This window comes from Lagopus leucura, unplaced genomic scaffold (genome assembly GCF_019238085.1).
Source record: "Lagopus leucura isolate 7727_CA_CO unplaced genomic scaffold, USGS_WTPT01 Super-Scaffold_100002, whole genome shotgun sequence".
Taxonomy (NCBI): domain Eukaryota; kingdom Metazoa; phylum Chordata; class Aves; order Galliformes; family Phasianidae; genus Lagopus; species Lagopus leucura.
The window spans coordinates 65,172,510-65,244,598 of record NW_024962263.1 but is presented as its reverse complement, the minus strand read 5'-3'; the positions used below and the strand labels follow the sequence as shown (position 1 = coordinate 65,244,598).

General features: G+C 40.4%; 2 protein-coding genes across 6 annotated transcripts in view; both read right to left on the bottom strand.

The window, feature by feature from the left end:
• The window catches only part of LOC122178519 (carbonic anhydrase 2), a 16,170-nt gene extending 2,981 nt beyond the window's left edge, over window positions 1-13,189 (bottom strand). The window contains exons 1-4 of one of the 2 annotated variants that reach the window (XM_042868656.1): window positions 13,045-13,189; window positions 12,497-12,694; window positions 2,205-2,323; window positions 706-798 (exon numbers count right to left, since the gene is read on the bottom strand). In XM_042868656.1, coding sequence (XP_042724590.1) covers window positions 706-798; window positions 2,205-2,323; window positions 12,497-12,694; window positions 13,045-13,078 — 444 coding nt within the window. In that variant the 5' untranslated portion in view covers window positions 13,079-13,189. Of the gene's footprint in view, window positions 1-705; window positions 799-2,204; window positions 2,324-4,471; window positions 4,678-12,496; window positions 12,695-13,044 lie in introns of those variants that run through there. The other variant, XM_042868657.1, reaches the window with a different exon arrangement.
• A 29,888-nt stretch (window positions 13,190-43,077) lies between these two features.
• On the bottom strand, window positions 43,078-69,006 carry LOC122179275 (carbonic anhydrase 3-like). Of its 4 annotated transcripts, none has more exons than XM_042870039.1 (8): window positions 68,852-69,006; window positions 68,199-68,396; window positions 61,259-61,377; window positions 60,335-60,427; window positions 59,351-59,416; window positions 58,194-58,349; window positions 54,032-54,163; window positions 43,078-44,448 (listed from the first exon to the last, which is right to left on the bottom strand). In XM_042870039.1, exons 1-7 carry the CDS (start codon window positions 68,895-68,897, stop codon window positions 54,044-54,046), a joined length of 798 nt encoding a protein of 265 aa, XP_042725973.1. In that variant the 5' UTR covers window positions 68,898-69,006; the 3' UTR covers window positions 43,078-44,448; window positions 54,032-54,043. The 4 variants fall into 4 exon arrangements, with proteins under 4 accessions (XP_042725973.1, XP_042725975.1, XP_042725972.1 ...); XM_042870041.1 differs by lacking the exon at window positions 43,078-44,448 and adding an exon at window positions 44,464-45,568; XM_042870038.1 differs by lacking the exon at window positions 43,078-44,448 and adding an exon at window positions 45,576-52,945.
• Window positions 69,007-72,089: the final 3,083 nt, after the last annotated feature.

Sequence of the window (72,089 nt, the reverse complement as noted above, 5' to 3'; positions counted from 1 at the left end):
GTGACACCTTAGTTTTCTGTTAGAATTCTCAAGGACACATTTTGTAGCACATTTTCATAGCACCAGTTCATTACATAACAGGAATATTAAACAGAACTGACTGCAACTGTCTCTCTAAAAATCAAACCAGTTGACAGCACAAATAGGTCAGCTGAGGACACTGGTCAGAACAAAATTGTTATTTCAATTTACAGCATATGGATTTATTTTTGGATTTGAGCTGCTATTTCTTCATAGAAGCCACCCTCCTAATAGGAGACCAGGACAGAGTACACACAGTTGGAATACAATAATCTTTTTCAAGAGCTGTGAAGACAATTTGGCTGATATGAAATGCTCTGGACATTTAACAATAGCAAGGGAATTAAAATAGTTGTTAATTAGGCTGGTCTTACTATAGATTCATATATATATGACTTAGTAATGCAGATCGTTTCACTGTCCAAGTCACAGCAGTGCCACTATGACAGAGGCAAGCGTGCTGCTGTAGGGTCATCACAGTGACAGATGACAGCCATACTCTACTATAAGTGTACAGTTTTTGTATGTACAGAAAATCAAGAACCTGGAGCATCATCTGATTTGTTCTGGGTTTATGGGGTAAAAAATAACACTGCTTCATCCTGTGTTTTGGGCTCCTTGCACATAGTGGAACACAGTGAACATACTATACTAACACAAATAATATAAAGAAGTTCAACTAACCTTCATCAAGATGCCTACCACAGCCAAACCATCAGGATGCTTCACAGCTTCAGCAAATTTGCCATATTTTACATTCCAGTGAACAATATGAAGCTAGGAACAAGAAAACATGGAGGACTGTGAAAATTATATTCCATCCATAATATTTTACAAATGAGGATGCAGGGAAGTAATTTATTAAACATTAAGAGCAGATGGTGTTTTACTGCTGAGATTTAAAACTTTTGCATACAGTTAAGAATTTGTTACATTATTCATTAACTCTGAAGTTTCATTTATGCAAAGAGATTTCTGTCATGCATTTTATTTTGCTTCTGACTCTTGGTCCCAGATGAATTTTAGATGCAAACTGGGCTGCATCTTCCTGCTTTCAGTCTGGTAAAACTCCTCTTATCTTTACAATGAGTTTTGCCTACACAAAGCCCGCAGGATTTTGACACAGTACTTCTAATATAGCCAGGTATTCACAAGTTTTTAATCAACACAAATACATGGTCCTACAGTGTAACAACAGAGAAGACATTAAATACAGTTCTGACCTCCACTCTAAACAAAAACAGAAAACAACAACAAGAATCCCGAAAAAAAAAAAAAACCACCAATGAAGCCCTTTCAGGGAAAGCCTTTGAAAAAGATATCACAAGAGTATCAAGGCCACTTCAGCAAGGATGCTCCTTTATTTTTTATTTCAATGTTATTTAGTTCATATGGCTGTTTCCCAATATCTGCAACTCACACTGAACAAGTAATTATGGTATTGTCAACAGATGTGAGGCAATGGCAGGATTTTTTCTGGATGTGCCTAAAGTAAATCCTATCTCATGGAAAAGCAAAGCTGATAAATTTGTGGGCCCATTCAAACTGCAACTACATTCAGTCAATGCCTGCATTAATGGAAGGGTTAAAAAGGTATTTCACAGCAGTCATTTGTTTCTAATCTCTGTATTACCTTTGGAGACCTTACTGCTCTCTTCAAATACCCGAAAGGTGATTGCAGTGAGAGCGGGATTGGGTTAATCTTTTCTCACTGGTGACAGGTGAGTGACAGGATTAGGGGAAATGGCCTCAAGTTGTGCCAGGGTAAGTTTAGGTTGGATATCAGGAAAAACTTCTTTAAAGAAATGGTGGTTAAGCACTGGAATAGGCTCCCCAGGGAGGTGGTTGAGTCACCATCCCTGGACGTGTTGAAAAATCGTTTGGATGTGGTTCTCGGGGACATGATTCAGGAGAGGGTTGTTAGTTAGGGTAGTATGGTAAGGTTGTGGTTGGACTAGATGATCTTTAAGGTCTTTTCCAACCTGAGCAAGTCTATGATTCTATGATTTGCAAAGGGCTGATCCTAATGTGGCACTGCACCAAAATCTTCTATGGTAATCCCCACAGTCTCTTGCCCCATGAAGGTTTGTAGAGCTATTGCTATCACAGTGGAAGGTGGAAAAAAAAAAAATATCAAAGTACTCATTAGACACACAAGACTGGAAAGGCAAAGCACATCCTACCTCAGCATCATACTTCACGCCATCCACAGTGTGCTCAGAGCCCTGGCCCTCACAGGATCCCCAGTGAATGTGAAACTGCACCAACCTGTAGATTCCATCCAGTGCTCCTCCTTGCAGCACTGCAAAGCAAAGAGCTTCCATTAGCACCTGCTGGAACATTTGCTATCAAGTCTCACTTCAGACTGGAATATCCACTCAAGTCTCCCAAGTGAATTAATTTATTGCTCTGCATGCTGTCATGCTACTCCAGATTGTCTTCAATGGTACACTGCTGCAAAAAGCCCAAGTCAGTACTGAACATATAAAACCATAAGTGAATTTACAGTGAATGTCATCAGCAATTAAGCATGCTATTATTGCAGGTGACGAGGGAAGAGTTAAGGATGTAACTTTTCTGTCACCAAGTAAATAAAAAAGTTCAAGAAAAAGACTAGGCCTGCATAAGGTTACTCTGAGAAAGTACACCTATAGACCAAATCATATTTTACTTAGTATCGTACTCTATCTCCTCATTTTGGACAGTTTCTCCATTAAGGCAAATCCTGTAGTGAATTTGATCAACTAAAACACTTTTGACTCCAAACACAAACATTTGGCTGTGGACAGATGCTAGCTGGGCACAGCACAAAGCATTGCAAAGATCCAGCTCTGCTTATCCCAGTTTTTTCTCTCCAGTAATGAGTATAAGAAAATGGTGGTGAGAACAGCAATGCTGCAGAAGCCTTTTTTTTTTTTTTTTTTTTAAAAAAAAAAGTTTGGTTTGGACATGAGGCATTAACTTACGCTTCCCACTACCTGACATTATCCCTGTGATGTGACTGGCTTAAGAGGAGAGCCCAGTCACACATTCAATTACACAGGAGTAAGCTCCCCTACTCTGCTTGTTAGCTTTAACTTTGTACTTATTCTGTGACCAATCACCATTACAACATGCAGGATCAAGCCCAATTACTGAGAGATGCTGAAGGCACAGACTCTCCTCCAGCACAGCATAAAGCATGGAACAATAACAAACAGTTCTGTTCAGTGGAACTATATATCTAAGTTACTAAGGCAAGGTTTTACACAGATTTGTATTTTTTCTAAGTGTCTCAAATTCACTATTAAATCCTTGAGGAGCTAATATTTAAAAATCAGAAATATTTTTAAAATATCATTTGAAATGCTATAATCTTACAGATCTATTTCTGTGTATAGGTGCATAATATATATATATAAAGTGACAGAAGAGTGTTGACATGAGGTGTTAGACATACATCGGCTCTGTGCACGTGCCACAAACAAAATGATTCTGTGGAGTGAAGAAGATGCTTGCCTCTTGGTCCGCAGTAAGTCTCAACATGGAACTATCACATGTGCAGGTTTGAAAATATAAACCAAACACAAAGTGGAAAAGGTAACTGTTCAGATTTCTTCTGGTTATACCAAAAGCATGGACAAACATAGCTGTGGATACTTGGAAATGGAAGAACTCAAAGAGGTGAGCATTTGACTAAACAACTGGAATACATGAAGTTTAGATGAAAGATGTATGAAACACATTAGTTTCCACTTGTGTGCATTACACATGCAGAATTTGGTTCAATAGACAAACAGCGTTTGCCCAGAGCTCCTTCTCTGGCAAATAATTTTAGAAGTCTGCCAACACATACTTCTGTTTGAAAAATGTGAATACATGTTCCACTATAGTCTTACCAATTTCACTGTACGTTGCCATCAGAGCAAGGCTTACCCTGCCTATTGCCAAACTGTGTGATACGAAGAGGAATGGCTGTTTGAAATAATTGAATAGGCACTTATTTTACTCTACTCCTCTATTTCTACATGTTCTAACTGCCAAGGAGCACAACTGTTTCAAGCACAGTACTACAAATTGGAACAAGTTTTTTTCAGAATGGTTATTGCAAATGTGTGCTAGCTCCATTTTAAAATGTAATTATGTGCTACATCTTTACCGATGCAAAATCATTTAATCCATACAATAACATGTTTCATTTAAAAACGATGCCATGGAGTTTCAGTTCCTTTGGCTAATGGACTTGCTGCTTGTTGCAGATACAAATGGACCATGGTCTCACCATTCCTGAACTTCAGAAGCACTAGCATAGCACAGGTTAATCTGCCGTTATTAATCAATGGAAAGCATGCTGAAGAGCAGAACCATGCAATATTCTCAAATCCATTTGCAGTGTTATTTCTACACAAAGTTTACTACAGCTTCATAAAACTCAAAAGATGCACAAAATCTCTTTGCAGTTTTTGCTTACTTTTCTCACTCTGTGGTTCTCAAATCCAGCACTAGCTTATTTTGTCTCACAGCAGAGCATTCAAAGAAAGTAATAATTAGATTAGTGTGAATGAATACAAACTCAACAGTCTTAGTTACACATCAGGCCTTCTTGTTCTAGCCTCCATTAAGCAGTTATTTTTCCTTAATATTTTCCAGACTTTCCAAAGAAGTAAAATTTAAAACATAAACGTGAAGATACTGGAACTTCTTTTCTTCAGTATAAAAGTTTTTTTGTTTGTTTGTTTTAAACCATGAGTACGGCTTTTGTAAAGCAAAAACTCCTGGAGCATCAGAGCAACATTTCCACTAGGAACTTCCCCACCCCGTCCATGTGACACAAACATCAGTTCAGGCCCCACTGAAAACAGAAGCCCAGCTCTTTTCTTTTTTTGAGGGATGGGAAAATTCTGATCCATATTTGATCACCTCAGAATTAGCTCTCTTACTTTTGAGTTCAGTATTACTCTAACCCAGGAAATACAGATGTAGCTCCGTCCCTTTTCGTTATATAGCATAGCTTCAGATGAGAGTGAAGATAGTACCGGGCAGCTTGGAAAACACATGATTTTCTCATAGATTCTTCACTCTCAATCTACATCAATAAACACACTGTGGCCTACACAGACATGTAGAAATCCAAGAGGTAACAACTTGGAAATGCAGATTTTCTTCTATTTGACAGCTATTTGAAATACTGCAGTGAGACAGATTTGGAGCCATTTTGCTTAGATTAAGAAACAGTGACTGTTCTCAACCTTCTACCACTTACTGAACAAGTTACACTACTAATATCCAGCAATTATACTGCACTGCTGTTACATGACCTCAGAACATTTTCTAAATTAGGTGAAAGTAAGTACTAGCAGAGCTAATTCAGAAAGCTAAATAACCACACAAACGGTTCTATTAATGTCTATGGGATTTCTGGGATAAAGAAGGTGAACTATCTTTGTCTCCATTACGTGCTCATGGGATATTTGGAAATGCACAGAAACCCAGGACAGCTGCTCATTAAGGCCATGCAACCTCACTGCTGTTTCCAGAGGCAATCACTGGGCAGTTACTTTTCCCATGCAGAACAGGACAGCTTTACAGGAAGTTCTGTGGACTACTTCATATTTTTCTTCAGGAAGTGGCAGCAGCCACTAAGTTAGCTAAATTAGGCAGGAATACCATAGTTCCCTGCATAAGGATGTAACAGGGCAGGAGACTAATAAATCTCACTGCAGCAATAAACTTGTCAAAGAAGTAATCAAAATGGCTGAACTATAAGGTTGCTTCCTGAGACAGAATGAATTTCTTCCTGTTATACAGATCAGTGTGATAAGAAAACACTACTCTTAAAGCTCATGATTCTGAGACAAAGCTGAATGAAAAAATGCCCTTTCAATGGAAATCACTGACAGCAAAACTCCTTCCAGGAGATGAAACAATGGGCCCACTGCAGCACAATGGATGTCAAGAGCTCAAAGTACAAAAAGTAGTTCTAACTAAGATACCGCCAAGCTAAAATGTAACAGGACAGTTCAGCATACAGCTTTGAGCACAGCTCAAAGCACAGATTGCTTTGGCATGAAAAAAAAAGCCATGATTTTCTGTCTGCCTCCAGTAGACATGTGCATGCATTTAGCATTATAGATATGTGCACGTAATGTACATATTGTGCAACTATTTGTAATGTTAATGTTGTATAGGCATTTGTGTATGCACAGATATCTATACGCTAGAAAACAGGCCCTGCAGAGATAAAGCAGAAAAACATCTCGAGCACCATGTACTATTAATGGCATGAAAAGGCTCTTATGAGTATGCTCAGGGATTAGCCTTGTGTTCTTATGCAAGAATGGACTTCCCCATCTGACAGTCTGAAGGGTTCAGTTGAGGTGAGCTGTCACTTCTGTGAAACATGGAGTATAGAATATTACATTTTGCGAGATGTTTCCTTCTTTATGTTATCTCTTTCAAACATTCCTCCTAGGACACTATATCATGACAAGCAGGAGAGTAAGACAGGATGCAAGCATATGATATAGAGATCACACTTGCAGAAAACATCTGTAATGAGCTTCACCAGAAGAACCTACGTAATTGGTATCTCATAAGAAAAAAAAGCCCTGCTGTGACCTTGCTAGGGGGCTAGCCTGATAAGGTAGCAAGGATGTTCCAGAGAGATAGGCCAGAATTAAACAAGTGCCAAACTGCACCACATCTGCATACGTGTGTATCAGCAGCTGCTCAGTGATTTCAATTCAGCCCTGCTGAACTACTTGGCACAGACTGGGCAGCAGCCAGACAAGGCTCTGACCTGCTTAACCATCCTAAGTCATTCAGGTTCACGTCTTTCCTTGTCAGCCCTTCAGGTCATTTGTTTGTTGGAATCATGCAGACATCTAAGTGGGAATGCTGTATGCATGTAAATGTCAGCATACCTGTACAGACAAAAACATCCACAAGCCACTAAGAGTAAATTAAGGGGAAGTGGCAAGAGAAGTGGCTATTTAAAAGAACAAAATACACTATAAACTATTTATAGATGCAGCTGGGGAGTATTAAACACTTGAAAATTTGGCATTACGTTATGAACACTTTGTCCATGTGATATACTGTCCCTAGTACAAGAAAGGCACTATTCATTTCACATGGTGAAACCCATTGCTCTGAGGATTAGAAGAATTTTTTTTATGAATCATAAGGCACTATAGGGAATCCCTGATCAGCATTCAGTCTTCACCTTTCAACCCACATAATTTGACAATGATTTCCAAAGCACTGAGTTGGAACCATTAAGATTCTCTTAAGAGTAACAATTGGCTTCATTTCTGACAGGTGTAACTATAACACTAACCTCAGAGGTTGCTTACAGTACTGGAAATTATGCATTGGACATGGTGCTCATACCACTGAGATATAAGGAAGGTGTGCAAAGTGAAGGAAGGTGCGAATGTGGCCTCTAGGCACTCAACACTCAGCACCCTTTCACTTATGAAGGTAAGTGATCAAATTGGTTGGGAAGAATAGTCAAGGTGCCATCTAGCACTATGAAAAATTTATTTTTAAGATGTAATGCAGCCAAGTGGTTCTTAACTCAGCTGGTAACAGTTAACTAGAGTTTCTCTTGGTTTTGTACTAAAATATGCCTCTAGAGAGAGAATCTGGAAGAGCAGAAGGAAGTCAGCAGGATTCTTACATGCACAAGCCATGACAAGTTTCTGCCTAGAAGTCGCGCATATAAATAAATAAACAGAAAGAGATAAATGAAGTAAGCTGGTTAAAGTCAGGAAGGGCACTTTTGAGCTCTGTAAAGAAATGAAGGCCTGAATTAAGCAGAACCGATCTCAAGCCCTATCATTTTCCTTCCTACTGCCTTGAAGCACTACACTCAAACCACCATCTTGCTTAGACTTTGCAGCTTCTACTGATGCCAGCTGAACAACAAAGTTACTGAGTGATCACACACACTCTGGGACCTCTGACTTTCAGGTCAGGCAGAGCACAGAAATACTTGTGACATATAAGCAGGTGTCTGAACACAGTCCCCTTGAGCCATAAGTAATCAGTTCCATACAGACGGGTTATGACACTGCATAGCCCATACTGTACTGCAGAGCTTCAAGCTGTGACTGTATACCAATAACCTCCAACATTATTCTGGTGTAGCTAATGTTACATGCACAGAGCTGGGAAGCCTAAAAATAGATGCCTGGCAGCGACTTTGTGTAAAAGCTTTGCCTTAAAGGCAGCAGATCTGCACATTTCTTCCTCAGTTTACCTGCTGGATAAAAGAGAACAACGGCACAATTTCCAGTGTAACCCACTGCCAACCACACACTGCTAATGCAACAACTACTGCATTGCTGTTGGCAACAAATACAATAAAATAGATCAGTCTGTTTACAGAGTCAGAATTCAAGACAGTTGAAGGATCTTCGTTAATATTTCCCATTGCAGAATTGAGTGATCAGTTATGACTGCTGAAAGTCTCCCAAGGAATGCTAGTCCCACAGTCAACAAAATACTTTCATCTCACAGGTCTCCTCATAATTGTAAAGTTCCATCATGACTGAACTTCTATAAAAATGTCAAATTTACTTGAGAGCCTGTGTTGGACTTCAGTATTTCCAGCACAGCAGCAAGGAAAGAAGAGGAAACGAGACTCATTCACATGCAGAAGTGACTAGTGCATTTAGTGAGGTCTTTAGAGGTTCACACCAGAGTTACTATTCACTTCTGGCAGGTTTTACAGCTAAAATATCTTTATTTGTTATGAAATAATTAATAGATGACTTTGACAAACGTGATCAGAGAACACAGAATACAGTGCTCACTGGTACGAGCACTTCCCATTTGAATGTCAAGTTGTAGGTCAACTCCAAAAAGTTTTCCACAGAACTTAAAATGAAAATAAAGTGTATATTACAAAATTGTCTTTCATGCTTTTGAGGCTTACTTGAGCACAGTCACTTCCTGTGGTTTTAGAGCTTTGAGAAGTTGGCAGTTGTTTCCAACTTTTGAAGTGTATGACAATACACGTTTCCTTATGGCAGACTACAGTATGATTATGAAGGTATCCTGAATGAGCTACACAGCTCTCAGTTGCTACAAAACTCCTAGAATAAGGTGCACTATAATAGGTCAGGGTTATTAGCACCAATGGCTTGACACATGCCCCAATAGACAACGGAGGATAAACCTAAAGCCGTATTTCTATTCCTGGTGACACTTATACCATATAGAGGTTTTGCTTTTATTTCGGGTTATAACAATTTAAACACAAATGTGTATAAATACCTGCACTTTCACACTTGCTACAAGACAGCGGACATAAGAATTCAAAAAACTAGAACAGAAGAAGAGAAACTAAGGAACAATTCATTATTTGTTTTCTATATGTTTGAGAAAACATTCCAAAAAAGGGAAAGAAAACAAGATAGAATACAATAATTTATCTAAGAGAAAGTAATGGAATTTCAGCAAATAAAAGCATTTAGAAAGAGGCAATTCCAAGCTGCCAACTTACTTCCATGCATCCGTTCTACCAGCTAGCAACTGTGAAACAGAAAGGGAACAGACTTCAGGAACCAACTGCAGCTTTAGAAGGGGAATACCACAGCTGTCACATAACCCAAGAAATTCTAAGGCTGTGCTAGGAGAACTGAAATAGAAGGTTTGCATGTAATTGCTTAGGAATAGGTTTTTTTTTTTTTTTTAAGCATGCTTAGTAACATCTATATTAACAAAAAAGTAGAGCAAAGTCAAGTACTAAAGTGATCACAATAATTTTAACAGCATTGTAAGGGAAAATTGCATAGGTCATTGGGATGGTTAATTAGAAACTAAGCCAAGTGCTACATCTATAGAGCTTCACCTATTAGCAAAAAGATCTTTTAAAAGGACAGAAAAGAAAAATTACCTCTTCTGAATGGGATATTAAGAAATGCTATTTTTTACCCTTTAAATTCCAAGTTTTTCCACCGATATAGGCAGGAGCTCCTGTGTACACATATAACAAATAGACAAAAAAAACTAAGATTTGGGGGACAATCCTGCCCATAGCAGGGGGTTGAAGCCAGGTAATTGTCCAACCCAGGCCATTCTGTGGAAGTATTCTATATCAAAATTTATTTTAATATTCAGTATCCTTCTGAATTGAAATAAGTAACTGCTTTCAGAGACCTCTATCCAAACACATTTTAGCTTTCTGACCTATCTTCACTCTGCACTTTTTATTACAGTAACTAATTCTGCACACCTTAAGAGCAGAAGTCATAAAATATTCCAAACCGCTGCATCATTCGTTATGTGCCTGAATATTCTTAATGAATGGATCTACACCTTTGTGTGCTATTACTCATGTGTTGAAGATTATTCACAAATAATGATCTTATTGCTTCATTTTACGCCTGCTGACACAGATAATTCCTTACTGCAATGGGACAGCTCACGGAAACAAGCACTGCAGCCTGGGAGGAATATTCACAGGACTTTATCCCCATATTTTCTGTAACACATAATAGAACGTCATGTAATCTCTCCTTGTGACTGCTGTCTAACCAGGAATTGGAGAGATCATTATACTGTTAGTCTCAAAATTCAGGAACAGGAATGAATCAAGCACAGACAAGTCAAAGACAGCTTTATTTTCCGCAAAGAAAGTAGGTTACTCAGTTAGCTGCATACAAATGAAGCCACTATGAGTGCTGCCAGGTAGATTTTGGGCACTAATTTTCAATAGGAAGCGTGATATTGAAGGATCTGCCCTTACATGTATTCACAGAGAGCTGTTTAGTGCTTTTTTTTCCTGAACACTCATCAGTTTGTGATTCACTGACAGAACCACTGAGAGCATTCCCACTTGCATCCCACTCTGAGAGCAGTGTCACTGCCTATCTGTCACAAGATCCCCACCACAGATGTTCTGGTTCTGCACTGACTTCTCAGAAAGAGCATTCTTCCTATAGGTGTTTCTTTTTATTCTTTTATGTTACTGCCATTTTTCTCTCCCATGTTGTCAGATACAAACTAGTTTTTTCAGTCCTCCCCGACTTACGCACACAGAGTAACCTCACAGTAGCTGTGTTATGCTGTGAGGACCCAGAGCTTCTTCCTTGGGCTCAGTGAGAGCCGACTCAGACAGACCTGGTGAATGAAAATGGAATCCCTTCCTTGTGCTTTTACTTATGGGACTTATTCCTCCTAACATTGCTGAAACATACACACTTCAACTCTGGCTCCTCAGTGCTTCAGAGTAATAAACACTAAGAACTCAGAAGACCTTTTTCCCTGCTTTTTTTTTTTTTTTTTCCCTCCTTTTTTAAGCTATACAGATATGAATACAGAAGTTCAGAATAAATTACACATAGGCTTACGTGTACCCATGCAGCTGTGAACCACTTAGCTGACCCGCTAGCACTATTCAGCATAAAGATCACAACTGAAATACAGATTCTCAGTGCAGTGTTGTCTAACATACTTTTGTATAATACTATCTACAAAAAAAAAAAATTTTTTTTTTGGGTGGGCATGATTTGTTTCCAGCACCATTCCCTAAGTGACAGTGCTAAGGAAATGCTCAGCGAAACAGGGCACTTGCTCATACAAGTTAAATCAGACAGTGTCTTGAGAAGGCAGTGACTTACAGTGAGTCTGGTTTTGCTCTCCAAATTAAAAATAGAGACACACTCACTGCAGCAAGGTGATTTCTGCAAACCCAGCCAAGGGAAAAACTACAACTAAGGACAACCTGCAGAACCCTCCTCGCAGCCGTGCCTTAGATTCCCTTTGCCCACCAATGGAGCCAATCCTTCCAGAAGGGTTACTGTGGGGTTTGCAAGACACAGTGCTGAACCTCACTGCACAGCACAGTGAGCTGCGGGACATCGTGGGCCAGCTGCCTGCAAAACTTGTGGGAATGAACTGGATATATGTTGTCTGTATCTAGAAAGCCTTCAAGTCAAGAAACATCAGGGATTTCTGTTTAAGTTACAGAAGAACAAAGAGGTATTTCCTAATCATTCCTCTGTTTCTTACTAACCTGGGAGCATACAGGCTTCAGAAATATGAAATAATATTTTGGTAACCAAAGAAACTATTTCCAAACTATTTCTGCTCCATGTTGATAACTGTAATCCTCTGTTATTCTACAGCCCATTTCCTCCAGCGGTGCCTTTTGCCTCCTCATTAACCATTTGTTTGGTAGCTTATGATGAGCTACACCTAGAGCTGTACTTATAATCCACCTTTTTTTGTTCTTCCCCTTTCCCATTCAAGCATATACTCAAATCCTCCCCAATTAACTGCAAAGGAAAAGTTCACTTCTACAGAGTTCAGAGTAAGGCAGAACAGGCAGCCAGAACACTCTTCTAAGAGAAGTCCAGTTTTCCAAAATATATGTATTTTTAATATTAAAAAAAGAAATCCTGCAGCTTCAGTTGATGCTTAGCATTAAAAGCAGCGTTAGCGACAGCATCGCGCTCTGCCCTTACGCACACACGGATGCGCTCACCTGACTTGTCAGAGGAGTCGTCGAACTCCACGTTGAAGGAGTGCCCGTTGTTGACGATGGCTTTGGCCGTGCCGGCATCGTAGCTGAAGCTGAGGGGCTTCAGCGCTGGGTCGTAGCGGGCGGCCTTGCTGCTGATGGCGATGGGCGACTGGCGCTCCCCATTGGCGATGGGAAAGTGCTCGTGCCAGTGCGCGGGTCCTGCAAGAGAACGCGGGGCGGCTCAGGGCTCGGGGGTCATAGGTACCGCTCTGCGGAGCGCGACGTCCCCGCGGCACCTGTACGGCCGTTAGGAAAACCCGTTGGGGGAGCGAGGCGGGGGCAGTTCCCGACATGAGGGGAACGCGGCCGGGTTCCACCGGGGCACCCTCTGCCCCATCCCCGCGTGTCGGAACGCAGAGGATGCTCGGCGCGCCGCTCAGGCGCAGGTGGCATCTCAAGGTTACAGCGGCAAAACCGTAGCGCCTCCGAGCTCAGGGAACGGCAGAGCCGCGGCGCTGCTTCCCCGGGCGGCCGGCAAGCAAAGGCGTCCCGCCGTGCCCCACACTCACCGTTGTGGCTGTCGTACCCCCAGTGATGGGACATGGTGCACCCACCCGGCTCCGTCGGCTATCTCAACGCCGTGGCCTCGGCGGGCTCTCAGGGGCTTTTATAGGCTCCCGCGAACTCCATGCCCTTCTCCGCGGCCGGAGGAAGGGGTGGGGAGCGCGGGCGGGGGCGGAGGGAGACTTCGCTCGGGGGCGGAGAGAGAGAAGTCCGCTTATAACCCGCGATCCTCCCGCCGCCGAGCCGCGCCGGGCCCGGCCGGGCACCAAAGGGTTTACAGCGCCCCCGGCAGGGGTGAGAGGCGGCCGTGTCCCGCGCCGCATCGCGCCCGCGCCGCGTCGGTCCGGTATCACGCGGGCTCCTGCCCGTGCCGCGCCGCGCGGTGCTGCGACCTTGGGCCGGGGCAGCGGCGGCGGAGCGGGGCGCGTGTGTGCGAGCGCGTCCGGGGGCGAGCGGGGTGCGCGGGCGGCGTGCCGCTGCTGCGCCCTACTGGGGGCCGCGGGAACGGCTCCGTGCGCGGGGCACGGCACGGCCGGGCCGGACCGGCGGAGCGCGGAGGGCGTGGGATCGTTCCCCGTGGGTGCCGCTTTTGGAAGGGATTAGCAAGGGATTTGGAGGCGCGGATCAAACCGCTTAGCTGGGGGGGTTGGAGGGTGTTTAAGAAGGAAGACGACGCTCCTGGTTCTTACTTCAGAGCGAGATTTCGCGATCGCTCTCAGAGAAGAAGGCAGGTAGAGCCGTGCTCACGTTCGCTCACCTTGTAGGAAATGCGCGCTTATTGCGAGAGCAGTTGAATCACCACCCCTCGTGGCTGGACGTGGGAAGAGAACTGAGCAGTACATATTTCAGATGTTTTCATATTGCCCAACACCGGCCCGTTTTACGGGAGCTCAGGAAAGCGCAAACCTGAGAGCTTTGTACAAAGCGCTGAGCACAGCAACCCTGCGCCGAGTCCCGCTGCTGCTGTGCCGCTGGGGCTGCTGTGCCCTCGCTTACTCAATCACACCCAGCGGGACTGCGGGCTGTCCTTTGTGAACGCTCCTCTGTGTCCGCTCTGAGCAATTTATTGTTTTGATACGGGAATGACATTGGCAGTGCTGCGGTATTTTATCCCATTTTCTCATTAAGACAGTTTATCCAAATATGTTTCGGTATTTCCTTGTGATTCAGCCCCGGGGTCCGAACTCTGCTGGCCATTGTGAGTCTGAGATAGCACCACCGGAACGATCCCATCATTTACATTCAGCGTTGTAAGCTGTGCGTCATTTGTTTTTGTTTTTTTTTTTTTTTGTAAAGAGGGGAAAAAAGTCCACTGGTACAATGTGGTTATTGTTGCTAATACCAAAAGGAACCAGCTGGGAAATTCCGTATAAAAACTGATGGCATTTCTCCGACTTTTTTGAGTATAGGCAGAAAATATTTAAAGCGTATTCCTGATGAACACAGCATGTGTTCACTCACATTTGCATGCCTTTATTCAAGAGGATTTAGCAACTGCAAGACGGAAATGAGGAGGCAAAGCTGTATGCACAGAAGTTATTAAGAAGTGTGTGTGACATGGAATAGCAAATGGAAATGCACATTAGAAGTGTACTGGCAATGCCTTGTTTGCTCATTACAGATCCTTTCTGGCAAGCGTGTTGGCAATCGCCCATAATCACACATAGAAAATCCTATGCAGGTAAGTGTCCTTGAAGAATAAAATAGAAAATATTTATGCTGTGGGAAGGAATAAGATTTCTGTACGTTTCAGAGAGCCTCCTTCTATTTAATCTTGTTACAAAAAATCATTTCAGCCCAATTCCTCTGCTCTCTTTATGTCAGGTCTCCACTGACGTCAGAGGCAGCACCACATAAAGAACAAGGAGAGGATGAAGCACGACAGAGTGTTTGGCATGGCAGGCTTCCTTAGAGTGCTGCTTGGGGTGCTTACAGGGGAAGTGGAGCCAGAAGCACTACCAAAGGGCTGGGGTTTTAATTACATTAATCTTTGTCACACTGCTCCTATGGTATGTGATGCATGCTAAGCACACACAAACATCCATCCACAAATTCAAAGCCTGTAGTTCTTAAAATCAAGTCACATGCTGTTCAGCGTGGTACTTGCAGGCTTATGTCCATACCAAGAAGCTGCTAGTGTGGGCCTGGCACTGACTGGGGCTCAAGGATGGCAGCCTCCTTCTTTTCTATCTCCTGCCTATATCAGGCTCCATTCTGTGACTCAAGCTTCATGGCAGAGCACATGAATGAACCACAGAATGGCTTAGGTTGGAAGGAAACTTAAAGACAGTCTAGTTCCAACCCCCCTAGCATGGACAGGGTGTCCACCCACTGGATTGAGCTACCCAGGATCCCATCCAGCCAGGCCTTGAACTAGGGATGGTTCTCTGGGCAGCTTGTGCCCATGCTTCACCATTCTGAGTAAAGAATTTTATCTAACCTAAGTTTCCCCTTTTTGTTTTAAAACCATTCTCCCTTGTCCTATCGCTATCAGACCATGTAAAAAGTCAGTCCCTCTCCTGCTTATAAGCTCAAGTACTAGAAGGCTGTAACGAGGTTGCCCCAGAGCCTTCTCCATGCTTCTAGTGAAGGAGTTGGGTGCTGGTAACAGCGTAACTGAGATAACACTGTAGAAGCTGCTTACCAGGGACAAGAAGTGAGGTGTATTAGCAACAGCAGAAGAATATTATGTATGTGAACATACATCTGTAGAAGCTCAAACATCTCGGGTAAATGTCCAGTGTGATGCGTAAGCTTGCTCCTCTGCCACAGTGCTGCTGAAATCTGTAGAACGATACATACCCGTGAGGCCTTCTTGCACATATAGAATGTGTAGGAGCAGTTCCTAAAGCAAATGTTCACAAATCCCATGGCAATAGAAGCATTATAAATACATTTCAAGCAATACAAACACAGGGAACAGATTAGATAATTAATGTACCCTTTTGATTACTCACGACTCTGACATTAACGCTGTGAGTAGAAAAGATGCCATTGTCATCCAGTCTCCCATTTCTGTACTGTTGCCAACAATTACTGTGTTCATTTTTTCTCATTTGGAGCGATCCCCACACATTCTGAAGGTGTTTAGAAACTAATAAAAACATTTTTCTTCATCTCTCTTATGTTTCTCAGAGTTAGATCATACTTAAATGTGGTAAACAAACAAATCTACGGATTTCATAGTACTTCTGAATCATACCCCTAAGTGCAAACAGAAGCTGCGCTGATGGCTTCAGTAAATGCAAACTGTTCACTGAGGTACTTCTAAACTGTTCGTGACACTCATCCTTGGCCAAACAACAACACAAAGCTTAAGCTTCGCTTTGGCCCCATTTGATCTCATACATCCCAGCACAGTGGTTGACTAAGCACCAGAAGGAACGCATCCTGTTTGTCCACGATTATTATTATTTTGAAATCACTGAAAATGTCAGTATAGATGAAAAAATGGCACAGGTTCTTCCTCTGCAAAGCTTTTTTTTTCCTCTGCTTTAGTCAGTTGCCAACTTCTGCGAGCATCCTAGCTCCAGGAGTAGTCACGAAAAACATGCATCAGCCTCCAGGGTGGTTTCAGCAGAAGTGCTCACAGTGATCACCACAGTACTTGTAGTCTTTTTTGTTGTTGTTGTTTTCTTTTCGACAATTTTGTCTCTGCTCCTGTAGAACCATGCAGCATTGTGATTCATGCCAGCTGTTCTGTGAAACTTAAATTACAGAATTTAATATTTTGTCCTACACTAAGGTCAGGTAGAGGGAGATCTTTCTTGTATTAAAAAAATAATAATAATCCTGTACTAGTAATTTTTCATGAGATGATAATGTAAGTATCAACATTGCAAGTCTCATGTCATATCAGTGCAGTAGAAAAGGACTGCCTGCCTCTGCCAACTTCTGGTTATTACTGATACAGTCAGCTGTGAATACACATTTAAGGAAACAAGTATGCCAAAATGAACAACCTTCAGTACATGAATAACCTCAGTTTCCAGACTAAAGCTATGCCACGATTCAGTGAAATTACACCTACTGAGTAAAGCCCTATACAGTGTAAATATAATGTCATCAAAGGCATTTCATTATTGGTTTTGGTTTTGACTGGAACATTTAGCTAGGTTGCTCTGAAAGTAAAGCTTTCTATTTATTTCCATGGAAACAAAGTGCACAATAACAGTGTTTGATAGACCAAAGTCTCAGCTACAAAACACTATTTTTCAACATAGTCATCACCATTAGCTGTGCATTTTCACCAGCAATGAACAAAAACCTGCATGCCATGCTCATGAAAATCTACATGAGCTGAGGTAACCCACTGTCACTGTCGACACTGCTGAAATGCCTCAATGTGGTCATATCCATTTTTTGGTCTCCATAAATGTTCAGCAAGCATCAATAAAGACCAGTGCGTGTAATTTTTTCTGTTTGGAGGAATTCAGTCCCACACCTTTGCTTTACATTCACTTCCATGTCAAACACCATTTTGTCAAACTTCCCCTATGCTGCCATCTGTCACACAGCAAAAAAAAAAATGTAATGGAATATTGGTGTGAAGGTTCAAGTCCTACTGCCATTCCAACATCTGCCTCTGGGGTTGTGGGCAAACATAAAATAGGAGGCATTATTTTCAGAGCAGTCGTCATATTTGTGTACACACCTTCCCATTCCAGGCTGGTGTACAGGCTCACCAACTGCACTCCTTGATATTTTGAGCTGTCTCACAATGTGGCCTATACCTGTCTCGTCCTTACAGCTCCAGGTGTTATTTCCTTGTTTATTGTTACTTCCTCTTTACACGTGGATGTGTCAGTACTCATCATCCTGACTTTCTGCCTATATATCTTCTTGTACGCATGCACTATTAGTCTCGCAAACTGCTTTCTTGTGACTTCTCCCATTAAAACTGCACCAGATGGTGAACTCGTAGCAGCTCTCACTGTAAGTCCTTGATACAGAATGTACATAAAAGTATTGCAAGGATACGGCAGCAGAAACTCACCAGCATGACTCAGTACAGCACCACACAAGCAAAGCAGTTAAAAATGGCTTATAAACTAATAAAAGCCGCTGAGTTCCAGCTGTTCCATAAGCAAGTCACTTCCTATTCCTCTGAGGACAAAATCTTGGCAAGAAACACCAACAGTTTTTGGAAGACAGGGGAGACAACGTACATGAGGTCAAGGGCAGCAGGCTAGAGATTTCTCTTTTAATAAGTTCCCAGCAACCAAAGGTCTTGTTTTTGCTTCTGAGATCCTCAGAGTACTCTTGGCCCAACACAGAGCTCCCACCTTCAGAAGGCTGTGCAGAACTCAGCTTCTGAGGCAGAAGAGATTTTGGAAATTCTATCTCCAAGTTATTCTCTATGACCAACCTGCAGAGATGATAATGTACCCAACACCACGGCCTGCTGAGATTTTTGCAGACTAGAAGAACCTCTCTGTATCAATGCAAGAGAAGGACATAGCAGATGCAGTGAGAATCCCAGTGGGAATCCCAGACTTGCAAAGCTTTTCTCTGGCCCCAGAATAATTTTCACAGAAGGTCAAGTGTCTTAGCAGTACTACCTGCTGGATCATATTCTGCATGTGAGTCTTCTTTTCTCTCAAGATTTTAAAGACTGCTTGCATTCCTAACCTGTGACATAATAAATAATGACTGTCCTGCATGTGAGCAAAATCAGATGCTTCCTGGTACAATTATCACAACGCAGCAGCAGAATTTATAGGGTGAGCAGGCCCTATACAGGACTGTGAGTTAGAAGTTGTGTGGTTATATCAGGAAAACCTATTATGTGGAAATAAAGAAACATTTTTGAGGTAAAAAGTGGCTTTCAGCATGCACTTACGACAAAGTGTTATCTCCAAATTCCCAATTCAATATTTTCTACTTCAAAATAAATCTATTCCTGTCACCAAATTCTGAATTGCATATATTACCTGGAATCAGGCGAATATGCTCACCCTGAATAGAGTGAAGATCAGAACATACATGTAATGGAAGATTACAGAAACAATAAACAAGGGCTGCTCTGAAAATAATGCCTCCCATTTTATTATGTGAAGACACTGCAAAGTCGTATTTAACTAAATGCCTCTGTAAAGGGACATTCTAAGATTTATTTTTTATTAGATCTTATGCTAAGCTCTTCATTTTAACACAGTAGTGTTACTTCTCAAGGTAAGAGGTGCAAGCAAAGAAGGTGATCTGCTCCTGCTGTACTTCCTGGAAGAACTGTCTACCCTACGTGTAAAAGTCATGTCATCAAAGTGCTCGTGGATTGGAAAAAAACAATACTGGACATGCAAAGGGACCATGACAGCTGTGTACAGAGCAGTAAACAAGGAGAGGTTGTAGAGGAGCTTTGTGAGTTGCCACAGGATAGAAGTTGGGTTTGAAAGCCATTTTTTCACTGCATTCTGCACAGTGATGGATGGTGCCTGAACAGCTATAAAAGCACTGTGCAAAAATTCCAAGTGCCAAGGTAACAAATACTCTGTTGATTTTGTTACTTTCTCTTGGTAAAGTTCCATATCCAAGAGAGCAGGAAATTGTAGAGAAAAATCTCTTATTACCAACTGAGCTTCATCCAGCTAAAAGCTGTGGACAACTCTTCATGTGAATCTGTGATTTTCGTCATTGATGGGTGTAAACTAGAGTGATGAATATGAGCCTTAGCCTTCGACCCAAAATTTATAGCTGAGGCCTCTAATTCTAGTGAAAAATTGCAAGCTGGACTGGGTGATCCTAGCAGCTATGTGAGTATGTCCCTGAATTGGATGTGGTTTCAAAGTACTAATGAAACCTGCCAGTGTCTGCAAGTACTTCATATATCAGTGAAATAGCAGCATGATACATACCCCTTTTTATTGCATGGGTAAATAATTAAGCTCCGTGTTGAGGAAATATTTGATGGCTTGTTTAAATTTCTATCTAGGACTAACATAGTATGTAGTAAGGTTCTGATAAATCTATTTTGCTATATATTTCTCTGTCAGGGTGCCTCTAAAAAACAGCTTTTGTATTCCAAATAAATTCAGTGAAAGATAGGGCAAAGGACCTTCAGATTTTTAAGCATTTTGTATCAGAATGGATTGTTATAGCAAATAAAACTCAAGCCTCTATCTCAGAACTAATCTTTCTGTCCCTATACTCTTTTCTTCCTAAATAACATACCAACATTATTACCCTGTTTCTGTCAGCATTGTGTTATATGACACAGTCAGCGATATGGACACAGCTTTCAGAAAGAATGCTGAATTCTTTCTTTTCTTCTATTTGTGTGCTGATTTTTGGATCTTAAAGGTTGCACAAACTATCAGGAAATATACCCATCATCATAGTCTGGCTTTGTTTACATTTCCTCTCAGACAATTCATCTTCCTCTCTCTTCATTCTAGAAATATACGAGACACACACATACAACCACAACTGCACAAACACAATTTCTTAGGTTGATAGTATGATAGTAATGTTTTTTTTGTTGTTGTTGTTTTTAAACTTAGTTTTCAGCAGGAGAGAGATACAGAGAGAGATACAATCAGTTCAGCAATAATCAATAGTGACCCTACTCATGAAAAATTAATATAACATCACCTGCTTCACTTTCTAGTTCTTTTTTTTTTTTTTTTTTTTCCTGCAGAATACTTCACTATATTTAAATTGAAACTTTGGGTTTTGGCTGTGAAATATTGATGATTTAAAAATAAATTATATCCACTGAAGTTGTAAAAGGTAAGCTCATTATGGGTACTATGTACGCTTTGTCTTTAATCAGCCAAGGTGCTCTCTCAAACAGCTACAGTCAGGAGTACAAAAGCTTTTAAATAGCTTAGTAAAGAAGCTGCAACCCATCTCACACAGTTCAAATCAGTTCCCCTTTTTCAGTGCAATCAAAGCAGACTGTAAGTCCAGACTTGTAGGTCAGCCAAACTCTTTTTAGTACAGGCTGTGAAAATGTAAAGCAAAGGTGATTTTCTGAATTTTGACCCAGAATGAACTCTGCAGATTCAGTCTAAGGTGATGTGAATAATGAAAGTAGCTTAGAGCTGGCTGAACTAGTTTTTCAGTTATTTCTTTAACAGCTGCTAAAGTTACTGAAAAAAAATTAGTCCCCACGAGCGGACAACATCACTGATTAAACAGATTACACTTAAAGACTCATGTTGAAATATATATTGTCTGCAACCCACTCTATTCGCTAGTCTACAGCCAGAGGAAGCTTCTGCCTGTAGGCAGTACACAAGGACATGCTCCTTGTGAATGCATACAAAGCAGAGGTTTTGAATATATATTATTGCCCTGGTGAGGCCACATCTAGAGTACTTTGCCCAGTTCTGGGCCCCCCAGCTCAAGGAAGACATGGAACTACTCGAGAGTCCAGCAGAGGGGTATAAAAATGATAAAGAGCCTGGAGCACAACTTTTACAAGGAATGGCTGAAACCCAGGACTGTTCAGCTTGGAGAAGACTGAGAGAGGATCTTATCAGTGCTTGTAAATATATCAAGGGTGGATCTCAAGTGGGGCTGAATGGGGCTGGGCTCTTCTCAGTGGTGCCAAGTGACAGGAAAGGTGCAAAAGGCACAAACTTAAACACAAGAAGTTCCATCTATGCATGAGAAAGAACACTGAGGATGACACAGCACTGAAATAGACTGCACAGAGAGTCCATGGAGTCTCTTTTCTAGAGATATTCAAGACCCACCTGGATGCTTTCCTGTGCAACCTGATGTAGGGAATCTGCTTTAGTGGGGGGTTGGGTTCTTTGATCTCCAGAGGCCCCATCCAACTCCTACAGTTCTGTGATTCTGTGATCTAAACTAATCAAAACTGAAATTTATAATCATATTTGAATTTTTCTAGTTCATTACATTTTTATTTATCACATCTCACAAAACAGACTTTCCAATTCAGAAGTCAAAGTTCAGTAATGTAGCTGCTATCTTTGTAATTCATTCTTTTTTTCATTATATTTCTCTCTCATGCACATCTGAGCATTCCTATTCAGTACGCATTAGCATCTCTCAATCTTCTTAAGGATTCTGATCGGATTAGTATTCTCCCAGGACTGATACACTATGCCGACCTGTTTTGTAAATACAACCCATTTTAAAAGCCTTTCAGAATGTACAAATAACTGTACATTGTTATTATAGATAACAACAACCATAAATAATTAGTAACTACTACCTACTTGATATCAAAACATCACATAAACTAATTTTGCCCTTAAATTCTGAGTATATTTCTATATTGGACTGGCAGCAGGATATAAACTCCCATCACTTGTTTTAAGAATATTTTTCAAGGAATGGAACTAAAACTCAATTCAGAACATAGTAATTAAGTACACCTCATTGTCTGAGTTCAGAGAAGAAATAGTCCTGATTCTCTGAAGGAAAACAGTGATTTCTAGGAAATAATTACCAGCACAGAGAACATTAGTATCTTCATCTCCTTGGTCTTTTTGCTTACAAAAGCTGGTTTCCACATTTCATTCCATTATAAAGCACATCAGTTTTGGTAATAGTGATTTTGTTTGTCACTAATTCCTTGGGAAACAGGCATGGTTAACCAGCTAAACTATGTATGGGGCTTCAGCAGAATGTGCACCTGACATATTTTTGAGTAAGCCCGATTTTAACATGCAAATTGTTGGTTTTGAAAACAGCTAAATAACTATATAATAAGTTCACAGCAAAGACACTTTGCACAATGGTGTATTGACCCAGAAAAAGGTTCTGTGATAGTATTGCATAAGCCATTAGAGCTCTTTCAGTGGCAGTGATGTGTTGCAATTGTCAGTGCAGGAGACAAGTCTTGCAGAATTACACGCAGAGAGAAGGTTGTTAATGTGAGGATAAAGATGCACATGCATAATAAGCAACTCAGAATACAGGATCTGGTAATAAAATTAATAAAAAGACAACAGCACTGGTTTATAACTTCTCAGATAACCTAGTACTATGACGTAGCACAACAGAGCAATGTTCCACAATGAGAAAGAATTAAGAATTGCTTGCCTTCTTATAAAATATCACATGTTGTGCCTGCTGAACTCATGCTGTGGCCAAAACCAAGCATTATAGCAGGCAATTATTGCTACCATTTGAAATTTCTGCATACAGAGGAGAAAATTTTGAAGCAACATCCCAGAATGAAAAGTAATACGAAAGGGCACATTGACATCGCTGCATTGAATAAAACTGGCTGGTGAGGCTGACCATGCCCATTCACAAATACACTTTATTTGAAGAAAGTGCTTAGATGAAGATTGTCATTTAGAGTGGGAGTGGTTTTACAGTATGAAATGGAAGCATTCTAGTTGATATGGTGGCAGTAAAAAGGAAGGTCAGCTTCTTCTTGAAAAGGAAAGGAACACACCTCAGCCTGAGCTGTCTTGGTCAAGCTTACCTGCTGAAAGAATGAATTAAAGTCAATTTGTCAACAAATACATACCAAGTTGCAGGATATGGAAGATTTCTGTGGTAGTAAGACAGTATCACCGCATTCATAAATATTTACTTTAAGAAATCAAAAAGCAATTTTCAAGCAAACAATCAAGCAATTTCCATAGCATGTTACTATGCAGAGGCAAGAAAAGGAAGAAATAAAACCTAGACTTTCACATGAGCTCACTAAAACCTCTGATGCAGTCAGAAATTGAGACTGAAGATTCTTAGAAAGTGTTTTTCCAACAGCAGCTGTTAATTTCTAAGAATCTCCATTAGATGCAAGGCGAAGTAGAGGTCAGTCAAGATTTTTCTAACACTTTATTGCAATGAATATAAAAAAAGATGCATTTTAGAGCATGTTCTGCTTGCCCTGCTTAGAACATCAGACACGATGACCTCTAATCTCCAAAATAGGACCTCAGATTCAATTCAAAATGCAAAAGTGCATTTTTTTTTAAATAGTTTTGTAGGATGGATTAAAATAAATTGTTCATGCTAGTGATTCACTCACTGATGGACATTTCTGAGTGACATTTAAGGCTTCTTGCTTTGGAAGTACTCTGAACAAATCACTAACATTATTTCTTGAAAAGTTCTGAATAAGTGTGTACTGTCTGCATCCAACAAAAGAACTGAATTTTAAGTCAGTAATGAGTTTGCTTACATGACAAGCACCTTGTATGTCTGTGTCACTAGAGATACTATAGATAGTCTCCTGCAAAAGGAAGAAACTTGATTTCTGTCAAATTGTCATAGTGAGTATGTTGTCCACACAGGATCAAGTTCTCTTCTAGATTAAAGATATATCAAACGCTTTTACCTTCCTCTGTGTTGAACAGGGATAAAATCTGGCTTTTGAACAGGACAGACATCTTTTCACAAACCAGCATAGTATAGTTTATGAGGTGATACAAGCTAATCTATGATGAAGCAGCATTTTCATCAAGCCTTTACTTGTAGTAGTTCTGCGATGAAGGCAGAACATATTTAGATGTTTAAAGGAACAAGCAGCTCTTGTTAGGGAAAGTAAGAACGTAAAAGATGGCATGCAACTGTTAAGAAAGGGCTCCAAGTATTGTATGATCAATAGTCCAAAATATTACTTGACTGTGGGCCATGAATTGTACCAGATCCTCTGAAAAGCTGAGGGAAGGAAGAATTCTGGTGATGACTGATAGTGATGTCAGCTTCTCCTTGTGGACAAGGTTAAGCTGTGGGAGCTGTGTGCACAAAATGCGCTGGTGTGACTCCAGATTCTTCTTCCCACAGCTGAAGGCTGCTCACCAGACCTTATGCACAGGCTCATTGCCAATCAGAGACACACCCCTCCAGCATGGAAGCTGCACCATAATTGCTTGCAGGTCACAAGAAATTTACATGCTAAAATATGGCTACCTCTGCCTTGACGACACACATGGCTAAGTGTTGTTAACATCAGTTCATGTGGATTATTTGCTGCACAGGAAGTAATAGAGACTAGGATGATGTAAAAACCCCTCTGAGCAGGAGCAGCTTGCATGTGGACAGGAAAACAAGACAAAGGACTGATCGACAGCGTCAGCAGAAACAGCAGCAAACACGAGGGCTCTGAACACCACTGCAAATTGTGCAATACAAGACGTTGATTGCATATAAACCTGCAGTCATTTGTCTGCTCACTGACCTTGAAAACACACCCTCTCTGCTTCATGTCTATTCTTTGCAAGTGATGTACACTGACAACAGGCTGACATTTCACCACAGGAAGGGTTCTGGGGAAAAGGTTACCCAGAATTCATTGTGGACAGTTAAACTATTGCAGACCCAAAAACCAACTGCCAAACTGAAAGTCACTTTGGAGAGTAATTATAGGGTGCTTCAGTAACAAATGCTTATTTTGTCAAGTTATATAACTTGTCCAGTTAGATTAAGATGCCAGTGGCAGAATCAGACCTGCATAACTGAACTGTCTTTATCATTACATTTAGAATAATCTGTAATTGTGCTCAACAAAGAAATGTAATCAGAACCCATGCATTTCTTTAATATGTCCATTATATAATATGTTCTATATTATTGGCAAAACTAAAAACTATAAAAAACGTTTTAAAACTACCTCTAAACATTTTATCAGAATAAACCTAAATTTAAATGAAACTTAATTCAGCATTCTCTGAACTTTCTGCTTCGAGGTATCTTCTGTGGGGACAGGACAAGGGGAAACGGCCATAAACTGGAGCATAGAAAGTTCCACAACAATTTGTGAAGGAATTTCTTCACAGCAAGGGTAACGGAGCACTGGCACAGGCTGCCCAGGAGGGCTGTGGATTCTCCTTCTCTGAGGATACTCAAGACCTACCTGGATGCCTATCTGTGCAGCCTGCTGTAGCGGGCCTGCCTTTGCAGGGGGTTGGACTCGATGATCTCTGGAGATCCCTTCCAGCCCCTTCAGTTCTGTGGTTCTTTGATTTTCATGTATTATCTGCATAGTTTTTGCCAATAAGCTTCTTCAGATGATAAAAAACTGAATTTTCTCTGAAAGCAACATGTATCAGCCTTAAAGCCCTCCCACTTCTGAGTCTGATTCCAATTTACGCTAGAAAAACGTAGTGGGTGTGGATAGTTCAGAATTAGATAAATGTGATAATTGTATTTTGGTCGTCTTTTTAAAATTTTAGTCGTTGAATCTTGTAGTCACTGAAAAGCAGATTTTATTCAGTGGCTTGTGTGCAAGCATTTCACATAAGTTTGTGCCTGGCAGACATGGCAGACTTAGAAAAGTGAGCAAAACTACTCTTAACAGTCTTAGGTTTGGTCAAAATTGCGTTAAGTCTCAGGAAAAGAATTTGTATCATCAAATCTACCTGCTCTACAGGTTGCACGTTAGTATTTCATGCCAGCATAAAACCCACATAAATGTAATGTTGCATTTATCTATATTACGTTCCAGGAAGAGTTCTGAGAATGGCAACGGTATATGACTGCAACAGCCTCATTAAACATATATATATATATATTTCTTTCAAAAAGACAGGAAAGAGAAAATAGGTTACCCTTTAGTGTTAATAAAATGCTAAACAAACCTGACTGCATGGGACTTGGCTCTGAAACAAACTAAATATTTTGTCTGGTTACAAGGCATGTAATAGCTTCTGGATGAGGTATCAATCTGAGACATCTTCTGCTTTATGCTAATATTTACACAGGGGATGAACAGGGTTTTTAGCTTACGTGTCCTTAACATAAAAGTCAGTATGAATAATATAAGAGAAAAGACACACAATGTCACATGTATTATCTTTTCTCTTAACTGTCTCTTATTTCACTTCACAGCATTCATAAACTACCAGGTCCAGCGTAGCACACGCTGGTGGCAGCATGTCATGTTTACCATGAACACCGACCTTCACTTCAGTACTTATAACTGGCAGTTACTGTGTACATGTTGTTCTTCCCTCAAAATATCCAAATTTCTTTTGAAGCATCACTATCTGTTTTCTGGTCCGTATCTTGACTCAAATCTTTCTGAACTCTTGATGTGTTTTATCCTCATTTCAGAATCTAGAATCTAGTAGACACGGCCCAAATAATGACTTTTGTTTTTCCAGCTTCTCCACTGCATTTGTTAACTCTCTTTCTTAATGCTTCTAATTTCTCTCTGGGCAGCCTGGTCTAGTGGTTGGCGACCCTGCTTATGGCAGGGGGATTGAAACTAAATGATCATTATGGTCCTTTTCAATCCAGGCCGTTCTATGATTCTGTGATTCTCTCCCACTTTTCCTTACACTCTTCTTCTCCTGTGGATAATTCATCCAAATCATCCAGACATTCTGTCTCTGCTTTTCTGTAGTTTATCTTACTCTGTTGTGGGATGTGACTTGATGAATTTCTGATAATATCAGTTCATACCTTAGTTTTCAAGCATTAGCATGCCTTTTGATCTTTTGGGGTGTTTTCCAGAGAAGCCTGTTAGAACTAAATATGGATTTCTATCTCATTTCTCCCTTACACTTTCTGCAGTGCATATGAAGCTTTTCAATCTGGTGGCAGAACATCTAAACTCTTCAAATAAAAGACTTGTCTGATTGCAAGCATTTTTCCTGTTAAGTGACAGGTATACTCCATTCCCTCACTTAAGAATTTAGTCTTTATATGTCTATGGTGATAACAACCTGAGTTAGGAGGCTTATCTTTAAGAATAATATGATCTGAATTTACAAAACAATCTTATGAGAATATATGAGTTAGAAGTTAAACCTGCCTTTTACCTGCACGTTTGTCAGGCTAAATGTAACAGTGAGGAGTAACCAGGCTGAGGCTGAGCTGTCTATGACAGCAAACAGTTTGCATTTCTGTGTCCTCTAGAAACACTCCTTTCCTCCTGCTCCTATTTTCTGAAAATTGTACAGCCATAATGAAGTGGTAGTTAATCTCCACTTTCACCAAATAGTTTAATCATTAATTATAATCATTAAATTCTTCCAAACATCTAATCTAATTTTCTCCTTTTAGTTTAAAGCCATGCCCCTTGTCCTATCACTATCAGACCCTGTAAAAAGTCGGTCTCCCTCCTCCCTATAAGTTTCCTTCAAGTACTGGAAGGCCACAGTGACATCTCCACAGAGCCTTTTCTTCTCCATACTAAACAAGAGAGATCCTCCAGCCCTCTGATCATCTTTGTAGTCCTCCCCTGGAGCTGCTCCAACTGCTCCATATCCCTCTTCTACTGAGTGCCTGGGGCCAGGATCACAGAATCACAGAATTGTAGGGGTTGGAAGGGACCTCCAGGGATCATCGAGTCCAACCCCCCTGCCAAAGCAGGTTCCCTACACCAGGTAGCACAGGTAGGCATCCAGGCAGGTCTTGAACATCTCCAGAGAAGAGACTCCACCACCTCCCTGGGCAGCCTGTTGCAGTGCTCCGTCACCTCACTGTAAAGAAGTTCTTGCGCATGTTTGTGCAGAACTTCCTATGCTGCAGTTTCCAGCCGTTTCCCCTTGTCCTGTCTCCACTCACTACTGAAAAGAGTCCGGTCTCGCCATTCTGCCCCCCACACCTTAGATATTTATAGACCTGGATCAGGTCCCCTCTCAGTCGTCTTTTCTCAAGGCTGAACAGACCCAGTTCACTCAGCCTTTCTTCATAGGAGAGATGCTCCAGGCCCTTCACCATCTTTGTGGCCCTCCGCTGGACTCTTTCCAAGAGATCCTTGTCTTTTTTGTACTGGGGAGCCCAGAACTGGACGCAGTACTCCAGATGAGGCCTTACCAGGGCAGAGTAGAGGGGGAGGATCACCTCCCTCGACCTGCTGGCCACGCTGTTTTTAATGCACCCCAGTAAGCCATTGGCATTTTTGGCCACAAGGGCACACAGGATGGAGTACTCCAAATGGGGCCTCATGACAGCTGAGTAGAGGAGAATAATTCCCTCCCTCTCCCTGCTGGTCACCACTTTTCTGATGCAGCCCAGAGCACTGTTGGCCTTTCAGACTGCAAGATCACACTGCTGGTTCAGGACAGCTTTTCATCCATCAGGTCCCCTAAGTCCTCTTCAGGGCTGCTCCAAGTGACTTCTCCTCCCACGAAATACGCATTTCTGTGCCTGAACCAAAGTGCAAAATCTTGCTCTTGGCCTTGTTGAACCTCATTAGGTTGAAATGGGTTTGCTTTTTGAGCCTGTCCACATCCCTCTGGATGGCATACCTGTTTTACTGCATCAACCGTATTACTCAGCTTGGTGTCATCAACAAACTTGCTGAGAGTACACTCAATTCCACTGTCTATGCCATTGATGAAGATGCCGCAGGGTCAAGTTTCCTGCTTTCACAAATGCTACCTGTTACTTCTATACAATTTTTTTTTTTTTTTTTAATACAAAAAGGGATGAGAGCATTGTTAATAGCCATTTTCACAAGGGTTCTTGTTTCCCATATAGTATGCTTATCTTCGTCTAAGAGAAGACAAGGAAATACCTTCCTATGCTTGCTTTCCCTTCCTTACCCTGCTCATCCTCCCTAAACTACATGCTTTTCTAGCAAATAGTGAAATAAATTTCAGCACCCAAGCTCTTCCCACTTTATAATACCACTGTTGCAGTTTTACATGGATAAGCAGTTTGCAGGTAAAGGCAATCATTTTCTAAAACTGATGAGAGCCAGCAGGTGCAGCTGCTTAATTACACTTTGCTGTAAAACCACAGACCATGACAGGTAGGTCTGTTTAACTGTTGCAGTTTTCAGTCCTGCAGTTATCAGGCATCACAGTCTGGGGCTGAATGGAAAATGTCTGGCAGTACAGTGTCAGAAAAAGCAAGATAGTATCGTTAAAGAACTAAATAGCAACAGTCAGTGTGCTCCTTCTTGGCACGCTTTTACGCAGTTCAGGTCCTAAAGTTTGCAGGTTTCATTTTCTGTTCTGTCTTTTTTTGCAGGTCCAGACATCACAGCTTTTCAGCACTACAGCCATTCCAGACCACACAGATATTACAGGTGCCCAAATGCACCTGCAGGGTTGCTGGGTAACCAGAAATTCCAGGCATTTGGGGAAGGGAGGTGCAAACAACAAAACAGTGAGCTCATGTGCTCAAGCCCCTGCTGCACTACACAAGGTGTGCTAAACATCTTACTGGGGTTGAAAAAGGAAGTACTCAGCAGACAGGCAGCAAATGACTGCTATTACATAACTCTGCTAGGCAAGCTGCTAGCAAGCCTTTGTTTTCTTTGTTGAATCTCATTTTCATGAACCTAGGGTAAATTGTTTCACTTTTGAAATTCCTAGCACGTTCTGGTCTGCTTGTATTATTTTCCTGACTGCTCTTGTTATATTTATTTGCTTAATGTCTTATCCTGTCTTGTTCACAAATAAATAAATACTTATGAATTAGGAGCTTCATGAAAATTTAAGGAAATATCAGTTCCTTAGAATAAAAATTCATAGATACCTCCATGATATTGAGTCTGTAAGAGAATTTAACAGATATTGACTGTAGCAAGAAAAAAAAAAGCCACAAATAACACTAAACAATATGCAGTTACAAAAAAAAAAAAAAAAAAAAAAAAAAAGAGCACTTTCACTGTAAGATTGGAAAGACATACTTAGCCAGAGTTGCAGCAACTCCATTTTCCAGGCTTCCTATATAATTTAAAAACTGAACAACATACAGATAAAACAATGCACCGGCTGTCCATTGTCAGTACAAACATGTTTGCGTTGAGTCACTCAGACTTTAGAGGCACCTCGTGATGACAACTTTTACACTGCTTATCTCTGTTTCTTGACCTTTGGTAAGTGTTAATACTTCAGACTATCCCGGGTGCACTCTTGGAAGCTATTGGTGTACAGATCTCATCAGATCAGATTCCCTAAAAGTGACAGTGCGGTTTCTCTTCTTGTAGACATGGAAAGGAAAAATAGCGATAGTGAGGCACAGTGTCACAGATTAAGGGGAGACAAGAAAGACGTTGTATTGGTTATGAAATTGCCCATTAGAAATCGTGCTATGTAGACATGGTCATTAAATGCAACATTACAAAAAGTGGACTCTGTTTCATGGTACATTAATGTTTGCTCTCGTTAATAGAAAAACAAACAAACAAACAAAAAAACAGTGATTTGAACAGCCCTAGGCTGCAGTCTAGCTCTTTGCTTTTCTTTCTGCCTGCCTGAGACTCACAAAATGAAAAACAGTTAAGCATTTCTCCATGTGTAAATGTAAGATGAGGACAGCCTCTCTAATCACCCTGTTGATGGCCTCCACTGACAAAGTGGAGGGACACTCTACCTCCTTTATTAGGGGCATTCCTTAGTTAAGATAAAATTTAAATCAATCTGTGTTATTCAAAATTGATGCTGAGTAAGAAGCGTCCCTGAGGTTATAGAAAATATGAGCTATCAAGTATAGAAATAAATTGTTCCTCCACTATTTTGGGATTCATCTTGATTCTCTTTTCCCCTTTAAACTGCTAAAAAGAAGATTTGGATAAATTTGACAGATGCAACTGCATCTTGTTTACCAGCTGAAACACTGCTGAAAATGTCATACCTGCCACACGCCTCTAGAAGCCTCACTCTGCAAGACACAGAGCATTATTTACAGAACCACAGAAACTCCATGGTGTTTTGTACCTTTGACCTTTGCTAGAAAAGACTAGATAGCCTTTCTACAGGTTAAGGCTTTACATTTTAATCCCTTTCATCAAACAACGGAGAGTCTTACTCCTGCCTTCAACAAGGTTAATAAGATTCCTTTCACAATGCAGATTTAATTATTTGGACATGGTATGCATACCACCATGTACAGAGATAATGAGTGAGCATCTAAAGGGCTACAGCTGAATGCATGTTCATTCATGCTGACCCAAAAAGACCCTTCAAAAATGGAGACTGAAACCACAGAGTATCAGAAGCCACATCAAATTCATTTGTCTGTGTGCTGGCTGTTGTGCAAATGTGGATATAAAAGTAGCTTATCTTCATTTTCTGTTACAGTGGGTCTTCTGATTGTATGGACTTATATCAACCACAAAATCTCAACAATGATGAGAATTTCTCTGAAAGGTAAAAGGCCTATATTTTTGTGATTAAATCCAACTTGCATACAGAGTGTGAAGGAAAGATTATAGCAGACACGAACACATGGCAGCAGCCCGCACCCATCCCCTGCAATTCTTTCCTCAGCGAGTTGAAATCCCTGTTAATCCGCTCCCTGCTTTCAGCTCAGAACCAAATTTCTATCATGCTATGCACCGTAACTCTCATAAGGCTCCAGGCTCGGTGTGGCAGGAGCTCGCCCTGCTCCCCACACAGGGCCGGAGCGAGGCAGCAGGGTCCGCACCGCGGGCTGAGATGCAGCCCTTGCTGCTTGCTCAGCTCTGTGCGATGGCATTGCACAGCTCAGCATCAGGTAACCCGTGTTACGTAACGGAATCTGATAACAGCGCAAAATATGAAGCGTGCTTGCACACGTACCTACTGATCCACGCCTTCACGTCTGCACATGTATTAACATACAGTATGATAACAGAAAGTCGGTGCTGTTCTCGGACTATCAAGAGCCATACCACGGCTCACCCGACCTCCCTCACCGCTCCCACCCCCCCGAGCAGCCCGCCCCACCGCGGCCCGGGCAGAGGCGGTGCCAACGGCCGCTGTGATGGCACGCAGCGGCTGTTGGGTCACTGCTGCCACCTGGCGCTCAGCAGCGGCCTGCAGCCCGAGCGGTGCCCGCCCAGGGTCCGGCTGGAAGGGTGGATGCGGTGTGACAGCAACAGCCTCGTGGCAACTCTTTGTGAGGGAACTGCGGGCTTCCCAGCTGCCCGTAATTTATTGATCTGTTTTGGGCTAAGTCTGTAGCAAACTCCCCCTCTGAGAGATCACAGAATCACAGAGTTGGAAGGGACCTCAAGGATCAATAAGCTCCAACCCCCCTGCCACATGCAGGGCTGCCAACCTCCCCATTTCATACCAGCCCAGGCTGCCCAGGACCCCATCCAACTTGGCCTTGAACACCTCCAGGGATGGACGGGGCATCCACAATCTCCCCTCCCTCAACTTAAAACCATTTCCCCTTGTCCTGCAGTTATCTACCCTTTCAAAGAGTTGACTCCCCTCCTGTTTGTAGGCTCCCTTTAGGCACTGAAAGGCTGCAATGAGGTCACCCCGCAGCCTTGTTTTTCTCCATGCTGAACAAGCCCAGCTCCATCAGCCTGTCTTTGTAGGAGAGGTGCTCCAGCTCCCTGATCATCTCTGTGGCCCTCCTCTGGACCCTCTCCAACCAAGGCCTGCATTTATCAAACAACAAACAAGTAGTAATGATTCTACATAAACAAACAGAAAAAAAATTGCAACAATATCTTCAAAAATAAGATTTTATCAGAACGCCATATCTGTGGGGCACACTGCTGTTTTAGGCCAGAGATAGGGGCTGTTCATCCAATAAATGTATTTGCATTTGTTGCAATAACTCTTTTTCAAAATCACTCCTTCAAAGCAGGATGTTCACGTATGCATCCTGTTCGTCCACACTGTAGATCTGTATGTCAGTCCTGGGAGATTACAGTTCTGGAATGTGCACTGCTGACCTCTGGTGTCACAGGTGACACAGAATCACAGAATTGGAGGGGTTGGAAGGGACCTCTGGGGGTCACTGTGTCCAACCCCCTGCTAAAGCAGGTCCCTACAGTTACAGAGTTACACAGGAAAGCATCCAGGCCGGGTCTTGAATATCTCCAGAGGAGACCACAGCCTCTCTGTGCAGCCTGTTCCTATACTCCGGTCTGTTATATTCAAGGACTCAGTGCAAGAAACACTGTTTTACCACGGAAACAAAGGCACAATGTGCAAAAGCAGAGTTCAGCATCTCACTGCAGATGTTGTGTTCCAGTGACCGGTCTCTTCCAAATCCATACCTGAAAATCTATGTGTGTGATTCAAGGTCTGCCATTATGTATGTGTATAAGCTGATGACAGTTGGTGAGAATAAATTAACATGCATCGCTAGTCAAAATAAAAACAACAACAAAAAACATCATATAACTGAAAATGAGTAGCAATTATTTTCCAATTCTTTCAGATCATTTACTAATCACTGACAAAGACTAATGGAATTTATATACAAGATGAAATTTCATGATGAAAAATGGCCAGAGACTCTAAAGGCAGTCCTACTGTAGATAATGAAAGAGCTGCCATGAAACACTGCACTCATCCCATGACAGTGCATTGGGAAAATTTCTTCTTCAACTGAGCTGTACAACAAAAAGACTGTGCTTTGTATATGGACATTAAACTCTGAAAAATGCATAATCTTTGATGACAAAATGTGTTTCTCTGCATTTCTCCGTATGCTGAATGCTGCTGGTAATGTACATTTTTAATCACCTCTGCTATATTACTACCTTAAACTACTTTCCTCAGTTTCATCAACTATAAGCAACTGGCTTTGTACATCTAAGCCCCATTACAACTGTCTGCTGTGATTTTTGTCATCTCTCATTCATCATTTAACACTAGCTCCTACATGCTATGATGTTGTGGTATTGATCTGCATCACTTTCACACACTAAAGTCTCAGTCTCCTATATTTAGTCCTTGCATAGGAGTTCCCTGGAAATACCTGCAAACTGGTTTCACAGCTTTTTTTTCTTTTTGCTCCCTTTATAAACTTCCACTTTGTTATGGTGCATAAAAAGAAGTTGGCAGTGATTAAACAACCAATGTGCCGAGTTTCTTGTTTTTTGAGGGTAACCGTAAAAATCTTTCACATCCTTTTTTGTTGTTGTTTCCCCACTTGAACTTAGCCAGCGAAAAAGCCTGTGAATCCTTCACATCACATAGAAAGCTCATGCAGCCAGCTTTTACATATGCATCTGTCTTTTTCACAGCAATTGTATCTGACTCAGTAGACCAATTCCATCTATCTAAAAATTCATGGCTTGTATTAGAGGAGAATAATTATTAGTCCCACAGATAATAGGCAAAAAAAGTACCACAATGTGAGATCAACCTTTCTGAGGTAATAAAGAACATCAATCTCTTAGAGAACATCTGTGGATGACCCAGTTAGAGCTCACACTTTAGAAACGGAAGACAAACCTTGAAAAGCACATCCATAGAAATTAAGCTTCCTTGACTATACAAGGCAGTTAACTACTACTTTTAGAGATCTTCTTTGAAAATGAAAGGGTGCTTTCTCCAGTTCTTGCTTCAAGAATTGAATCTAGAAGGATGGTGGTACAAGAGTCTAGAGAATGTATGAGAGAGTCTGCAGAACTTTCTTAGCTATTATGTTCATTAGACATTAGTTAACAGCAGGAAAAAAAAAAAAAGGGGGAGAAAGAAAAAAAAAAAAAGCAAACAGCTACCAAACACAAACAACATCATTGCTCACATACAAAAAGGGTTAAGTCAGAATTATTTACCAAGTCCTTCACTTCAGTGGTGAGTAGAGACTATGATAATACCGTGCAGCACATATATCTGATGTTACTGGCAACAGCATTAAAGCAAACTTGTAATTCAATCAAGCCTTCAATCACCTACAAACAGCTATCACATATTTCATTTTTACAGAAAAGTATAAAATTACCTAGCTGGTATGATGGAAGCCACAGGCAGCATTTTGCATCTCTCTCTTAGGACTCATATTTCATATTTCTAAAGCCCAATTTTTAGTGAGCCTGTCTGTGCCTACCGTTGGCCACTAGTGCCACACACAGTGATGGAAGTGCAACACACAGCCTGCAGATTGACTGCAGTGATACTGCTGAAGTGTTTGACCATGGCCGGTGTGAAGGAAACAATTAAACCCAAAATAAATGTGGTGGTGCCACCCACACATAGTAAGTATCCATCAAAAAGGTCATTTTACACACTGCATCAGACCGAGTTCCAGCTGAGATTAAAAACATGCTGCAGATTGGACCAGTGAGTCAGACCTTATCTATCGTATTCTAAATGAATTTTATACTAAAATGAACATATAAAGGTGGGCAAGATGACAGCATATTGACATTTTTGTCCCTGAAGGCAACAGTGACTCAGTAATGACTGCTTTCCTCTGAGCCACGGAGAAATCTGTAGCTGATAACTATGCAACGCAGATAGCTGAGTCAGAAATGACTCTGAACAGACCTGTGTTTTGGAGACAGAAGCTAATGTGATTGCACCTGCCTGCAAAGAAAAAATTCTGAATATCAAATAATTTCAGTAAGAAGAATAAGGTATGGAGAAAACCTTTCCAGACAGCTCTACATTCAAATGAGCTATTCGAATACTGATATCTAAACACAGCTTGTGCAATAGCTTTACTTTAAAGATTAGAAAGATTAATAACTTTACCCTAAAGATTATGTTTCACATCATATTTGCACTCTAATGATACCACTGTAATCTGTTTTTCATGAAAAACAAACAAACGTACCTGTATGGTTTACTAATGTGAGCCAAGATTTTTAAGAAATGCTTACCCTGATTTGTACAATATTAATTATTATAAGCCCCTAAGTTTATATACACATATATATATGATAGTACAAATGGATATAAAAGATCTTTTAATTAAAAAAAACAAATGGAAGTTCACATTCCCACAGTGCAAGAGTAAGTGTTGGGCACTTACATGGACAAATACTATCTGAACAGATGAATGCTACAACTTCAACAGTTTCAGTATTCTCGCAATGGCAGTGGAGAGGCAGAGTGCTCCTTATGAGTTACCTATAATACAACTTTGTCTTAAGTACTCTTCATTTTCCTGAAGGACATTAATTATACCAAGGCTGAAGCTATGTATCAGAATTCCTCAATGTATGGTAGAAATTTGCACAAACTAAGAGAGGTTCTTCAGTTGCACAGTTGCCCCAGTGAACAAGGTAGAAGTCACCCAAAAGCAATGCTTTGATTAGAATTAATTGAGGTGACCTCCAGAAGTAGTCGTGTAGCATTTTACCTAATAAATAGAGCATCCAGTCGAGGGCTGTGGGTTGGACAGATCTGGTTTAGTGGTAGACCTGGCAGCACTATGTTAACAGACTTGATGACCTTAGAGGTCTCTTCCAACCCAAATGATCCAAATCATTGCATAGCTTAAGTTGGAAAGGACCCCAGATCATCAAGTTCCAAGCTCCTTCCAGAGGCAGGGCCACCAACCTCCAGATCTGGTGCTAGACCAGGTTGCCCATGGTCCCACCCAACCTGGCCTTGAACACCTCCAGGGATGGGGCATCCACAGCCTTTCTGGGGAGCCTGTTCCAGCTCCTCACCACTCTCTGTGAAGAACTTCCCCCTGATATCCAGTCTTAACTTTCTGTCCTTGAGCTTAAAACCATTCCCCCTTGTCCTATTGGTATCTACCCTCCTGTTGATTCCCCTCCTTTTTATAATCTCCTCAGAAGCCTGCAGTGAAGTCTCCTCACAACGTTCTCTTCTCCAGGCTGAACAAGCCCAGCTCCCGCAGCCTCTCTTCACAGGGGAAGTACTCCAGCCCACTGATCATCTTCACGGCCCTCCTCTCCAACAGCTTTCCTGTACTGGGGCCCCTGAGCAACAGACTATGACATCAGCAGGCAATAGACTGCCTTCACTGCTTGTATTGGGGCACCAGTAGAGCCTGGCTGTCTGGCTCGAACCTGGATCCTGCTGAGCATTTCTGAGAGGCTTGGAGGTTGAGTGAGGCTTTAGCTGTGCTGTGCTGGGCCGTGCCTGTGGCTGCTTGCAGCCATTCTCAGTGCTCATCCCCACAGCATCACTTGCGTTTCCCTGGCCCTGCCTAGTAGGGAAGGCCACGAAAAGCAGAAATGAGCAGTGCAGGAACATGTCCCTGGGGTGGCCATGGGAGCCTTATGCTGTGCTGGTGGGAAGCAAGAAGTGGGCCAGCCATGGAGCTGAAAGGGCTTCTTTGTGAGGGATTGGGGGTGTTGGCTCAACACAGGAAAACAGGAGAGGTTGAAAACTTACCACAATGTAGAGCAGCTGTTGAAACAAAGCGACTAATGGAAGTAGGGGTAGGCTGCGAAAAACATTTTTTTCTGCCTTATTTTTTTCATGAGGGCCACATGTGGCAACCTGGGCCAAAGTTTAGCCATGGCACACATATAGGGTTAGGGAAAGGGTCAGAGTTAGGATAAAGGCTAAGTCTAAAATTCCTATTGGACTGAAGTTGCTTAAAGGATGCCAATAGAAGCTGTAACATGTAAAATTTTTAATTTTTTTTTTTTTTTTTTTTGCCACTACTTTTGAACTACTTGTCCACTTTCTTCTAAGCTAGTCTGGACTCAAGGCTAAGCCAAGGTCAAGATTTAAGGCCAGGTCAGGCTCAAGTCTGGGAAAGAGACATAGCATAGATTTGCCACTGGTATGAAGCTGAAAAGGAGCTGCCTAAAAAGGTGTAGGCTGCAAAAGGCCCTCAGCCCTGGTCTTAGCCTCTACTGAACTTTACACAGAGCTCCCCCAGCCCCTTTGCAACTTTGCTCCAGTGGCAAATCTACCATTTGTGCTTCTTTCAGCCCTAAGCCATGTTCCTCGTACAGCCTACTGCTCTATCGGCTACGTGATGCATCAGGGCGGACATACCCTGGGCTCTGCTATGAAATCTCCTGAGGTTTCCTGCCTCTTGTCTCTGGCTCAGAGCTACCGCCAGCACCACTTTAATGGGTGACACACAGTTAAATAACGTAGCCCTCACTAGAGGGCAGAACAGTCCGCAGGAATTCAATGGCAAAGCCCTAGGAAGGAATGGTTAGAAAATCTCTGGTAAATCCATTACCACACAAAAATTAGGAACGCTCAGCTGGACTTACTTTCCATGATACACCTCAGAAATGCAGACCCTTTTTAAAAGGGTGGACATATTTCTGAATCGAGGAGCCAACAGAGATTCCTCTCACGGTTGGTTGACTGCCACAGAACATGAGGATCCTGGTTTTTGGCACTTTCTGAATACAACTGCTGACTATTTCCTTGCCACATATAAGTCACAGCTCCAGCTGCTTGCACATTTCTGCCTCTCCTTTGAAAACAAGGTTGGAGGACCAGAGCATCCTCTTGTCTTCAACCAGCTCTCCAGAGGCCTGGGTAAGCAATTCAACAAATCTGTGATAAGGAGCCAAGACAAAGCCTTATATCAGAGAAAATCTTTTCCCAGGCCCATGAAAATTTGCCCACAGCTGCCCACATTAAAGCCCAGGTCATATAACTCACTATGGGCAGATACCTTATCTGTACCTCCTTCCCGTGCTTAGCATGCTGTGAGACTGAGCTGAGGGGCTCAGTCATGGGATTGCCATGTCACTTTGCAGTCTGTGCCTGCCATGATGCCAAGCATTGCGCTACATTGCACTCCTTCCCTATGGAGATATGGCACTCAAACTACTGCCTATGTACCTACCTACCCCTGCCATTAGATCTTCTATTAGTTTCAAGGCCTGGAATACCATGGCAGTACTTGTAGTATGGATCCAAATCCTTTGATCAAATACTAACCTTGCAAGGGATGGAGGGATGTCTCCTTCATTTTCAAAAACAGTTGAACTATGTGAGACCCATGGGACTTAACCCTTCACTTCCAGTCCTCATCCTCATTCCCTGTGCATATGAGAAGCTGTCTTTCCTATTGTACCTGCAGCATCACTGGGCTGTGAACCATGAGCAGTTTGCCCCACAGCAAGTATGCATGTGAGTGTGTGTAAGAGACCAGCATCTTAACACAGCGAGAGGGAATTCATTGTGTCATCTCGGACTTCACAGACAAGTAAAACTGAAACAAAAACAAAAACTGGCTCAAAATGTTTCTGAATAGCAGTGTGCAATATGTATAGAGTAGCACCCAAGCACTACTCAGATGCTGCAGGTCAAACACTGGGCATTTGGTAGCGAGGAGAGTTAATCTAATCTGACAGCAACTGGACTGTGAAGGAATTCCTATTTGTCTCCTTTACTTTCCTGGGAGGTCAGTGTTCAGTCAAAATCATACAGCTAGCTTTGCTCTATAGCTAGTAATGAGAGGCATCTGAGAAGGGGTGGGTTTATCCCACATATATGTAGCACATCTTTCAGGGCTAGCCCCACTCCTCTGGAGGTAAATATCTTTCTGCTGCAGCACTCTTTGTGTAAAACAAGGTTTCTAGTGCAGATAACACTGTTCCAGTTCTTCTGCTTTATGTTCTGTGGCTTTCTGAAATCCTTTCATAATTTTTAGGAAGGGAAAAAGCAGAATCAAACTGCTGATAGTGATATATCATTGTACTGGGCACACTATAAGGTGTACAAGAAAAAAGCCTCTGCGGCTGCAGTGCAGTCAATGCGAGACTATTTCTTCTGTTCCTTTCTAACGTGTGGAGGGTGGACTTCAAATACAAGCAGTCTAACCTCTTAAATTTTGTAGTTTACAGTGAGAACAATGACCAGATCTCATCTCTGACACAGGCTCCAAAATACTCATGGAAACTTTAAAAAGATGTCCTCATGTACTCAGCTGCTCTGAAAAAAAGTGCATATGGACCATGTGAGCACTGTGCAGCTGGAAATCCAGTCCCACAGAGCTTACTGGAAATTACAATTATTACTGGGAATGACATCCCACTTCTCATTAAGGATCTAAAATTGGATATTAAGACATAAAGCCAAATCCCATGCAGACCAGTCCATATAAAACCAAATTGAGTACTCAGCATCCACCTGAAAAATGCACTCCATATTCCTGGAAAAAACACAGACTATTTTGCACTCATTACCATTGGAGAACAATCTTGTCCTGTCACCATGTAATATTAAATTCATTTAGTGTATAATCCTGAAGTTGCAGCCTGATGACTAACACATTTCTCCAGCTTTCCAAAAGGGGAGTTCTAGACAGTTACCTAGACTCCATTTCCATTTGATGGCCACAATCTCTGTTAAGCAGACACCTATATCTGGTGCTAACATATTTTCCTAATGAAGAGCTGAAGGGAGTCATCAAACTCTAGCTCTGTGTTATGGTACATACCTGTTTGAAATGAAGAACACATCAAAATCTTGAAACTGCAAACACTTTCTGTTCTTTAGCAGAGAGCAGACCAGGGTGCTGGTGTAGGGCCCTCTATACTGATGCTACCCATGCTGCAGCATGAGCAGCAAGAGCAACCCATGCTGAAAAATGTGGCAGGGAAAATTTGGGGACCAGCTGCAGGTGCCTCGCCTCAGACTGAGCAGTTACTGAGTCCACCTGATGCACTGGGCAGTATGGATTTCCAAGGAGCTCAGAGCCCTAAGACTGCTTGGTCACTTTTTCTGGCTATGGCTTCAATCTCTAAACAAAGACTTTCTGCATCAGCTTCCCCAAAAACTCTCTTCTTACTTGAAACACTTGACACTGCAGCTGGCTTTGTATTCAAAACCAGCAGCATTACTTCAGGCTGCAGCTCTACAGGGCTTACTTCTTAACTCAATTCTCCTCTTATTAATTCAGTCATTACTTTGAAGTAACTCCATGCCATGACACTGGACTTACTTAGGGCTTTTTCAGTATTGGGAAAAGCTGACCCATGGACCCTACAAAAGAAATGACTGTCTGAAATTTAATGAAATACAAGCTAGAAGAGGTTTTAGAAGATGTCTACTGGGGCTTGGAATCAGAGACAGTGATTGGGAAGAAAGATAACTTTGATCTTGTATTCTTAGCATTTGTAATTAAGTCTTTAAACAGCAAGAAGTTTCTGTCCTTCATCTCCTGATCCTAGATCACCTCACATATTTAATGAAGACGGGTCCAGAAGCTTTTCTGCAAACACATTGTATAGGCAATGAGAAACACCACTGTTGTGAGCACTGGATTGTCCCAAGTGTTACAGAGCTGGAGAGGGAGCATCTGAAGCAGCATCAGTTCTGCCACCCCATCTTGCTGCCAGGCAGACGGGTGTTAAATGCTATTTAAGTGCTCACCAACATGAACAGCAATGCCAAGTCCGTCATTAATAAGAAATTAGCAATGTTGCAAGGGTCTTTGCTACTGCTTGTAAGACTGATTCAGGAGATCTCTCCCAGTGTAGCTGAAGGCATTGCTTGTAGCAAAGTCCCTTGCAAGAGTAACACTTGCCACCTCCAAACATTGATCAACAATCCTGTTTGGGACCTTCAGCTCCCCATGGGATCATTACCCTATGCCAAAATTGTGAGATTTTTTCCCACCTTTCATCAAACACTCTGACCAGTTGTTTGCACAACACGCTACTTAATAATACCCCATCGGGAGCTGCTAATAAGTGAGTTCTCAGAGCAGCAGAGGCAGCACTGGGGTAAACCCCATAGTTATTATACCTCTCTGTGTTAGAAAAGGAGAGCAGATCCCACTTGCACAGCTCTCCTTCCAGCTTGCTCAGAGAGCTGAGCCTGCCCTACTTCTCTGTGTTTCCTGAGAAGCTTTGTCTCTAGCAGGCAATCTATTACTGCAACACATTTTCTCCTCTATTTTCTAATCCCACTGCACCGTATCTCTGATGACAGTCCAAAGGAATTAATCCTGTAACTTTAATGTTATAATTATCTGAGTTTGAACTTCCTCCTTTTCGCTGTCCAAATCTTCCTGTCTCTGGACGAAGAGTCTATAAAGTAGTACAAGGGAAAACAGATGCAGCTGTTGCTTAATAAGTCATTGTATCTGTGAAAAGATATCAGAGCTATATCTTCAATTATTCAGAAATTTCAATGAGAATACCTATGTTCTTTAATATTTATGTTTGTGTTTCCATATATATGTGTATTATTTTTTAATTGTGATCCATGTGACCTACATGAAGCAGGAAGACAAATGTGACCATACCAATGTGGTAATTCTGCTGGCAACAACATCTCTCATTGCTATGTTGATAAATGTCTGAGACAAAATTTATGTCTGGGGTTTGTTATGCCATGCACTATGTAAATCACTAAGAAAAAAAAAGAGTGAATTATGACTAACCATTTGTTTGATCTCATTCTCCTGCATCTGGTGATCAAATAAATGCATTTCTGCATAGGGAAAAAAAAAGAAAAAAAAGAAAAAAAAGAAAAAAAAGAAAAAAAGAAAAAAAAAGCTAAATACATTATTATATATTATGAGAAGTTATAACAAACAAACTGATATTCAGGCTTTTAATTTCTGTGGTGCACATTAAAAATCAAAGCATGACTTTTCTCATTTCATGCAGCAGATCCAATCTATTTAAACCTATACTTTAAATCAATGCATACACATAAAAGTGGTAATATACAGCCTTCATAGATCATTGTATGAACAATCACATTATTGAGGAGCTATACTCAGCAGTTTTAGAATGGTTCTGTGGGACACTCTTTAGTGCACAGTCCTTAATATAAAGCAGAAATTATTACCAAATAGCACACATTTCATCACTGACCATGAAATATTTGTTTCCTAGCTGCTTCTTGCTGTAGCATACCTTGCAAAGTTGCATACCTTGCCCCCTGCATTGCATACTGAAGAAGATGTGAAGGCTGCCTTGTTGGCATGGTTATTCTTTGAAACCCAGCTTCTGGAGGACTCCCACAGTCAGGCAGTGGTGGCCTCAGAGCAGCTCAGGCACTTGTTAGCCTAGCTGTCTATTGGGCTTGTTTGTACTGTAGTCGGTTATACTCAATGGGGATGAGGATACTGCAGTGGGTTTGAGGACAGACAATTCTCAGGTGGAAACATTCATTCATTCTAAAGCTGAAATTCTGTGGCCAACAGACCTTCATCTCTGTTTCACTCCTTGCAGCTGTAAAAGTATCTGCAGAGACTAGAAAATCTGAGACAAGGACTTCTCTTATCTGAAGCTCTGTTGCCTGCATGATAGCATATCCCTGTTCATGACAGCAATTCTTATGTAGTGTGAAAATCCAAGCAATGCATACAGCACCATACATTTGTTGTCCCTAGAGTTACTGCAAGCCTTGTCCTCTGTATCTTTTTATTCTCACTGGTGAACTTCTGCATCCCCTCTTCTGGTTTATTCCTAGTAAAGCTGGACATACATGCAAGTCCATAACATCTTTAAGCACATGCATTTAGATTCTCTGCCTTATTTTCAGAAATCTTAAACATCATTCATAGCAAAGGAGATATAAAAGTAGCACAGAGAGTTAACCATTAGTAGGTACCTAGCATTACAGAAACTATCTAATCTCATGTCATCAGATTTTGCTTAGGGATCCCTTATCTGAAAAGCTCACCTTCTTGAAGCAGTACCGATTGGTTTTCTCTGATTCTGCACCCATCAGCATTTTTTAAAAGAAAGGAACACTAACAGGAATACAAGTAAAATTAACAGTATGGAGCAGAAATGTATCAGAATAATATGGGGTGTAAAGATCTAGAACTAAGCAAAAACTAGCCGGAGCATGATGGTGTACAATTCATAACAGTAGAACTGAAAGTACTCAGGAGTCCTGAGGCACTTCTGGATGTTCCTCAACTCCATACTTTCTCTACAGCCGGTGTCCATTGATGAGTCTCTTGGGGGTGCTTTGCTAGAGAAGCAAAGAATGAAAACTGAGCAAAACATTTCCTCAGTACACATTTCATAAAATATTTAACATACACTCAATAAAACCCAGAAATGTCTAAAGACGTTGAGAAAGAAAAGTTAGGTAGTGCATCACTGATCCCTAGCTTTTCTATGAATATGATGTTGCATTTCATTTATTACATCCTTTGGAAACAAAAGCACACAAGCCTGGTGCACAGTGCATACTCTCTCTTTCCTTAGGTGATTACTGCTACACTGTATGTGCTCTGACTTTGATGGTATGCCTGCTGAAACTGAAGACTCTCATCAGGAATGAAACTTTGTCTTGATCTGTCTGCACAAATGTGCTCTGGCAAAATCTGATCAGAGTAATGCAGGAATGAAAGTTTGATCTAAGCAGTTTGTTTTTGTCAGCTCTACAGTCACTCAGTACGAAATGCCACAGATTGATGACTTTCCTCCCCCAACACAAAGCTTGAGTGTGAAAGATATGCAGTCATTTGGGGAAAGCTCAAAGACAGAAAACAAGGGATGCAAAGAACTGGGATAAAACTTCAAGGCTAAGAATGTATGTAAAACTGTCACTTCATAAGCGTCAGCATCAAGTGATTTCACAGGGTAAGCCTAAGATCACAATGATTCTAACTGAGATTAACTGAAAAGGAACCTTTTCCACATTTAAGAAATGATCTTAAATCCTAAGTCTAGCTATGCAAATTTCCAGTGTCCGTGTTTTCTCTCAGAGAGAGCACATCTAGAGAAGTCTTGCAGCCTGGACTGGCAGCTAACACAACACCTAAAACTTCATCAGCACACAAATGAACATATAACCTAAGCTCAGAGCGTTGTCATATTCTTCTTCAAGGAGAATCCACACTGAAAGTACTTTTTTTTTTTTCCTTTTTCCCCCAGCAAACATAAAAAAAAGTGCACAATAAAATAATCTTCGAATGCAGGTTTTGTAGGTGTGCTTTAAAAGGATTGTTGGGACGCTGTGCATACATGAGACCTTGTAGTTACCCAGCCAGAGGGAGTTGAGATTTAAAACTTGCCAGCAAAGGTTTATATGCACTAAGTCCTGGGTGATTCTTTATCCTCCAAGAAGTTAAGCTGCTGGCTTCCTGAGGAAAAAAAAAGTAGTCAGAGGGATCTGAAAGGAAATACATGAAAGGTTCTGAAAGGCTCTGTAGGAAATGCATCCTGGTCTGGCAAGAGAGAACAAGACACAGTGAGACATCCAAGCGTCTGAGATGAAAGCCATCTGTATCATCTCATAAATCTGCCAGAGTAAACAAAGAAATATATGTAAGCTATGTGGCTTTTATATAGAGCAAATATACACTTAATCTGCCAGTGAATCACCTTTTTCACACAAAGATCATCAGTGATCCCTAGCAGAACAGCTGCTCAGTCACATTCGGCTCTGGCCTCAGAAAACTCCCACACCAATGTCATGAGTAAAAAGCTATAAAAGAGCTGTTCTGCCAGGTTGGAGGGTCAAATAGCAGCCTGTAAATGTTTGTTATAGAGGAGAGTGTGACTACAGATATTCATCCTTCTCTCTTAATGGCCTCATGCAGAAGTAAAGATCAAGCAAATTTTTCATGAGAGACTAAAAGGTCGTCACAAGAAATGAAAAATTCCCATCACAGTTTATTTTTCATTTTGTTCGAGTGTGAGTCTCAGCTTCGAAATTGCCTTGGTTTTATTATTTTTCTCATGAAAAAACATATATTAGAAAATCTCAGCTCCTGAAACACTGATCTAGAAAGACCTGTTGATTATCAGCCTCTTCTGAAGATTTTCACTCTTTTCATCTCCTCAAAACGAGAGTGATTTAAAAATCCCAGTACCAAAGAAGAAAAAGTTCTGTTTCAAACAAGAATCGCTAACTAAAACAAGCTCACTTTTTCTTATATGCCATTAAGTGCATTATCTCATGTTCTCTCTTCAGCTCTTACCTACAGAATTTATATTACTACAACCAAATACATAAATTTTAGAAAAACAGTAATTTAACAGTAATTTACAGAAAGAGTGTCTTCCCTTCTAAGAGTCAGAAACTTCTCTGAGATCTTGACATTTTATTTGGGCTTACATATTTCTTTGTTCTTTACAACAGTCATTTTGATCTTTAAGAACAGATAAAGGTTTTGTTTGCCAAAACAAAAAGTGCATGTGCATATTCACCTGTGCATACTGACCTGACAGTCCCTCCTGGACACATTTGAATCTATTGGCCAAATCTAAGTAAGAAAGAATGTCTTCAGTTTTTCATTTCTTTGTTGCATGAAGCATCAAGAATATGAGGAGACTATACTTCCTCCCTATAGAGAAACGTCTACAACCTCTCCTGCAAACCATGCAGGACTCTAAATAAGGCTGCATCTCCATGCACAGCAGTGACAGTTCCAAAGCTTCAGTGGTTTTGCTGTACAGTCACTTATTTCCAATACAGGTAAGAACAATCCTGTCTACTGAGAATTCTCAAGCATTACAGCAGCTTCCATGGATTGTCTGTAGTGGATTTTACCCTGATTCTTGGCAGTGAGCTATTCACAAACTATGTAACAGTGTTATCTTTCATCTGAGACGTGCAGAAAAGTTTTCAGTACCAAAGGAGTAAGGAAGTAAGTAATGGTTGATTACCATAGAACATCACTGACAGAGGTTTTGTTTCTGTAATTCAACAGGTAAAATAAAGATATGACATGTGAATGCACAGATAACTGTATTTTTTTTTAGAGTCTCTCTGCAAGTAGCAGAAGTGCTATGGATCCACCATTCCTCTGCTCAAAGGGAGGAGAGAGAAGAGGGTGGATCTTTGGTTTTATGTCCTTAGTCTATGGCCTAGTTTACTAGCTGTATTTGCATTGTATTCACATTGTTAGTATTCCTTTCCTCACAATTCTGATACTTCTAATCGAATGTACATTTTGAAAGTAAGTACACTAATGTTCTTGGAAAGCCCCAAAACTGTTCTCATCATTCACTGTGAACTGCAGCAACCATGAGACCTCTCTACCAGGTACCATAATCTTCAGAATATTGCCCAAAGCAGAGAACCCTGGGACCTGAACTTTCAAAGTGTTTCCACTTGCTTGCTGACATGGTTCCATAGATTTCTGTTCTCATTCTCCTCACCTCACTTTTGTAGACAATCATGAAGTCAGACAATACTGAGCCCCACTACTGAAGAGCAGAACAAATACATTGGTATTAAGAGAAGTAAACTTAAAAGTCAGAAAGAAACCATAATGCCTTTTTGCATAAACTTTTTCCCACAGGAATACAAGGCAAAACCACAGGTCTGATTACCCATCTATTGGAAAGAAGGCTCTTTGTCTCATCATTAAGCACCTGTGAATGTTAATGCTGCCCTGTGCTTCCGTGTGGGATCTTTACATCTCTGTCTTGCTGCAGCACACAAAGAGTAAAAGCCACAGCCATCTATCTTCTTGAAGAAGTTAATTTCCACTTACCAATGTGCTACACGTTTGGTTTTCAAGAGACAGAATTTGACCACTCCCTAGTTTTAGAAGTTCTTCTTACTTTCTCCAACCATAGTGAATTTTACTTTTAGATAAGTCCACACATCTTACTGTGATCATCTCCCCTATCTGTTTGCTGCCTGCCCAGTTTTCTCCAACTCTTCCTGAGATCTATGACATTCATCTTTTTCCTTCACACATGACCAATATGAAAAAACATCTGCTTCTCCCTCTTAGCCTGATCAAACACTATTTAGCTTCTTCAAAATTAACACTGCAATTTGTAGGCTGGAGAACAGAAAAGGCAAGTGCCTCAGTGATCTCAGAAACAATCAAATCCATTCCATTTTGATGGACTTTTATTCTTTTTCTCCCATCCTGCAGAATATTTGCAGTTCTTGGAAAAGGAAGGACAGGGAGCTGTTTCCTCAGCTACTTTATTCTGGAAGACTGCTAGATGTGGCAGGTTTTGTAAAATCAACAGTAATTTAAGTAGAAGGATGCTATCTTCTCCTGTGAGTCTGACACTGATTGTGTTTTCAGTCGAAATACTATCTCACATTAAAATATAAAATAATACATATAGTTTATTTACATAGCAAGCATTTCTGATATCTGTTTATTATTGTTATACATTAATATATATAGACAAGCATTAGGCTTTAAAAGCACAGAGACATTGGTCTATGGGAAAAAGGCTTTGAGACAGTGGGATCAAACATCATGCAAAACAAGCCAGATTTCAGCATGTTCTATTGGAGGCATGATATGTTATCTAATGATCATAGTTAGAGATTAGCACATGTCCTTCTGGAAAGATGGATTTCTCCAGCTGCCAGATTGAAAAACTCAGGCCTAGAGAGATGATACTAATGTAAAACTGCCCATGAAAAGGACAGAATGCTCATGTCAATCAGTTCTTGTGATCCCAAATATTCATCATAGGATGCTGTATAACAAGGTCACAAAAAAAGGCATGACAGCCCAATTCTAGCTGTAAAGATTGTGTCATAGAAAACCTCCAATTTTTTCCATAATCAAAACAGAACCCTAAAAAAGTGCTGAGGAGTGATATTGCACTCATAAAATGGGTTCCCACATGCTTATATTTGAAGTAGCTGAAAACAAGACATTTTCCCTGAACACCTGAAGAAGGAATGTAAATTGAGAGATTTCAGAGGGAATATGATCTTATTACTTTCCATGGAGGGAGTATTAGTAATACTCAGGCCGATGAGACTAAGGGAGCAGACTTGACACCATACACACTGCAATACAAAAACTCAAATGCTACTTCAGAAGCAGCACAGACTGCAGAGCAACGCTGTGATTTGTCCATAGGCCCAAAATATAAGAAATGGTCCCACTGTGCACAGTGTGCTCTTTGCAAAAAGTCTATCCATGCACTCTGCAGAACAACTCAAGGAGACCCGGGCAGCTGGAAAACAGAATGCAGAAAGGGGAACTGCCCACAAAATCAGTCTACACAAATTCATGATCAGGCTGCTGCCACAAGTTAGCACCATCATTCCTAAGAAATCCTATAAAGAGAATAAGATTTTAATTTGAATATCTCAGATTTTTATCAGAAATAATTTAAGCACAAGTCATAATAATAGTAAAAAAAAAAAAGAATAAACAGGCTTCAACAGAGAATTAATCTTCATCTCTTCTTCGTATCTTGCTATCTTTTCTTACTCTCTCTTTCAAAGGTAATACTAACATTTGCCTGGTCTTCATGTTATATTGAGTACCTTGAAAGTAAATAAGGAGGCCAAGTACTAGCCATAAAGAAACCAAAGTGTGAAAACACAAAGCAAGCAGAAGAACACATAGATCAGTTGTGTTGCTTATACTGCCCATATCCCAATTTGCTCCACTTTACCCTATTCCTTCATGGTCGTTTCTGCGGAGGAAAACAATGTTACAGAGCTTCTGGTTTAAAAGCCATGCTGATGAACAAAAACTTTTCATATTTCACACATCTGAAGTAGTGACATGAGTACTGAATTTCTGTTTTGCAGCACTGCTTAACTTCTTTTTGAAAACACAACAGATACATTACTGTGGATTCCTTCCCTACAAGGAGAAATTTGAACTCTTTACAACGAAATCTGAAACTTGAACAAAATAATTCAGAATTTTTCTCATGGTCTTTCCAGCCAAGCACATTGTGTTTTACAAACTGTCTTATTTAACATAAAAGAATGGGTCCTCAAGTCTGCCCCTTATCATTTCGATTACTCCAGTGAAATGTCCAAGGAATAAATTTGGACATAGAATAAATCTCATTTAAACAAATGTAGTCCAAACCTAACAAAAGTGTGATTAGTTTGAATTCTTCAAATATACATACCACTTGAATGATTTCGTCTCTTCATCCCCATTAAAATCTATGTCCATTTAAATAGAAAATTTCAGATCAATATGTGTATCTACTTCTTGCCTGCCTCAGAGATTTCCATAATGTGAGACTGCTGGTTGTTTCCTGCCTAGCTGCATATAGTTATCATAAGGATACCTTCTCAGACCAGCAGGATGTTGGGGCTACATCAGAGGCTCCCAACAAGCAACATGAGAATTCACTTCTCACACGCTTGTCAAGGGCATCTTTTAGTCTGATCTTTAGGCATGATGATGGTGATTCATCTTCATTGTTGATAAGCATAATTACTTCTGGTGCAATTAAAAAAGTTACAGTTCTTTCCATATACACCTTCTTATTCAATAGTGCCAGTAACCTGGACGCACGTACATCTGCGTCTTTAAATTTTCAAGCTTCAGGAAGACTCACAGCAGTAAAGAACTAAGCTCAGATACCTATTTCTGATATCTATTATTTGATAACTATTTTGATGCAGAGGATGAACAGTGACTTAGAGAAGAGGCTGTCAATGAGCTATACAACATGGCTGAATGTCTCATGTCTGCATTTCTGCTTTAGAAGGAGGGATTACTTTTTAGCACTGAAATACCACATATGTCTTAGCCATAGAAAATAAAGCATAACTCCTTGTTTTCCATTCCATACAGATGAAAATTCTTTTCCCCTTAAAGGGCTTTTTTTTTTTTTCAGCTAAAAAACAAGGATCCAGGGCTTTCTGCTCTCATTGCACTTAGCACTACTACCCGCACAGAGGAAATATGCGCAAAGAAGTGAGATGTGTGGGATGTTATGACTACCATGACCCATGTTCTTGAATTCATTCATATCAGTGATTAATTTTTCTTATAGTTACAGAAAGCTGCAAGCTAAAGGCATAGAAGGGCATTTGTAAAATAACAATGAACATGGCCAGAAGGCAGGGAACACATTCTGAATGCTGACTCACATTTCCTCCCTTGCTGCCTTCAAAGCTCTTCTACTTACAGTTAACAGCTCAATCTACAACACCAGTGCCCTTGCCACCCCCATTCTTAAACTTTTTCTTCTACTCCTACATTTCTAATTTGCTTCTGACTCTTGCAGAGCCACTGTGTTCTTGATTCATCCATTACCTCAGACAGTCCCTTAGGCACCGCAACAGACTCCACAAAAAGACTGCTGGAGTAAATCTGAAATAGAGTGAAAACAGTCCTGGGCCTAATTTAGATGACATTTTACTAATTATGAATAAATATACTATGGAACCACCTTCATGAGTCAAATTGCACTTTTTTTTAGAGGTTACTTAGTCTGCAAGTTCAAAAGAGCATCCTTCAAAGGATGAGGCTGATCTTAGCTTCACTTACAGAACCCAAATAGCTCCTTCACAAAATATGACTGGGAAACCATCTCACAATTTAAAAAACCCTGACATTCTATGCCCCAATTTTTCATCATCATTAATTTCAAGAAAGATATAGCCCACTCAAAGCCCTACTATATACAACTTAGTTGTCTTCATAAAATAACCTATCTTCCAGGGTATATATTACAGAACTGACCAGAGAAAAAGTAGTAGAAAGATATTCATACATTCATTGTTTTCTCATATTTGCATGCATGAGGAAATTGCCATTTTCACCATTTTCAAAGGTAGGAGACACCGGGTATTCCATCAAAACCCTGTCCTGCAAAGTCAACAATGTTATGCAACTTGTATTCTTGTTCAGAATACAATCATTTCCTAGATATAGACTACTTACTGTTTCTGTTTTAGATATTTACTTAAGATTTGAGATAAATAAACCTTAGTGAATTAAACCTGCCTAAGAAGAAAGCACAATTGAACAGCACGTCCTTATCTCTACAGCTAACACTGTGTTGGGTACTGGTGGTCAAACAAGAAGCTATGCTTTGAGGTTTCTTTTTTTTTTTTTTTTTTTTTTTTTTCAAACATAAGAACCACCATAGGCTTTCTGATTGTAATTCTGAGTAATTAGAATTATACATAAGATAACCTTTGTCAAAATCAGAACTGTATACGTGCATCATAGAAACTATTAACTCATCTGAATCCTTTCACAATATGGCTGCAAATGAGAATAAAAAGCATGAACTCTACATGGAACACATGGAAATTTCGCAGCCAACACGCTGCCTATTTGAAGGAAGAATGCAAGGTAAGGAGACAGTCCAGAAGCACATCCTCTGTCACATGAGTAAGCTCAGCAACACCCTCCTGTCCTAGAAAAGAGTAGCTATGAATTCACTCATGGCACAGACACTACAGCACTTTGTATTTTCACAGCTGAATCTAAATTACCATTCAGATTAATGGTTTTAAATACAGATTGAACTTCTCCAGCATAAAATCAACTTGTGAGGAAGTTGATTCATATGATATTACAAAAACGCCAGTGCCAGAAAAAAAACAATCTCACTGGAAGAATTGATGTGGATCTCTCAGCCACAAACCATGGTTAAGATGTTATTTCCTCGCAGTCATATAAAATATTTTCAGTATTCTGGAAGTTCAAGTAAAATCTGAAAATCCATCCATCATCAATTTTCATGAGGATGTATTACAGAGGACATTGAAAAGTCTTTCTTGAAAGTTTTGTTCTTTTTTCATGCTCCCAAAACTGGAAAAAAAAAAACAAAAACATGCAAAACCAAAATCCATAAGTACATGTATTTATTAACACTGGATTTTTAAATGCAGAGATACTATTATTTCAACTATTGGCTTACAATTCTGCTCCATTGTTCTTGATGCCAAAACAAAAGAGAAAGAACACCTTGATCTACTGCCTTTTGATCAGAAGAGTCAAACTGGGGATTCAGATATTTATGCACAAATCTCGTTAATAGCAGAACCAATTATATTTGCACATGAACAAAAAATATGCCTCAAAAAAGCACTAAAAATTAAGAACTTTTGCTATCTTAACAATCTACTAACAGAGAGAAGATATTAGCATACATGGAGAAAATATATATACTTAGGATACTAAGATGAAGTTCTCAAAATCCATGTTACTTTGATTGCTACAACGTTGAAAAGCAAATTAGTTTTTTAATATGGACAACCAGTTTTGACACAAATAGAAATAGCTCTTCCTCAATTCCATAGTTTTATCTAAGTATGATTTAGTGAATGCAGTTTTCAGAATAGCCCTTTGTTTACACCTGTCCTTTGTTTTATCAAGTTAAAAGCTGACTTCGAAATCAGTGGTAATGAAGCAGTTTGCTATCCTTACCTATTTTATATGAATATCAAATATCAACAGTGCTCTCTTTTATTAATGTGCATAACTGGTGCAGCTCAGAGTAGAACACACTTAGTTTGAAAACAATTTCCAAAAAATATGGTTTTATTTTGAAAACAATTACTTCTCTTAACTGCAATCTCTTTAATTTGTAATAAGGCAAGCACCAAGAGACACAGGCAATAAGAAATTATTTTATATTCATTAGTAATGTCTTCTTTCTTCCTTCATACTAATAAGAAAAGCTAATGCTAAAGCAGTTACGAAGAGCCAAACAGATTTTTAATTTCCATTTTAGTAGTAGGATTTTCAAATGTAAATTTTATCCTCTGAAAGTGAAATTCCCATCTCAAAGTTTCAGCCTCCAAACCTACAGCTGGAGTCCTGTGTAAATACAAGAGGATCCAAAGCAAGACCACTTCCTAGTTCTAGAGATCACCTCATTGAAGGGCAACAAACCTGAGCCAGGTCCTAAAGGAATGATGCGCTCACCATCCTGAAATACCGAGGCTGAGTTGGGCGCCAGTTATCAACCAGGGGGAGATTAGGTTCGTTCTCAGCATTCTTTGATAAGCTACGGAGCTTTGCCATCTGCAGGAAAGCAAAATCAAAGTGTGGTCATGGAACTCTCTTGGGATAGAATCCATAAGCCCTGTAGTTAAAGAAAGAGGACATCCAGATCCAGAAGCAGGAGATAAAGCCTCCTTCAAATTTTGAGGACGTTCTTCACCCTGTCACCACAATAACTGTACTCACCTTGTTTTTGTACAGTAATATTCTCAGAAATAATGAAGAGACAAAAAACAGGTCACATGTGAACTGCATTGTGAGAAATTAAGTACCATCACATATGCATTATCTACAGAACTGACAACAGCTACGGAAACAGTAGGAAGTCCTCAGAATATGCCTCTCCTCAGAAATGGCTCTGGGCAGCCTGGTCTGGTGGTTGGCAACCCTGCACATAGCAGGGGGGTTGAAACTACATGATCATTGTGGTCCTTTTCAACCCAGGCCATTCTATGATTCTATGAATATGTGACTAGAACAGCCTAACAAACTTCTACTATTAGCCTATGTCCTAATAAACTTCTACTTTAACCCCACCTTAATGTCTGACTGTTTACCAGCAACCAGCAACTAGAATTGAAAGGTGTTAAAGGGTGTTAAGACTGAATGATAAACTAATTGATCACTTCTGTGGTGGGTCTGTAGCAGAGAATATATCTTGGTGCTGAGACAAATACATTACTAGTTAAACCTGGATAATGACCCGGTCAAGATTTCAGATGGACTGTAAACAGGGTCTGCAGCTTCACTTTCTGGTCTTTTTTTTTTTTTTCTTTTTTTTTTTTAAATCAAGCTGTATTTTTTTTGAGAGATGCCATAAAAATTCTGCCCATATTCTTCAAAGCCATATAATTCTCTTCCCCTACTGCTCTCTGATTTTCAAAACCATACACCCACTCACAGATACATTCTGTTCATTTGTTGCCACTGCCATGTATGACATTAGACAGAAAGCATATCAGCTGTGATTCACACACTTGACATTTCCCTTTCCCTGGCTTACTGTGAAGAGGATGCATATATTTCTCCTTGTGTACACCTGAAAACTTATCCCCACGCACATCAGAAGTTAAATTTCCTCACAACTAGCTTCAGAATGCTGATGTATCTACATTATATAGCACAGAGTTCAAGTCTAATAGAAGCAGAACTTCTGTCTGGGCTGTTAATCCACATTCACCACATCTCTATTCATTCTAGCTTATGGGCTGGGCCAGCTCACGGATCTCAGTGTTGTCCCTCACTGCCTCACTGTACAGCTTAGAAAAAGCGTGAGCAATGACAGAATCACATTTACACTCAATATGTATCAGATGGATTATGCATCTGAAACTAAGTTTCCTATTTCAAATGAAAAGTAATTTGTATGGGAACAGTAGGATATGAAAATAGTTCATCACTTCTGCTAATACTGAAAAAGTACTGCTAAAGAAGATACTAGTGGTTTTTATTATGTTTTGGAAGATGGGAAAAAGATATACCTACTGAGCAAAACAAAATAGCATAACCAAGCTAGCTCCAATCCTCTGCCACGGGCAGGGTCATCATCCATTCGATCAAGCTGTCCCCCACCCAACGTGGCCTTGATACTTCCAGCTACATAAGGGTGGAAAAAATGAGTCTGCAATTGGATAGAGGAATTCCAAAGTTAAATCCTACCCTTTAAAGAAAGTTAACCTGAACATCCAGGCTGCCCACACTACATTTATCATAGAAGTTTCCGATGAACTGATTTTTCCCGCAGAGTACTGTTTCTCAGTGACTGTATTTATCCTTGTGGCTAATATGCTACTACCAGCTGGCTGCAAAAACATCCAAGTGATGCACATGCACTTAAAATAAATACTAAATAAATAAATACTGCAATGACAGCACACTTTCCAGGATTAGAAGTAATTGGTAACATGACTGGTTTTTTTTATTAATGCATCATATGGACTGCAGACACTGGAATAAGAAGAGTCTATTGTACTCGTATATGGCACCACATACACACTGATAATTCTGCCTGTAAAAAGTTATCTCAGGAAAAAGCCAATGTCCCATCTCTGTGTAGAAACTTTCTTTTCATCTTAAATGCTCTTTTTTTTCCCCGCAGTAGGACTAGTTCCGTATCTGCCTGTATATCTCCCAAGACTCACTAACTTCAGATAAGCCTGGAAAAAGACTACAGTTCAAATACATCAGTGATCCAAACGTCTTCTCAGAGAGCTGGATCAATGACATGATTAGCCATCCCTTGCAAAACTCATTTTAAATTAGAGATGCTCAGCAATGACTACCTCTTCCCCAACAAAATTTGTAGTTTGTCATCTATGGTATAAATCTCTAAGCAGATTTGTTAGTAACCAGTCAAAGCATATCTGTATTTTTCACACAAGCACCAGCTTAGAAATATTCTGTGTATTTTAGTTTTTGGATGGGCACAGAAACAGAAGATGGATCAAATAAATAAGCTGTGAAAATTACACTGTAAGTTATATGAGTACATTACTATGTTTCACCTCTTGCCAGCTAAGGTTCACAGCACACCTGAATTCTATTCTTTGAAAGATAAAAAGCCAGATAAATACATTGAAGCAAATAGATTTTTTGTGATATATGCCCATCAATCAATGCAGTGAAATTCCTCATCATCTGCTGATCTAAGATGAAAAGTTGTGTCCACATATAATGTCTACATAACATCTGTCACTTGATTGATGTTCAACTTCTCACTGTGCTGAAATATTAAAAAAATCTTAAATCTTAAAATTTGTGCTATCACATTTGCTAATTAGAGGAATAATCTCAGATTTAAAAAATTAGTACAATCACTGGGTGATGAAAAAGGGCATTCAAATGTATATAAACGAGAATGAGGGGGAATGAGCATTAACACAAACACAACTGTTGGTGTAAAGCCAACAACAATCTTTAGCTAAATGTTTCATTGTTCCGATTTAAATGGTCACAGAACACAGGCTAATGGCTAGAGCTTTCCAATATTGGGTCTTGGGAAAAGCAGGGTTTAGAGCTCAGTGTGAAATAAAAGGTGCAAACCACATCCAGCTCTTTCCTTTACTATTAACAAGAGTTAATACCAGGAGAACACAGACAGGGAAACAAAAAGAGGACAGCCTCTTTTCTTCAGCTGATGTCACAGAAGGTCTTTTGTCCATGGGAGCAATAACTTTCTGTAGTATTTACATTCTACAGTAATTACTGCAATTACTGTAATTACTGTAGTAATTACTGCTTGCTATCAATCCTGCCTCCAACTATTATTAACTCTTAACATCTCCATTGTGTTACAACTTTCCGGATTCATAAAGCACGCTGATATCAGCTCATTTAAGCCCCTTTTCAGATGGGGACATTGAAACAACCAGTTTTGTTTTATTATCTTGGCTCATGATACCAGAGGCAGATATTGGCGATATGATAGTAGAGGCTGAACTTTCTGTCAGTATTGCATAACATTCTGTTGGCAAGTGACAAATTGCAGCAGAGGGGCAATCTGACAAAATGGCGTCTGACATGGAAGTGCGTATGAAGCAAAAGTGTGTCACTGAGTTCCTCCATGTGGAAAAATTGGCACCCACTGACCTTCACGGACATTTGCTGAAGTTTATGAAGATCAAGCTGTGGGTGTGAGCACAGTGAGATCGTGGGTGGTGTGTTTCAGCAGTGGCAACAGTGGGTCACCTCTGCTAACGCAGATTCTTATCTGCATTAAGCATTTAAGCACAATATGAAGGCTCTTGCTCATCGCTGGCAAAAATACATAGTTAATGGTGGTGACTATGTTGAAAAATACTGTTTTGTAGATAAAATTTATTCTAATACTGCTATTGTGTTCTTGGTATCTCTTGTGGTTTCCATGGAAATAAATAGGAGGCATTACTTTCAGAGTGACCTACATAGTTTCAAAGGCATTCAATTCTTTACTGTCCTTTTAATCACGAAACTTCTCACATCCAGTAAGCAGATTCACTGCCAAAAGAATCAGATCAGCTTACAGCATGCAACCAAAATGAAGTGAGTAAAGTATTATTTGCTGGATGTTTACCTGGTCTGAGCTGACTATGATAGGCTCTCGAAGAACAATCCAAGTGATGCACTCTTCACAAGGTGGAGTAGTGAAAGAACCGTGGTATGTCCAGTAGTCATGAGATTTAGGGAAAAGAATTGAAGGATCAAAGTTTGGAAAAGGAGCTTCTTTCCCCTTTAAAAACCAACAACAAAAAACAGAATACACACAAAAAAATTCAACAGCTCTAGTCAAGATTAGGTAAAGATTCAAGCCCGGCATTTTAAAAAACAGCATGACTCTTGTACATTAAAAACACATACATGGTCTGAAAAAAGCAGACATATAAACAACACAATCACAGAATCACAGAGTTGTCTAGGCTAGAGAACACCTTCATCATCAAGTCCAACCATTAACTTGACCTACCAAGATCCATCACTAAACTTTGTCCCTTTGTCCATGTCCAGACATTTCGAATACTGATACAGTGCAAAGGCAACTGGACTGAATAACCCTCACAGATGGAGAATGACACAACTCCATGGTACTACTTTTTAAACTTGGCCTAATTCATGTAAAGCAGCATTCCGTACCAAAGTGTTTCACTCCTTTCTGTGCAGAAATACTCTTCTTTCTGGCCTGCTTTCTCATGGCAATTCTGCCTATGTTATGAATTGGGTTAGGTCACTATACAATGAAGTAAGATGTATTTTAGATTTTTTATATTTGTGTTGATAACAAAGAAAACAGCCTAGCAAATGTATACTAATGGCGAGATTCTAATCACATGAAGTTCTCTGAGACACAGATGTTTAGTTAGTGGCACCATTAGAGAACCATTAAGCAGACTATCTCAAGGCAGAGTGAAGTATTTTCCAAAGGTGCCCTTTCTTCCTGGACGTCTACTTCAGGATTAAGATTGCATGTCTAGTTTTCAGGAGAGTGAATCTTGGTTAAATGATTCTCATTTACACAAAGTGTTGTAAGGCCCATTAAAGCCAATAAAGGCTCTTATGAAAGCAGGAAAAAAACAACTTTTCTTGCTAAGGAAAGTGACCCTTGATTTTATTCACAAGTATACTCTGGCAATGTTGCAAAGTTCAATCTGAAAACTACAAAGTCGTGCTTCCTGATGTTTTTTTATCCTGAGAATTCCCAGCAATCTTCTTATTAAAACAGTACAACATTGTTACCTTTGTTTTGATAGCGTTTATTTCTTCAAGAATTCTTTTCATCTCTGGTTTGGGTGTTTTCCCTACCTGTAAGGAAGAAACAATGAGCTATCCGAAGAGTTCTGCTTATCATTTCTCTTCTTTTTTGATATTCTTTACATGTGCATCCAAACACAAATCAACTATTAAATTATAATGCATCGACCAAAGCTATAACTCCTACCAGATAAGATACATCTTCTGTCTGCACCTTCTGTCTGTACCCCAATGGGTATTGTGATTCAAATGAGGAAATGACATCAGTATAGAAGCTCAGCATTGCAGATAATTTTGCAATGCAGTAATTCCTCTTGACATTGTATTTTAGCCTAAGAAAGGCAAAGAACTCTTCAGATTCAAGTACAGACTTAGGAAAAGTTTCACTCTAGTTTGAAATTGAGACATGATCACATCCACTGTTGACAACTGCTGATCTCAGAAAAATGCTGATCTGTTTTAACTCCAACATACATTAATTAAACAAGATATAGAAAAGGCCTGTGTTTCAAGCTAGGACTTCACGCCTTTAAAATAATTTCTTTTTTAAGGATGAGTTACATGTATAGTCTATGAGTTAGTTTTGCCTAGGAAAAAGTTCACAAATAGCTGAGAAGCAATACCTGTCCTTGAAATCAGCCTATGACTAGCACAACAAGCAGCTGACTGCTGTAGGTCCAAGGGCCACTACTGACACTGTGTCCCCAAAGCAAGGGAAAATACATCTGGATTTACAGCTTCCACCAGCCACTTAGTGACACTATAGCTGCTGGGACAAAGTACTAGACACCATTTGAAATAACATGACTCATACTCTGTAACTTGAAAAGCATGCACTATTGAAAGTCAAGCCCTTCAGTGTGATATGAACTCTAGAAAATATATTCAGAAGGTTTTGTTTTTTTAACCCTGCAAGAATAGAAAACTCTACAGTAGCAGTACAAAGGAGGAACAAGAGCTTCTACTTACTTGTAAAAAAATGGCCAAAACAGCTATACCATCTGTTCTTCTCACAGCATCAAGGTAATTACTGTATTTTGGATTCCAGTGTAATAAGTGTAGCTGAAAACAAAGAGATATAAAAACAGATCCATTAGTGAGTTGTAAGCCACCAGAGGTTGCATTTAGAGTTCTTCATGTATGTGAGAAATTTTGGGGCCACAAAGAATGAGGAGTAGGCCTCCAAAAAATTAGACAATTGAAACATGAATTATACCAATCACATTATCATTCAGAATATTATTTTTATTAAAAATAATCTACAAACACCTCAGTATATAAACAGCAAAGAAGAACAGAAGTCTCATCTTGAAGCTAAAGAAGAGAAACACATTTGAGTAGGCAGGCAGATTACCCATGTATATCAGAAATGATTTACCTATGTGATTCATTACAATTTTTTACAAATTACAGCAATTTTAGCAAAGAATTCATAAGAATATATGCTGTGTATATGATTGATCTACAGTTCTTATCTTCTCTTACCATCCTCAAGGCAGAAAATCAAAGTAGCATATATTCTTATTTCTGTGGCCACAATTCTTTGCTTTCATGAAGACACTACTCTTTCAGAATGGTGTTTTACTAAGTTTGCGTTGCTTCTCAGTAATTCAATCTTAATGTCCTATGTTTCAAGCTACAATGGCTTGAAAACATGGGAACTTTTGTTTGACACAATATTTTTCTTTTCTTGCATTGTGAATGAAGGAATTACTTTAGCTTAACTCACAATTATAAAAATCCATGGATGAAGAAAATGTCACAGATAAATAAAGTTAGACCTGCTCAAAAAGCAGACAAATCTTAATTCTTGCCTCCCTCCTCACTCTCCCCCAAGATAATGACAAATATTACTTTATACCTTATTTTAAAGTAAGAAGTGGTGACACTTACCTCTCCTGCATATCTCACTCCATTCACAACATGCTCAGAGCCATGGTCGTCAGATGAACCCCAGTGAAAGTGAAGCTGACGCAGCCGGTAGACCCCCTGAAGTGGCCCACCTCTCAACACTGCAATTGACAATCTGCATCAGCATTAGATTCAGATATATTTCAGCTTACTTTTAAGAAATGTATAGATTTTTAAAAATATTTACATACAATTACTGTACAGAAGTCCTGCATTCCCAGAGTACCATCTACATTTTGGAAATTTGCAAGAGCACTTCAGGCAAACATTTTCAGCCACAAGCACTTACAGTCAGCAAGTGTCTAGGATTTCATTATAGTCAATTGAGATCATTGTTTTAATTCCGCTGCATAGACGTGAGCAGCTGGGATATGCTGAAGGTGCCTGCACAGGGCTGGCAGATATGATACAAGATCTGTAGGAGAAATGTATATTTCTAGAGCAGCACCTGGAGCAAAGTGATACACATTATGTCATCAAAAACAGCATGAGATACCTATTGTTTAGGTAACTGAATTAAGCTCCTACTCAGAATAATTGAGCTGCTAAAGTAATTCTGCTTGCTTTAATCGGGCACTCAGGATGGTGACCTGAATTGCTCACTAGACTCCATTGATTCAGAGTGACTCCACCTCCAGTGAAAAAGAGTGATTTTAGATATGTAGCTCACCTACGTTTAAAAGCCCACACAGGACACCTAAGTTTAGGTGCCTTAATGTCCTTCTAAATTCCATCTGATATTTACCTATGTCAAAGCACACAGAAATATCCAGAAACTCTACAGACTGTGCCTGATACTGCAGACAATGACTAATTTGTTTAAAAAGCTAAGAAAACATTGATGCAGCTTCTGCTATAACGGCCACTTCTCCTGGCTATGGTAGCAGCGAACGAGCCAGAAAAGCAGTCACTGAGAATGCAAGCTACCGTCCTAAAAAAAAAAATTCAGCCTGTGAAAAGCAACAGTCATTCTAAATAATCTCAACATTTACACAGCAATGGAAGCAGAGGGTTTGAAAATAACTCACACTAAATAGGGAAGAACTTCTCAACATTCATCAAATATTAATTAATATTCAATTCTCATTTGTATTGTTTGGAGAGAAATTAATAAGCATTCCATTCAGCAGTTCTCAGGAAGTGGCTTTTATAGGTTAACGAAAAATATCCTTAAGTCTGGAAAGATAAGGAATAAAATCGATGGTCACCTCAAGAAATAAAGGACTAAGAACATAAAGAATACTTTTTACTGAGTATTAAGAGCACGCTGATACTCTCCACAAATGCCTTTTACTTGTTCCACAGACATGCAGTACCATGACTAATGCTGATACAGATACAGTAACAGTAGTAGCTAATAAGGCCATCAATCCTCCATTAAAATAGATCTGTAAGACCAAATAATCCAGTTTAAGACCAAAATGTGCCATTATTCACGCAGATGGGCCATCAGCAGACATTTTTGATCGGGTGTTGTGTGAAGCTCTGTTACCTCATGTCAACACATCGCTGCTTCACTCCTCTATAAATAGACTAATTTTTTCTTAGGACATTTTGAGCAGACAGAATGGTGCAAAGGTGGTGATAGCTATAAATCAACATTTCTCCACAAACAAAAAGGTGTTTTTTTTTTTTTTTTTTCTGTTTCATTGCAAGTGAATTGGCCAAGAAGGCCAGTGGCATTCTGGTTTGTATCAGAAATAGTGTAGACAGCAGGAGCAGGGAAGTGATTCTCCCTCTGTACTCAGCGCTAGTGAGGCCGCTCCTTGAGTACTGTGTTCAGTTTTGGTCACTACAAGAATGACATTGAGGCCCTGGAGCATGCCCAGAGAAGAGCAATAAAGATATGAAGGGTCTGGAGCACAAGTCTTACAGGGAATGGGTGAGGGAACAGCTGTTGCTTAGTGTGGAGAAGAGAAAGCTCAGGGGAAACCTTATTGCTCTCTACAATGATATGAAAGGAGGTTGTGGGGAGATGGGGGTCGAACTCTTCTCCCAGCAATAACAGCAATAGAACAAGAGGTAGTGGCTTCTAGTTGTGCTTGTGCCAGGGGAGATTCAGGTTGGATACTAGGGAAAATTTATTCTCAGAAAGAGTGGTAATGCACTGGAACAGGATGCCCAGGGAGGTGGTGGAGTCACCATCCCTGGAGGTGCTCAAGATACATGTGGATGTGACACAGAGAGACATGGTTAGTGGTCATGGTGGGAGTGCATTGACAGTTAACCAGATGATCTTGTAGATCTTTTTCAACCTTAATGATTCTACAAGTGCGCAGTATATAAAAAAGAAATATATGGAATGATAATTTAAATAGAAATTACCACAGTAAATGAGTCTCCTATGCTTCAAGAAGTATAAAATATAATAGTTACAAGAACTAAGTTTTCTAACATCTAGAACAAAACAGTCCAAAGCAGTGTCTGTACAGCTCCAAGTTAATGAAAGGAATCTTCATTTTGATTAAACACACGGCTTGGAACATAAATTCTAAAGGTATCTCCATTCTCCTGGAATTTTATTTTCAGAAAATGCTAATAAACTCACACAATATACCAGTTTGAAAAAGAGTATGAGATCAGATCCAGAAAAAAAAAAAAAAAAAAAAACTTGCTTTCTACTCTGTCCCTCATGAGCAGCATAAGACAATGGGCTAAACATCTCTTCTCATTCCTAGTGTGGTCAGCTGTGCAGGTACTTGCCCCAGAGAAAACACAGGAGGATGCAGCCTAGACCAAATTATGCCTACACAAACACCTTTCTTGGTGGAGGTGAAGACACCCTATGGGAGTGGAAAAACATTTGATTCTGCACCAAACAGAATCGCAGAATCACAGAATCACCAAGGTTGGAAAAGACCTTCAAGATCACCCAGTCTAATCATCCACCTATCACCAATAGTACTCACTAAACCGTGTCCCTCAACACAAAATCTAAATCTTCCTTGAACAGACTCATGAAGCCAGTTGTGTTTATAAACAGGGCAAGAACTAACTGCTCTTACAAGGTTCACCATTCTCACATGCTGCCAAATCCATAAGTGGATTCCATAGTGAAATGAAATTAGTAAGGCATTACTGCAAGACAATTGAAGGCCGTAGCCTCAGAAGGCCCTTAGCTGTTCAAGCATTTATAGCTTCAACAGTAATGTAGAAGTCCAAAGCCAACAGAAACTCGATTACTAAATCCCCTGAACCCAAGCTCTGCACTGCTCATTAACGCTCAATAACTTCATGAAAACACTACAAATGATAAAAGTGCTAAGCACCAAAGGAAGAATTTATCTTTGCAGCCTTTAGCGGTATGCAGTATACCATCTAGTGGTATGCAGCATAGCTACTGGGGCACACAAGCATTGGCATTAAGCCGTGCTATTTCTGTAACATCTACTGACTTGTTCTAGTATCACTTCAGCACCCAGGATTTAACCAAATCTACAGCATGCATGGAAATGCTTGCCAGTTAAAGTTACTGGCTTTTGTCCTTTTTGTAGAAAAAAATCAACCAATATATGTTTATTCATCAGAAGTTGATAACAAAATATTATTTTAACAGAGATAAATGAGATTTCCTACAAGGTGGTACTCTTAGAAATGGTGTCCACAAGAGCTAGTCATGCTAAAGAAAGATAAGCAACAAGCTCTACTTACAGTAACAGTCTGCCTTTGATAAGAAAGCAAGAGATTCTCCAAAAAGCATCTAGGCAGCCTTATAAAAAGTGTGCCTGCACAGTGGTACTCCAAGCCCTTAAATGCCAACCATCAGAAACTCATTAAAAGGATAAGCAGGAATCCACTTTGGCCAGTGAACTTCCATGAAGTACATTAAAGAGATAAAAAAAGGACCATTTGACATAGCCTTAACCTATCTTTCTCCAAGGGTCTGTGTTCCAGAAAAAGACTTGCACATCTTTACTGTTTATTTAATGATTGAACATTTGACCTAACCCGTTGTCCACAGAAATGACAAATAAAGCTGCAGTCATTGGTGCTAAGAAAGTTAGAAGATGCAGAACTCATACAGCATCATGATAACGGTCCTTTCAGTTAGATGGTTTCTCCTCTGATTAGATGATTCTCCTCTGGTGCTAATATTTTTGGGAATTCTAAAAGCAAAGAGACTCTGCTAGTAGAAATAATACTACAGTCCTGTTTCAAAACAAAACAGTTACTGTTGGATCTAAAGGAATATCTGACTTGCCATTCCAGCCAATAAATGTGGCAGTGGTGTGTACCTGCTAAACAGGTAGGCTGCCGAAGTACCCGAGTTTTGGTGCAGGGTTTTCTTGCAGCCGCCAAAAGGTGGCACAACGACCTTCGTCAACACAGGTATGGTAAGAGAGACAACTGAGTCCATAATGATCCATTAACATTCACAGACAAGTAGCAGAGACACAACACAGCTCCAAAAGCAAGTATTTGACAGAAATGCCTGGAGGCATTCAAGGCCAGGCTGGATGTGGCTCTGGGCAGCCTGGTCTGGTGGTTGGTGACCCTGCACATAGCAAGGGGGTTGAAACGACATGATCATTACGGTCTTTTTCAACCCAGGCCATTCTATGAAATGTCTTCAGTTATAAAGCAGATTCTTGAAGTAAACCAATATTCATAAACTGCAGGAGTAGGTCCAAAGATAAAGTGATAAGGCCTCTGCAACATAAAATGTTAATTACATTGGACCACACATTGGTCCAGAACATTCTTTCCAATAATTTGAGTTTAAAAAACTGTCCAAATGGTGCATACTTAAAGTTTTCCTAGCAGAGGAAATACAATGAAAGTAAAACTCTGAAAGGTCATTTGCAATTTACTTAGCAATAAGAAAGGGTATAGCCCTATTTTATCCACCACTTATGAAAATCTAGATTAAGTACAGACACAAATATGCTCTAACCAAAAAAGTTACAGAAATAAAAGAAGCCTTTGTTTTCTGGCTAACTCAGAAATAATTTAGATAGATAGAATAATAGATGAATGGATAGGTAGATAGAGAACGGTTTTGTTCCAAGGGATTGAAGCATTCAATTTGCTATGATTGTTATTATATAGTCTATTATATATTATATATTATATAATATTATATATTATAGTATGCAGCAGGTGGTAATTTCACTGGGAAAATAAGTTACTATACATATCAAAAGAAACTTAAAACTTGTTCAAGTCAGTAGAAGCATGCAGAGTGGAATACGTCCTGCAATTAACACTATATTAGAAAAGGAACACCACCTACAGACTGCAGATAATGGTATAACAAAAAGGCCGTAACAGTAAACACTGAATGCTTCTTGCCTTCAAAGACATCAAAAATACACCTACTTTTCTTCCAATGAGTCACTATTTCTGAGATCAGAGCACAGCAGTTACTGAGTAGTTTTCTGGAAAAAAAAAAAAATCAGCACATTCCAAACCTTTCTGCTCTTTCTAGCCAAAGTGTATGTATTGCTCTACCTATACACTCCCCACCATGCACAACTTGAGTAATTGTAAAAGTAACTGATGTTAATGCAAGAGATGCAATGACTGATATATCTGATGCTGTTCCAGCACGTAATGGAGATGGTAAAAAAAAAAAAAAGAAAAGGTAAGCAATGGTCACAGATCTTCACATATGCCACAGCAACATGTCGTTACTGATGTGTACTGCTATCTGACATTAGGAATAATATTTTTATACAAATAACAGTAAATATTCCCATTTTGCTACAAAGTTAATCAAAGACTTCATACTCCTGAGTTATGAGTGTATTGACAAGTTCAGCTTACATAACACATTTTTATACTCAGTTTTCATGAAACCCAAGTCATTAAAAAACCAACTTAAATTAGTGCATGTAGATATTTAAGACCAACAAACTTATTAGCAAAATTTCTCCTACTAGTTATTGTAGTCAATCTTAATTATACTGTAGTGGTAAATGAAGCTTATAATATAATTAAATTTAAGTCTGTGCACTGCAGAAAACAGACTTTTAATATTTTACCAAAATGGACATCTTTTTCTTACCAACTCGTGCTATAAATAACACAATTCTGTTGACCTCAATAAAAGAATAAAGACAGAGGTATGCATTTGATTTTTTCCTTTTATCTCAGTACTAAAGCAATTCCATACTTCTTTAATGTAAGGTTTTTTCCTTTGAAATATAGCCAACAGTATCAACATGAAACTTCAGTGGTTATGCCAACAAGCCTAATACTTCTAGCACCTGTTGAAGAGAACAGATATAACTCTTCTAAATACATGGCCCCACTAATTCTTAAAAGGTATGCATTATATATGCAGCATACACTTCATCTTGTAGTAACTGTGAGTAATAAGATTAAGGATTTTGGACACCAGAACATTTTGGACATTGAAGATGAAGCACTGGAATTCCTCAGCCTTCTAATTAAGACAAAATCTCACAAATGCTAAGGGGCATTTTAACTGATTAAATAAAGTGATTAGGTGGCAACATCTGATCTGTTACTCCATTTATTAGAAATCACTCAAGTACAGTATTCAAATATTGTGACTTCAGCCACATACACAATTACAGATATTCTTCTGTGCATCTCAGATAGCCTTGTATGGAATTCAGTCCCCACAGGCAAAGCCTGGACTCTGTGCCCCTAGGAAGCAACACACCAGCACCAGCCTTTGCAATTGCAGAAATTTACCCTTCACCTTAATTTATCCTGCATCAAGCTTTTCTGCAGCTCTCTTCATTCCCTAGGATTTTACCTACAGACTTCAAAAGTAGTCTCACACCTTTCCTGTCAGATGTGCGGGACGCTGTAGGCACAGAATTCAGCATGCCACATGCAGGCTCTACACAAGGACCTCCTGACAGCCATGAGCACTCAGAGTACTCTTTCACCCAATTTGAGAAATATATGCTGATGTACAACAACAGCTCAAGCTGAAAACAAAACTAACCTGATCTATCAAAAGAATCATCAAACACAACTCTGCAGGTTTTCCCATTATTGAGGATGGTCTTTGCTGCACCAGGATCGTAACTAGCAAACCAGGGCAGCAAGGAGCGGTCATAGTGCACTTCTTTGTTATTGATCTCAATGGGGGACTGATGGCGTCCTTTGGCAGTAGGGTAATTTTTGTGCCATTGATCTGGTCCTAGAAAAAAAAATCAGAGAAACATCATGAAAACCTCTTCTAGCTCGGTACAAATTACATTGTTTCACAATGAATGGAAGGTTGGCACTGCTGAGCTATGGCAGTAAAAGTATTAATAAGTGGATTGCTAACAGCAGGCTGTTAGTCATGAGCTGTCAAAAGCAGCACTGTGTTACAAGCATTTAGATCACTGTAGCTGGACTATGACTGCACATTATTCATCTGAACCAAGCTTGCATCACAAACTGCACTTTTTTCTTACTAGGAGCCAGACAACACTTCAAGAGGAAACCAGAGATGGATATGGACCAAAGTCCAGCAGCGCCCAGAAACATGATACGATACACCCATTGACCCCACCATGACAACACGAACTCAACCGGAGACAGACAAAGCCAGCGGCAGTCAGCTGTCAGTGCCGGCCCGGCACGCTGCCTGGCCCCGCGCCCTCTCACCGTTGTCGCCGTCGTAGCCCCACGGGTAATAGTTGGGGTTGATCATGGCGCCGCGCTGCCCCTCGGCGCCCCTCGGCAGCTCCGGAGGGACGGCGGCTTCGCATCACGGCGGCTTTTTATACGCTCCCGCTAACTCCATGCCCTTCCCCGCAGAGAGGAGCAGCGCGGCCCCGAGCGCCGGGGGCGGGGAGAGCCGCGTTCCCTCGCCCCGCCCGCCCTGGCCCCGCTGGGTGCGGCGCGTGGGATGGCGGCGTGGAGCAGCGCGGCGACGCGTGGGAAGGGCGGTGTCGCTCCTCAGCCGTCCTCAGACGTACGGGGACGGAATCGCTGCTCTGTGCTGGGAAGGCCACCCCGGTGTGCTGCTGCCTGCCCCAGAGAGAGGAGGGTATAGAAGTGTGTGAAGCAGCTCCAAACTGTCAAAGAGAGCAGTCCAAATCCTTCCCAGATTTGGACAGCTTCAGGCCAGTACAGGTCTGGAGCTGTGGGCTCCATCAGCTCGGTTCTCCCTCTCGAGCAGGTGCTGTGCTTCACCTGTGTGCAGCAGTACAGGCCTGCCCTGCTGCTCTGCCCCCACGTTTCTCCAAGGTTGCTGGGCTCTTTAGGGCTGTTTCTGGAAAGCCCGTTGTCTGTAAGACTGCATCTGGATCAATCAGACCGGGTGTCCTCCGAGGAGCCGGGTTAGCTGTGTGTTCCCCACCTGTGTGTATTAAAGCACAGATTCAGAGGTCAGCTGAGGATGAGACACCACGTCCAACAGCTTCTGTGCACAAGCAGCTCTCACAGATTCACACCCATCCCCATAAAATTTCCACATATACAGCTGGAATCCAGCATGGCTCCCCAGCACACTGCCTGCCAACGTTAACATAAACAGCTTCCCCACTGCGTCTCAGTGGAGTTAGTTGTCCCTGGCCTTTATAAATGGACTGGGTCTTACTGCAAGGGTTCTTAGTGGAAATCCTGCCTGCTCCAAACAAAACCTTAATTGTCAAATTAAGCACAGGATCTGTTTGTTTTGCTTTAGCTCTAATTCTCTTTTCATTTAGCAGGGTGTTAATGCATCAAATTGCACTTAAAATTGTGAGCATACTTAGCATGCGTACGCTCCTTAGGTGACTTGTGTGTGACACACAGTACTCAAATGGCTTCTAAGAAATATTTGTTGTTCTGGCACAGCAGGAATTATTAAGAGAGTTAGATAAGACAGACATTAGCACCAGTGCTGTAAAGTGAACCAAGGGACTAATGAGGCAGAGAAAACATTGCACTGAAAGGGGAACTACTGTGGTATAAGCTTTAGTAGACATTCTGAATAAAAACTTGTTAATAGTAATGAAGGGAAAATGACATCTTTCTGTACTTATACCTCAGACAGGCATACATCAAGAAATGAAAAGAGTGACTGAAGCTGAAGAACCAAGTCAGCCAATGAACAGATACAGACACATGTCACCAAGAAACAGAGCCAAGATGACTGCTGAATGTTTGGAGGCACCCAAAGTGGTCCATTAGCTTTTTAATAGGAAGGTGGGGACATGAACAGTGTACACAGGAGCTATGTATTTATGCCCTATAGAGCACACGTACTATTTCCCACTTCCTCCTTTTGTTACTCCTGTTTCACCATCTTCTCACTACCTTGGCCCACAGAGAAATCTCCAGGTGCAGTGCATCTTCTTGTGACTCAGAATGTACTTGCCTGTCTTCTAGATGGAGATACATTGCAAATGTAACCACAGCCCATATGAAGTAGCCGAGGGTATGAAGAGAACCCTGAAATAGTTATAAGAACTCTATTTCCAGTTCAGCATTCAATCACCTGGAACCTACTCTCTTCACATTTTCCAGTTTTTCAGTGTATTTTTGTTAAAACAGCTTTATGTTTCTTCTTAAAGCCAAATTAGCAGTAAGTCAGGGAAACCACAGTGAGAAGATGTTTGGGAAGAAGAAAAATAAAAGAAATGCAGTTCTGTTGTATGTGTACAGACTCACACATTGAAGCTAATCAGTGAGTTTCATGTGCCCCATATAAATATTTCCTCAACCTTCTTTTTTTTTCTTTTTTTTTTTTTCTTTTACAAATGTGTGCCCTACACCCTTTCAGGAATCTCTCCTAGGTCACCGCTTTCTCATAAGATATTGTTAGGGCAGAATTAAACTTCGGGACTCTTAGGTATCAACCTGTGAATTTGTGCACTCACAGAATAACTTGTAGATTACAAGGGTGCACGCTGTGCCCCAGCAGCTCTCTCCAGGTTGAATATTCACTCCTGTACTCTTCAGAAAGTCCCAAAGTAGAATAACTTAAGTATGTTGACCTTAGTAGCAGAAAATCTCTTTTTCTGCTGAAAGAAAGCTATTAAAAATCTTCGCTGGGCTTTCTCGTTGCTGGACATGGCCTAAGTTCTCTACACGCTACAGACAAGAGAAGTGTTATAAGTAAATGTACAGATGGCATTGAAAACAAAAGTGACAATTAAATGTAGTCTAAAATGGAGGCTGAAACTAATAGATTTTTCACAGAGCAAAAGGACATTCAGTACTGGACAATTACATATCCCAGTCTGCTACAAATCAGATTACGTTATGCCCATTGAAGTCTCCAGTGCAGAGATACTAGATTCAGTGAAATACTTTTTAAGGCATCATGGCAATAACTGCTTTTAAAGTGGTAGGAGTTACAGTAGAAAAAAAGAAAGCAAATATATCAACATATTCTCTATGTGATCTGCATGATACTCTATGGGAAAAAAAAATGTTTTCCCCCAAAATATGCTCTATTCACATGCATATTTATAGACTCTATTACATCCTAGGATTATTACTGTTGCTATTTACTCTTTATGTTTAGCTGTAACAGTCAGAGGACATATCATGCTATATACCCCACAAATACATAATAAGGCCCTCTTTAAAGGCCCAAAAGACAGGTGGGAAAAAGGCGGGCAGTCGGGAGTACTAAGAGTAGCTCATAATTACAAAGCAATTTAATGACATAGTATGATACAGGATTCCAAGATTCTTGATGATTTATCCAAGGCACAGATCACTAGAAATTTGAGTTAAAAACAAAACGCTGGTTTTCAAATTTCTTGCTGAGGTACAGAAATTTATTTCAAGGCGGAATGCAAGTCACAATTTGTTGGGTCCTGTCCTTGTGCTGGAACTAATGAATCTGCTGCTTTAGACAATGGCAACACGAGATAAAACAAACAAACAGATTTGATTTCTGATTTAA

Excerpts from the sequence above, each read along its gene's own strand:
- LOC122179275 (XM_042870039.1), bottom strand. The coding sequence starts at position 68,897 with ATGATCAACCCCAACTATTACCCGTGGGGCTACGACGGCGACAACG. Across the intron at positions 60,428-61,258 it reads GAGTGAGATATGCAGGAGAG|CTACACTTATTACACTGGAA; the intron begins GTAAGTGTCACC and ends CTTTGTTTTCAG. Across the intron at positions 54,164-58,193 it reads TCATAGTCAGCTCAGACCAG|ATGGCAAAGCTCCGTAGCTT; the intron begins GTAAACATCCAG and ends GCTTTCCTGCAG.